Source organism: Triturus cristatus, chromosome 11 (genome assembly GCF_964204655.1).
Source record: "Triturus cristatus chromosome 11, aTriCri1.1, whole genome shotgun sequence".
Lineage (NCBI taxonomy): Eukaryota > Metazoa > Chordata > Amphibia > Caudata > Salamandridae > Triturus > Triturus cristatus.
In genome coordinates, this window is record NC_140594.1 from 1,068,502,712 (window position 1) to 1,068,574,800 (window position 72,089).

At 44.1% G+C, this 72,089-nt stretch overlaps 1 long non-coding RNA gene across 1 annotated transcript; it reads left to right on the top strand.

Moving 5' to 3' along the window:
- Positions 1-18,140: 18,140 nt before the first annotated feature.
- LOC146786016 (uncharacterized) lies at positions 18,141-51,610 on the top strand. The gene is made up of 3 exons (XR_014970650.1): positions 18,141-18,267; positions 50,120-50,180; positions 51,514-51,610. It is a non-coding gene; the product is annotated as an uncharacterized LOC146786016 (long non-coding RNA).
- Positions 51,611-72,089: the final 20,479 nt, after the last annotated feature.

Consider the following 72,089-nt stretch of genomic DNA (forward strand, 5'->3'; position numbering starts at 1 on the left):
GAAGGACTGTTCCTTTGGAGGGGAGCAAGGGCCAGTCTGGAGCAACCAGACCAGCGGTGTATTTTGTGAAGTTCGTCGCCAAGATGGCTACTAGCCAGCGGGCCAGCAACCGGTTAGGCGCGTCGAGTGGCAAAATGCAGAAGGGCCCCACGCAGATCGTGGAGATGCTGGAGGGCTCACCTTTGGTGCAGATGCTGCTCGAGGGTTGGGCTTCTTAGATCCCAAAGCACAACTTGGAGGGAGCCTCGGTTGTTGCACTTGTCAGCTTGTCGTGGTCGTTTCAAGATGGCTGGCTCCATGTGTCTCGGTGCCTCCACGGGTCTCCTCTTTTCAGGGACTGTGGATCGGGCGGTGAGAGGTCTGGAGGTCCAGGTCTTGTCAGTCTCTGGGCTCGGACTCCGGCGGGAGGCGGCAGCAAAGCAGACGTTGATTCGCTGGATGGTGCTTGCGTTAGCAAGGTGGTCACTCCCTGACCACAGGAGAGATTTCCTTCAGTCTTCTGTGCAGCAGAATGTCGAAGTTCCCATCTTCTTCTTAGTTTCAAGTTGATTCCAGGATGTCTGAAGTCTTAGGACACAGCTCCTACCTTTAAGCGGATTCTAGGGGCCGGACTACCTGCTAGGTCCCTCCCTATGGGTGGGACCAGGAAGGGGGGTGGTTACACCCCCAATCCTTTGTCCAGCTCGCCCCAGGCCCGGGACTGGTGTGCCCCAGGACCGGTTTGAACTGGCATATGCACCGAGGCTCCTTGTGAGCCACAGGCATGTCTGGTTTCTTTCAAGCCCTACCTGACCAATACACAAAATCCTCTTTGGGGTGGTGCATGCACCTCCCCTGGCAGGAAACCCTTTGTCCACACCTCCCAAGCTGGAAGGACTCCCAGCAGCAGGAGGGCAGACTTGTGTCTGTGGTGGCAGCATCCATTTTGTGGAGCTGAGGCTATGTCTGATTTTACCCGGGTTTCAGGTACTGTACATGTCGTGTCCCTCTAGAAGGGTGGAATGCTAACCCCGTCGCCAGAATTGGCGAGGGGTTAGTATTCCAATTCGTATGACACCTTACTCGACATGTTTTGATAAAGCCAAACCAAAGATAGCATTTAACCGCGAGGTTCATAATGCACTTAAGAGTATATGGTATGACGATATCTGGAAACAGTAGAAGGAAGTTGTTCCGACCACTGCAGACAGGCTCAGCTCATGCCAGAGCACCATCTCACATGGAACCAAGCACTCTGCCTTCAGGATTGTTAAGGCCTGCCATAGGAGTGACTTATAGGTTAACATGTGTCCCATTTAAGGTTAGGTATAGGTATACTACACCTAAGTAAGAGGTGGTTACACCAACTTACCCAGCTGAGTGATCAGCCAGTTGTGTCAAATTGTTAGGCCAAGCCTGGGGTGGCATAATACATGCTTCAGCCCCTGGCAAGCCTTGGGTACACCAATGCCCTGGGTACCTAGTGTACACTGGTACAGGGGCTGACAGGGTGATCCACTTCCAATTGGTTATGCACCTAGGGTGCATGGAGTCCATTTTAAAGAGAGAACAGCCAGGCTGAGATCCTGAATAGCAGGATCTCAGGCCAATTAAGTCGAAAAACCAGCTAGACACTAGGCAAAAATTTGGGGGTAACCATAGTCAGATATCCACCTTCCTACACAACCCCCTCCCAAACGAAGGGAGATAAGGCTGACTTTGACCAGGTAAGCCTATATTGCCCAAGTGGCCATATAAGGAGGAACCAGCACTGGCATGGTTACCCCCTGTCTCATGGTCCACTAAGCAATCCCTCACCCTAAGGGTATCAGAGGGTCTCCACCATAGGGAATCTCTACCTTTGGTGTGTCTTGGCAAAGTAAAAGGCTGGTGTTGAGATGGAGTACTGAAGTGAGTGTCCTCAAAGTGAGGCCTCAGCTTCCTCCAATCATCCTCCACCATGGATGCCTTTCTTTCCTTAACTGAGTTGCACTGTGCTCTCAGGGTCAGCCTCTGGCTACCTAAAGCTGGAGGCTGGGTCCCTTTTGTGGGCTTACTGGAGGGACAGGTCAGGTCTGGGGCCCTAAGGTCCCATGTTTGCCTGTACCCAACAGAATCCCTCTGGGGGAGGTCCCTAACTACCTGTAAAGGAGATCCCTCAGGAATGTTTTTACCCATCACCTGACTAGGGCTACTAGCCAGGCAATCCTCATTCTTTTGATGGGGGGGTTCTTGTGGACAGGGGCCTTCTTGGGGTCCACTGGCCTCCCTGACCTCTGCAGCCCTGGGCTGACTGAGGCAGGGTAGAGAGAGGCAGGCTACCTGCACCAGACTGGGTCCCCCCTTGGAAGGGGCCACTGACATCAGAGGCTCTGCCAGGCCAGGCCTGGCTACCTCTGGGGCAGTTCCTTCACAAGGGGTGAGGTCAGCTCCCTGAGGAGGCTGACTTTTTCCTAATGTCTGGGGAGAGGGAGACTTTTCTTCCTCCCCACTACTCTCTGTTTGTGTGGAGTGATCCATAGTTTCAGGCTTCACTACACCTATGTCAGTCTGAGTATAGGCTGAGACCATTACAGCCTTGCCAACCTTTTCAGGGGGGCACTCAGTTTGTGTTTGAGCTGTGACTGTCACAGCTCTGCCAGTCTCTACAGGGAAGTCTGTCTGTGCCTGGGCTGTGGCTACCACTGCCCTTCCAACCTTTCCAGGGAGGAAATCTATTTGGACAGGGGTTGTGAATGGCACAACCCCAATACCCTTTTGTGAAAGGCCTACCATTTTAGAATGGGTGTCTTGTTCAACTCCAGCCCAAGCTGAGAGTTCTAAGTCATTCCCCAGTAAGCAGTCTACAGGCAAGGTTGGGGACACTGCCACCCTTTTAGGGCCAGTGACACCTCCCCAGCTGAGACATACCTCTGCCATGGGATGACTGTTCTGTTTGCCATCAATGTTAGTCACCTGGTAGGAGAAACCAGGCAAAAGCTGCTCAGAGGGAACTAGCCAATGGGCCACCATTGTGATGCTAGCTCCAGTGTCTCTGTAGGCCTCAGCTTTGGTACCATTGATGTAGGGCTCCTGTCTGTACCTACCCAAAGTGTTGGGACAGGCAGTGAAGTTGGCAAACCCCATGCCACCATCACAGACAAGAGTAGTTGCTGTAGGGGAATTGGCTAAGCCAGGGTCCCCCTGTGTTCCCCAAGTAAACCCACCCACATTTTTTTGGGGGGCACTCCCACCACCTGGGGGATTACTGCTGACAGTAATAGGTGGTGTGACAGGAGTAATTGGAGGAACAGTTTTGTTTGTAGCCCTTGGGCAACTGCTGTCAGTTTTCCAATGCCCAGGAGTTTTACACTCATGGCAGTAAGGCTTTTTACCTGTGGTAGAGGAGGGAGCTTGGGACCCACCACCCTGTGTGGAGTTTTGGGGCCCTGAGGAAGATTTCTCTTTTGCTTTATCCCCACCCTTCTTTTGAGGTTTGGTGGTATCTTTCTTTTGGTCACCACCCTGATTCTTAGGCCTGATCCTGGTCCTGACCCATTTATCTGCCCTCTTTCCCAATTCTTGGGGAGAGGTCAAATCTGAGTCTACCAGGTGTTGATGGAGGAGCTGGTTTTGACAGTTACTTAAAATCTGTTCTCTCATCATCAAATTGTACAATCCTGTATAATCAGATACCTTACTTCCCAGCAACCAACCCTCCAAAGCCTTAGTGGCACATTCAACATATTCAGACCAGTCCTGAGTCTGTGTCTTCTGGGTGTCTCTGAACATTAACCTGTACTGTTCAGTGGTTAAGCCTAACCCATCAACTAGGACACTCTTCAGGGCTCTGTAATTTCTGACATCCTCCTCCCTAACAGTGAGGAGTCTGTCTCTGCCTCTTCCTTCAAAGGAGAGCCAGAGGATTGCTGCCCACTGGTCTTCAGGAACCTGCTGTACTTTGCAGGCTCTCTCAAGAGCAGTCATCCATTTGTGGATGTCATCCCCACTTTTGTAGGGGGGCACAACCTTAGACAGGTTCCTATTATCAAAGACCCTATCTTTGTCCTTAGGGACAATGCTGCCACCAGTGGGTATAGACCCACTCTCTCTAGGTTGCCTAGCCTTGTTCAGTTTCTCTTCCATCAGGGCTACTTCTAGCTCCTGTTTCCTGATCCTCAGCTGGGCTTCCTGCATTCTGGCCTCATGTTCCCTCCTCTGAGGGGTGGTCATCCTTTTCCTGGAGTGACCTTGAGAGCCTCTAGAGGCATGAGAAGCATTAGAGTCACCTGAGCGATTCCTTTGCCTTCCAAGCCCCTGGTTAAGTCCACTGGGGAGATCCAATGGGATGATCCCATTGTCAGTCCCCAATAGCCTTAGTTTAGCTGGGCCAAGAATAACACTTGGCACTGGGCTAGTTCTCCCTTCATCATCACTACTTTCTGTATCAGCACCTTTATCACTCTCATCCTCTGTGGTATTATTGCCATCTAAGGGGTGACTATTGGAACTGGGTACCTCTGTAGCATCTTCAGAAGGGGGGCCTCCTGTTCCTGACCCTAAGGGGGCTAACTGGGAAGCTTTCTTGAGCTCTCTCTGATTTTCATCATTTTGCAAGAGTTCTCTGAGCTCAGCAGAGGTAGGGTTCTTGGGCTGTTTAAGGCCTCTAAGAGTTGCCAAATGCCTGAGCTCATTCTGGTTAAGGGTAGCAAAGATGGATGGTGCCCTCTGGGGGTCACTCTCAACAGAGATGGGTACAGTGGACCCCTCTGCCCCAGCCATTGCTCTTAAGTGTGGGTGGATGTGTTGCAATCTACCTACACTTGGGTTTGCCTACTAAACCTATCTAGTAGTTGTAGTCAGGGTGTGCTACTCCCTTTGCTCTACAACAACTAAGTTCAGTAGAACTTATGTATATCTAATCTTGTTTTATATGTACCTACAGGTACCTATGTAATCTTTCAATTGGTAACCAAGAGATTACAATGGTAAAACACAGCAAGCTCAAATCCAACCGCTGCTCACCAATGTGAGAAGTTGGCCTGGTATATGATGCTCACTAGTTAAAGTGATCACCTTGTACCATGCCAAGCAACCCTTATGGTGTGGTTGTAAGTCAACCTTTTCGGACTAGCTGCCCTAGTGGTAGCGTAGGCTAAGCAGTCTTTGAGGCTAAACTCGTGAAGCGTGTTAAGCCAGCTGTTTTACCAAATGCAACCCCCTTTTATACCAATGAAAGGACACCACACAGATATATATTCAAAATATATATGTATTTATTTCTCAAAGTAACCCCTAGTCTCTTTATGAGCACAGGAGCACAAATCGTCAAACAAGATTACAGTAGAATACACAGAAGTTGCACTTTATATGGATAGGCCCTGGTGGCCGCTCGAACCATATGCTAAAATAGTGGTATAAGTACCACGAACAGAAAAGGGGAAAAGGCCTAGGGCCTCTAGAATCGCTGGGCCTACAAGGAGCTAACTTCAGTTAGTGACCAGGAGGTCCACGGGTGGCGTGTGCAGAGCAAATAGTCACACGCGTGCTCCCATAGGTTTCAATGGGTGCGTAAAAAGTACAAAGTTACTGCAAAGAGGATCTTCCGGATGGACTAGGAACTCAAGATTTGGAACACAGGCACTAGAGATGTAATACTACACTTGGGCACCGGAGTGCCAGCTTTACCTCACCCACAGGAAGCGGATGCATAGGCCTCGAAGTGCGTCGGGTTTCTTCTATCTGTTCCGTGGAGCTTGCAGACAAAGATGCTGCAGGCGGTCGGTCCGGGAAAGATGCAGTGGATCCAAGAGTGGATCGGAGATGTTGAAGACCTGTAAGCAGAGGGGACAGTGTTCACAGTCACTAGCCAGTGACCAGCGTGGCACCAGGTGGGTACCAGGCAATGTCGGGTGCAAACAGGAAGAAAGGTGTAGCTTGTCTCTGCAGCCACGTGGTCCCTGGAGGTCGACGATGTCCAGGAGTCGGTTCACGAGCTGTCCCACGCAGGCTCTCGCTGTCGGCGGTGTTGGCGACTTGATCGAAGCAAACAAGCCTTGGCAAAAGCAATTGTTGTAGGAGATGAAATAAGCTGATGGTTCTGACCAGCAAGGTCAGAAGGACTGCTCCTTTGGAGGGGAGCAAGGGCCAGTCTGGAGCAACCAGACCAGTGGTGTATTTTGTGAAGTTCATCGCCAAGATGGCTACTAGCCAGCGGGCCAGCAACCGGTTAGGCGCGTCGAGTGGCAAAATGCAGAAGGGCCCCACGCAGATCGTGGAGATGCTGGAGGGCTCACCTTTGGTGCAGATGCTGCTCGAGGGTTGGGCTTCTCAGATCCCAAAGCACAACTTGGAGGGAGCCTCGGTTGTTGCACTTGTCAGCTTGTCATGGTCGTTTCAAGATGGCTGGCTCCACGTGTCTCGGTGCCTCCACGGGTCTCCTCTTTTCAGGGACTGTGGATCGGGCAGTGAGAGGTCTGGAGGTCCAGGTCTTGTCAGTCTCTGGGCTCGGACTCCGGCGGGAGGCGGCGGCAAAGCAGACGTTGATTCGCTGGATGGTGCTTGCGTTAGCAAGGTGGTCACTCCCTGACCACAGGGGAGATTTCCTTCAGTCTTCTGTGCAGCAGAATGTCGAAGTTCCCGTCTTCTTCTTAGTTTCAAGTTGATTCCAGGATGTCTGAAGTCTTAGGACACAGCTCCTACCTTTAAGCGGATTCTAGGGGCCGGACTACCTGCTAGGTCCCTCCCTATGGGTGGGACCAGGAAGGGGGGTGGTTACACCCCCAATCCTTTGTCCAGCTCGCCCCAGGCCCGGGACGGTGTGCCCCAGGACCGGTTTGAACTGGCATATGCACCGAGGCTCCTTGTGAGCCACAGGCATGTCTGGTTTCTTTCAAGCCCTACCTGACCAATACACAAAATCCTGTTTGGGGTGGTGCATGCACCTCCCCTGGCAGGAAACCCTTTGTCCACACCTCCCAAGCTGGAAGGACTCCCAGCAGCAGGAGGGCAGACTTGTGTCTGTGGTGGCAGCATCCATTTTGTGGAGCTGAGGCTATGTCTGATTTTACCCGGGTTTCAGGTACTGTACATGTCGTGTCCCTCTAGAAGGGTGGAATGCTAACCCCGTCGCCAGAATTGGCGAGGGGTTAGTATTCCAATTCGTATGACACCTTACTCGACATGTTTTGATAAAGCCAAACCAAAGATAGCATTTAACCGCGAGGTTCATAATGCACTTAAGAGTATATGGTATGACGATATCTGGAAACAGTAGAAGGAAGTTGTTCCGACCACTGCAGACAGGCTCAGCTCATGCCAGAGCACCATCTCACATGGAACCAAGCACTCTGCCTTCAGGATTGTTAAGGCCTGCCATAGGAGTGACTTATAGGTTAACATGTGTCCCATTTAAGGTTAGGTATAGGTATACTACACCTAAGTAAGAGGTGGTTACACCAACTTACCCCAGCTGAGTGATCAGCCAGTTGTGTCAAATTGTTAGGCCAAGCCTGGGGTGGCATAATACATGCTTCAGCCCCTGGCAGGCCTTGGGTACACCAATGCCCTGGGTACCTAGTGTACACTGGTACAGGGGCTGACAGGGTGATCCACTTCCAATTGGTTATGCACCTAGGGTGCATGGAGTCCATTTTAAAGAGAGAACAGCCAGGCTGAGATCCTGAATAGCAGGATCTCAGGCCAATTAAGTCGAAAAAACAGCTAGACACTAGGCAAAAATTTTGGGGTAACCATAGTCAGATATCCACCTTCCTACACTCCCCTTTTATGTGAACACATTTTGGCTTGTTCTGCCCCCCTTGGGACAGAACAGCTATATTTTTAGGCACACCTGCTCCCAAGGGGGGCAGAAAACCACTGGGCACTGGCAAACGTTTCTGTGCGTGTGTGAGAACTGGAGTTTAGCTGACGGTCTGTGCTTACTGGCGTTTGGCTGGCTGTGAGTGAACCTGCATTTTGCTGGTGGTGTGTGTGTACTTGTGCTTAGCTGGCAGTGTGTGTGGACTAGTGCTTGGCTGGCAGTTTGGGTGGACTGGTGCTTGGATAGTGGTCTGCATGGATGACACATGTCCGGCGGTGTGCGTGGACTGTTGCTTGGCTAGCGATGTACTTGGATGGTGCCTGGCTGGAGGAGTTTGGGAATGGCGCTTGGCTGGTGGTATGCGTTGATGACTCTTGGCTAGTGGTATGCATGGATGGCGCTTGGCTGGAAGTGTGGCTTGCATGGATCCTCCAGCATATTATTACCCAGAATCTCCTGCAATTCTCAAATTTAGCTAACAATTCACACTTTACTCACATTTCGTTGTGGAAACTTTGTCCCTGCGCAGGCACAAATTTCCAACCACCCAGCATTTCCCTCGGTCTCCTGAAAAAAATTACACCTTTCTTGTGTGGGTGCCCAAAGCAGAGAACCTAAAAACTTAGAAAATGAAAAATCGAGAGGGAACCAAAGTGAGGCCAGAAGGGCAGTTTTTTTCCATACGTTTTAAGGCTGACATTCCTTTGGGCACCCACGCGAGTGAGGTATAATTGTGATCGAGAGACTGGGGGGAACACTGGGCAGTGGGAAATCTGTGCCGGCACTGTGATCTCACATTTCCCACACAGAAATGTGAGGAAAATGTGACGTTTTAGTTAAATTTGAGGTTTGCAGGGGATTCTGGGTAAGAACACTTCTAGGGATACATAATGTTGATGTCTCCACAATACGTTTTGGGCCCTTGCCAGCCGCGGATACTTGGCCTATCCACATAAATGAGGTACCATTTTTATTGGGAGACCTGGGAGAATGCTGGGTGGTAGGAAATGTGTGTTGGTCTGGTGTTCCCACAACTTTACCACACAGAAATGTGAGGAAAATGTGATTTTATAAGCTAAATTTGAGGTTTTCAGTGGATTCTGAGTAGGAAAACATTGGGGGATCCACGCAAGACACACCTTCCTGGACTCTCCAGGGTGTCTAGTTTTCAGAAATGTCTGGGTTTGGTAGGATTAATTTGAAAATAAAAATAAAATATTGACTCAACAGTTTGATCCATGTAAATATTTGAGCGCATGGTCTAGCAAGAGTGGCTTTTCTATAAATTGACTTAACTGCGTTTAGTTTAAGCATATAGATACAGCAGATTGTTACTTGTCTAGTAATTGTTGAATTTTCCCCTCTGCTCTACCTTTATTTACTCAGGGGTTCCCCTTTTTTCAGAGGTTTACTTACATCACCACCGAGCCCAGGATGAACAACGCAGGTGCCCCCGTGCAAAACCAAGTCGTTTTGTGCTACATAATTTTGATGTCTCCACAATACGTTTTGGACCCTTCCCTGTTGCAGGTACTTGGTCCACTCAGACAAGTGAGGTACCATTTTTATCGGGAGGCCTGGGGAAATGCTGGGTGATAGGGAATTTGTGTCAGCCTGGTGATCCCACAACTTTACCACACAGAAATGTGAGGAAAATGTGATTTTATAAGCTAAATTTGAGGTTTTCAGGGGATTCTGGGTAAAAAAACATTGGGGAATCCACACGTGTCACACCTCCCTGGACTTCCCCGGGTTTCTAGTTTTCAGAAATGTCTGGGTTTGGTAGGTTTCCCTAGATGGCCACCAAGCCTGGGACCAAAAATGCAGGGGCCCCCCCTTGCAAAACCAGGTCGTTTTGTGATACATCATTTTGATGTCTCCACAATACGTTTTGGGCCCTTCCAAGTTGCGGGTACTTAACCCACCCACACTAGTGAGATACCACTTTTATCGGAAGACCTGGAGAAATGTTGGGTGGTAGGAAATTTGTGCCGACAACATTACCACACAGAAAGGTGAGAAAAATAGATTTTGAAACATAAATTTGAGGTTTGCAGGGAATTCTGGGTAAGAAAACATTGGGGGATCCAGGCAAGCTGCACTTCCCTAGACTCCCCTGGGTATTTAGTTTTAAAAAATGTCTGGGTTTGGTAGATTTCCCTAGCTGGCCATCGAACCCAGGACCAAAAACTTGGATATCTCCCTTGCAAAACCAGGTTATTTCGTGATAAATCATTTTGAGGTCTCCACAGTAAGTTTTGGGCCATTGCATTTTGCAGGCACTAGGCCTACCCACACAAGTGAGGTACCGTTTTTATCGGCAGACTTAGGGGAATGCTGTGTGGGTGGAAGTTTGTGGCTCCCCGCATATTCCAGGACTTTCCATCACAGAAATGTGAATAAAATTTGCTTTTTTGGACAAAGTTTGAGGTTTGCAAGGGATTCTTGGTAAAAGAACCTGATGAGAGCCACACAAGTTCGCCCATCCTGAATGTCCCTGGGTGACTAGTTTTCTAAAATGTACAGGTTTGCTAGGTTTCCCTAGGTGCTGTCTGAGCTAGGAAACAAAATCCATAGCTAGGCACATTGTAAAAAAGGGTCAGTTTTCACTGGAAAAATTTGATGTGTCCACGCTGCATTTTGGGCTGTTTCCTATTGTGGACACTAAGCCTACCCACACAAACGAGGTTCCATTTTTATTGGGAGACTTGGGGGGTGCCGGGTGGGTAGAAGTTTGTCGCTCCCTGCAGATTCCGGAACTTTCCATCACAGAAATGTGAGGAAAATGTGTTTTTTGTTTTACAAAGTTTGAGCTTTGCAAGGGATTCTTGGTAGCAGAACCTGATGAGAGCCACACAAGTCACCCTATCCAGGATTCCCCTGGGTGTCTAATTTTCAAAAAAGTACAGGTTTGCTAGGTTTCTCTAGGTGCCAGCTGAGCTAGGGCCCAAAATTCACAGCTATGCACATTGCAAAAAAAGGGTTCCCTTTTTTCTGGAAAAATGTGATGTGTCCCCCTTTGCGTTTTGGGCTGCTTCCTGTTGCAGGCACTAAGTCTACCCACACAAGTGAGGCATCATTTTTATTGGCAGACTTGGGGGAATGCTGGGTGGGTAGAAGTTTGTCACTCCCTGCAGATTCAGAACTTTCCATCACAGAAATGTGAGGAAAATATGTTTTTCGTTTTACAAAGTTTGAGGTTTGAAAGGGAATCTGGGTAACAGAAACTGGTGAGAGCCACTCAAGTGCCCCCATCCTGGATTTCCCTGGGGTGTCTAGTTTTCAAAAATGTACAGGCTTTCTAGGTTTCCCTAGGTGCCGGCTGAGCTAGGGCCCAAAATCCACAGTGAGGCACATTGCGAAAAAAGGGTAAGTTTTCATTGGAAAAACGTGATGTGCCCATGTTGCGTTTTAGGCAGAGTCCTGTCGCAGACACTAGGCCTACCCACATAAGTGAGGTGCCATTGTTATTTGCAGACTTAACACAGAATAGTAGAACAAGTGTTATTACTATTTGTCTTTCTATGCATTTCTGTCTTCCAAATGTAAGACAGCATGTAAAAAAGAAATCATTTTGAACAATACCTTGCAATTCATATGCTAATATGGGCACCCACAAATTCAGAGATGCACAAATAACCATTGCTTCTAAATGCCATATCTTGTTCCAATTTCAGAAATACATAGGTTTTTTTATATTGATTTGTCACTTTTTATATTTTAAAAATGTAATTACTGCATACTCGGTGCACAATGAAAAAACATTGCAAGATGCATCTCAGTTATTGGCTCTGGGTACCACGGGTTCTTGGTGAACCTACATGCCTCCTATAACCCTGAAACCAGAAGGGTCCCACAGATGTAACGATATATAGCTTTCAAAAATCTACCATAGTTAGAAGAAGTTACAGGTAAAAATGTGGGCACAAATGGCTGGTTTTTTCCAACTAAATTTCAATATTCTTTTATTTCAACTGTTACTTTCCATAGGAAAGCCTTGAAGGATCTACACTAAAGACCCCTTGCTAAATTAAGATGTTTTTCTACTTTTCAGAAATGTATAGGTTTCCAGGATCCATTATTGGTTTCACACCCATTTCTACCACTAACTGAAAGGAGATTGAAAGCACAAAAAATAGAAAAAATAGTCTATGTCCTAGTAAAATGCCACAACTGTGTAGACATTTTTGGTTTTCTAACAAAAGTCTGCTTGTTCCTGAAAGCTGAGAAGATGGTGGGCCATATTATCAAGGAACGGCGATAGCGGCGATAACATTATCCCCGCTTTAGCGGCAGGAAACTGCCAGAACCTGGACTTCTATGGGAATTCACAAGGGCATATTATCAAGCCTATTATCGCCGCTTTAGCGGCAGTTTCCTGCCACTAAAGTGGCGATAATGTTATCGCCGTTCCTTGATAATATGGCCCGGTGATTTTATCACCACAAACCCTTCCTTGTTATAATTTGCAGGGAAGAAACCAGACGCCTTTTTCTGCAGCACTTTTAATCCATTTTACCTCATTTCTCAGTCCCCTCCAGGGGAATCCACAAACCCCTGGTACCTTTAGAATCCACAGTATTTTGGAAGAAAAGGACACATATTTGTCATGGATACCTGAATTTATGGGGGCCTAAGTGCGAACTACCCCAAATAGTCAAAAAAAGGGCGTGGCATGGGGGAAAGGCCTGGCAGCGAAGAGGTTAATATGCCTTCAGTATAATGATGAACACAATTTAATAATAAACCTTTGCCTCCTCTGAGGCCAGGGGTTGCATAGGAAGTGCCAGGAGTAGCAGGGAGCAAGGTAAAGGTCACAGCTGCGACTCTCAGGGGGACAGAAAGCCCACTAGCCACTAGGAAATTTAAATGAAAATAGAAAATGTGTTGGGGTGGCCCACTCTGACATTGGACCATGCCCCCACCCCAAAAGGGGCAAAAACTGTTTTTCTGGACTGCCGGGGGGTAGATTGGAGGTTTGACCCTAATCAGCACCTCAGGTGGTATAGAAAACACACTAGACACCAGGGTTTTGTTTGGTTATTTTTTAAACAAAGGGGTGAGGGCATGACCCTATGACAGGTTGGGCCAGGGGGCAATACAGTTACTTTGTCCTGGGGAGTCCAGGGTGGTGTGCCTGGTGTGTATCCCACAATGTTTTCTTAAACACAATGCTGGACAGCAGGGGAACAAAGCAGAAATCATGTGAAAACCATAAAGACTGTGCATGGTCCTTCTTTTGATCTCTTCCTGTCAGGGGTTCTAGGCCCATCCACAAAAGTGGGGTAGTATGACGTTTGTGAATCCCCATAGTTGCTGTAACTTTTCCCCACAGTAATGCCAAGAAAATGTGTGTTATTTGTATTCATAATATGCAGGTTGCAAGGTCTTCTAGGTAAAACAAAGATCTTGGGATCTACGTGAGGCACACCGCAATGAAATCCCTCGAATCTAATTTACAAAAATATCTTGGTTTGGGAGGCTTCCCTGTGTGGCTGCTGAGCCCAAGCCCCAAATACAGAGGTTCCCAAATTGCAAAAAAGGGTCAGGTTTGAGTGGGAAAATGTGAATAGTCCATGGTGTGTTTTGTCGGTTTCCTGTTGTGGGCACTGGGCACACCCATACAATTGGGGTACCATTTTTATCAGTTGAAATGTGGAAACCGTAATGCTAGGAAGTGTGTGGATCCTGAAAAAAATTGGAAATTTCTCTCACAGAAATGTGAGATGTGAATTTAGGCATTGCTTGAGGTTTGAGGGCATTGTGGGCAAGAAAACATCAATTCTCTGGGTGGCAGCTGAGCCGAGTCCCAAATCTACAACTACTTACTTTGCAAAAAAAGGGTTTGTTTTGAGAAGAACATTTTGATCTGCCCATGTTGTGTTTTGGATGCCCAGTCCTTTTACGGGAGCTAGGCCTAACCACAAAAGTGGGCTACTATTTTTTTAGACAAGTGTGGGAAGGCTGTGTGGTAGAAAAATTGTGGATACCCCGGATTCATCCCCTCACAAAAATATGAAGAAAATGCATGTTTTTAGCTAGAGTTTAAGGCTTGCATGGGCTTCTGGGTAACAAAATGCCATGATATCCATGCAAATCACACCACCTGGACTATCAGCGGTGTCTAATTTTCAGAAATTTATGGATTTCATTGGCTTCCTGTCTGACTTAGCTCTTTCAGCAGAGGGCCACCAAACGTTTTGCCTTCACCTTCCCAATTTCTGAACCCATTTTTTTGGCTGTTAGGACTCTGCACACTTTAAGCATGGTGAAAATTGCTTACACTCAATTGCCACATTTACTTTACCTGTAATACCCTAGTAATGTGGTACTGCATGTACCCACTCTGATAGTCCTTGGTTCAAGACGTGGGGCAGGGCTCAAGCAGCAGGGAAGGCCTCTAAGGGTTCAACATAGGCAGCAAGGCAGTCCTTCCAGGTACAGCAAACCAGTCTTCTGAATTACACAGCAGGCCACTCCTCATGTCCAGAAAGTGAGCTGAAGAGTGGGTTTGAGCACCATATTTTTACCCCGGTGCCTTTTTTGACATAGACGTTTCTAGCAAATTCCCTTTGAAGGGCTGAAGTTTCCTGGTTTCAAGCTGGCTGCATGAACACCTCAGCTCCCTTTGTGTGACTGTCTAGAGTGAAGGCATGAGAGCCTAACTGAATCTCTGACCCAGACATGTATTCAGAGACAGGCAGAGGCACAGAATAGTTACAATAAGAAAATGCTCACTTTCTAAAGAGGCATTTTCGGACCGGTATTCTAAAAACCACCTTTCCCAAAAGATGTATTGTTAAATTGTGAGTCCAGAGACATCAAACTCCAATTTTCTATCTATTCCCAATTGGAATACACACTTGTCAGATGTTAACAAGCAGCTTCAATGCTAAACAATGGGAGGGATAGGCCTTGCTATAGAGAAAAACAAATTAGGCAGTTTCTCACTACTAGGATATGTAAAACATGTAATAAAAGGGAAGGTTTGGCCCTGGCAACTGAGTGAGCTTGTCAAGTCAAAATGGCAGTTTAAAACTGCACACACAGAAACTGCACTGGCAGGCCTGAGACATGTTTGCAGTGCTACTCATGTGGGTAGCACAATCAGTGCTGCAGGCCCTCGATTAGCATTTGACGAACAGGCCCTGAGCACACCTGGTGCACTGTATTATGGAGTAGTAATAGGCCAATCATGAAGAAACCAAATGCCATAATATTTTAGACAGGAAGCACTTGCACTTTAGCACTGGTCAGCAGTGGTAAAGTGCCCAGAGTCCTAAAGCCAGCAAAAACAAAATTCAGCACACAGTCAAATACTGGAGCTCTGAGTCAAAAAGAATTGGGAAACCATGCCAAACGATGCCAGGATTAACAGGAAGGTTAAAGCAAAAGGTTTGGGGGAACACCACCCTAAGACTGACAGGTCTAACACCTTCATAATTCCATATCTCCAGTTCTACTGATTGGATTTTTGTTGCCTTAGTTTCAAATAATTCATTGCAGTTAAGCCTGACAGCGTTTGTGCCAAGCTACTAGAGGGTTAAGCACATGTTAATTGGGGGGGTTGCTTGAATTTCACCCTGACAAGAACTGTGGTTACTGCTTGAGTAGGGGTTCACCCTCCCTCAACCAGGAACCCAATTTCTCACACTTCCCTTGTGTGCGGCAAACTCAAATCCTGCAGCTATCCACATTGTCACTTCTGACTGGTGAACTGAGATGTCTCCATGTCTTTTTGTGGTGTGTTTTGTTTCATTGGCACTCTGCCCAGCCACAGAGTGGTGCACGATTTTTATCTGGAATGTATGGCAACATTGGGTGGTAGGAATTTTGTGATTCTCCAAAGTTTCCAGAACTTTCCCTCACATACGTTTCAGGAATATGTGAGTTTTTAGCTGATGTTCTCCTGGGTAGAATAAACATTGTGTCACGCAAGACACACCATCCTTACCTCCCATTGATTTCTAATTTTCAGAAATATCTGGGTATGGTAGGTTTCACTTGTTGGTGGGTGAAACAGGGCCCATAATCCCCAGCTACCCACAACTCCAAACTGGGTCATTTTTCTTTCTGATTTTTTTTATGTGACTTTTAGAGCCTGCAGGCTGTAGATTACCATTTTTGGGGGGGAAAAGGTATGAAGATTTAAGCAAGAACTACCCTACACATCAAAAAAAGGGCTTAGCATTAGGGGAGGTGGGAATCCCCAGCAGTCAATTGGTTAATGATGTTGTAAACAAAGTGTGGGCATGGTTTGGTCTTGGATTAGATTAACACATTGTTTGATAGCTCTGAAAAAGGATTTTCTTTTGTTTAGATGCATTGATAACTGTGGACTCATAATGAGGAATTCAGCGTTGATGAAGAGTTCCCTGTGTGTGGTGAAGAGGACTTTCATGATTGCACATACATGGGGCCCTCAATGTCCACTATTAAAGAGTGCCTGTGAGGGGCATGTTAAATGTGCCCCAGCACGTGGATGGCGCATTCAGCACATCCCAAGCAAGCCCTGTTTACTTCAGTAGTATGACACATACACATGGACAAAAGGGATTCCCTTATTTGCATGTTATCTCATCAACACAATTGAAGGAATTAACTTTTTTTCCAAAAATCTCCTACTATGGGACAAAAGGGTCAAAGTCCCATTTGCGGACGGGTCGGGGTGTGTGTGTGTGGTGGGGGGGTTTGCTATTACCTGTCCCATGATGTCCTTACAGCTTGTCTTTCATTGGTGTCCTGACGTGAACTCCTGTGTCGTTTACTTTGAGTGCTTGCCAGCCTTGTGAAATATATTTCTATCATGTACTGTGGAGTTACCAGTGTAAGCCAAAGGATATCAGGCGCTTTTGTCTTTTTAGGTCGAGCATTCAAGACCTCTTGTATATACTTTAGTATATACTTATATGTGTATATACTTTGTGTGCTCTGAAGATCATCCCTAGGACTTGTCTGCTTCCACTGAGGGCCTATTTTTCTGTTCAACTGCCTCAATTTAACTGTCTGGATAGAAAACGACCACTAGAGGTCAGTAAAATACCAGAATTGTTTTCTGCTGAGGGATTTTTCTGACAACTGCCTCTATTTAACTTTCTTGATAGAAAACGACCAGCAGAGGTCAGTAAAATACCAGAATCACTTTAGCATTCTCTAGATTCCAGTCCATAGAAATTGTCTTCAACGAGCACCCATAGACAATAATATTTTTTTCATATCTTATATTTTCAGTAATATGACCACCGAGGACCCTGATTTTATATTAAAAACAGAGCTTTGGATTATTCCATTTCCCACTGAAAGGCAATATTTCACTCCATGTGTTCCCATACCTGGCGTGTCACGCAGTTTGGTGCTTTCTTTCCCTCCATGTTAAAGAACAGTAGATGTTTCAGCACCCAGGCTAATGTGCTGCATAGCTAAATATATATAGGGTCCTAAAGGCGAGACCGATTGCATTGCAAATGCTTGTTTTATTTCTTATTCAATCTATGGCTGGATATTGTATTCATGGACATCTGCTGGCGCGGTGGTCCCTCTGTTTGACTGTTGCTCTCTTTTCATACAGTTGGCAAATGCTGAATTCTGCCATCAAAGGCCCCCTTGGTGTGCACTGCCGCAGGTGCACCTCACCTGTGCCTAATTTCTAGCTTGCCAATTTGGTGAGTACTGATTTTTCAACTATTTTCATATTTATCATTTGTTTATCTATTGTGCCTGGAAAGACTGAGCATCTTTTTTTGCCTAGTATGACAGAGCATTTTTTGCCTGGTATGACAGAGCATATTTTTTCCCAGGTATAACAGGACATTTTTTTGCCTGGTATGACAGAGCATAGTTTTTGCCTGGTATGACAGGGCATTTTTTTGCCTGGTTTTACAGAGCATCTTTTCGCCTGGTAGGAAAGCATATTTTAGCTCTTCTGAAAACGGGCTTTGAGGACTTAAAAAGGACAACCCCTGTCTCTTTTTAACGCATCATCTGAGAAACACCTGTATAATATTACGATTATCACCGAGCTTTTTAAGAACTCGTGCAATATGCTTGAGTCCCCGCTAAGAGTAAGAGTAAATGTGTCGCGTCAGCCCCCTTGACATGCTTTGTTAGCGCCATCAACAAGACAGGTTGATACCACCGCGGACAGGGACATTAAACCCCAGTAATTGCATTGGTGCAAGCCATAACTTCGGAAAATCCAAGAAAAATAAATGGCTCCCGCCGCAAGCGAACAGTCATCAAAGACGCCGTTCAGCATATGCCTGGAGACCTCATTACAAAATGGAGGAGCCGGAAGGGCTCTCTAAAGAGCCAGATGCCGCCGTCTAACTAGCAACGGTTCCTTGACAGACTCTTTCGTGCGCCATTCCGTGGCGCGGAGCAGTGCACGGTAATTTGGCTAATGGCGCCCCCTCAGCAGAACAACACAACATCGCAACCCTGCCTTCATTGAAATGTTTTATATCATCCGACTTTCGGAGGACAAAAAAGTGAGAGCTGTTTAATTTACCAGAACGAGTATTCTGTGGAACATAGTCTTTTTAATAGCAGGCTGCACCTAGCAGTCTGGGCACATTTCGATTCTCCTTTAAGAAGTGTTTACTTGATCAGCGTAATTGAACATTTTGTCAGATCTTCAGTGAGGAGTGTGTGTTCCCTGCGTTTTCGGCAGCGCCATAATTGGCTTTCATCTGGCCCCGCGAGGGCTGGTGTTCGAACTGCAAAAAGTGATGACTTGAAGCGCTTAAGAAAAAGTGTCGTAAAGTGCAGCTCCTTGTACAGTTTTGTGTGTCATCCATTGGATGTTTCTCAAAACCGCACTTTAGGAATTCACAGAGGCATGGTTACTCCCCAAGTAATTTCTCTGCATAAAGTTATGATGCATAAGGGGTACACAAAGAGGTAGAAAATACACTTTGTATTTACTTTGCCATGGACATAATGGCGGCGAACACAAATGTTTTTTTCCCGGCGCAAAGAGTTGCCGTGAATGCATGTGTAAACCACATGACTCAAAAAGTACAATGCACGAGCACGCGTGTGATCCATGTGTGCATAATGTAAGGAAAACGTGCGTTTATAAACATGAGTCACTCCTGGGTGTATGTGCAAAACTTGTAATAGCCATGGGCGTGCCAGAGGAGTACCTAAGAACATGCCTTGCAGATCTGTTTTAGAGTTAGAAAGTAATACATTTACGTATAGGTGAGTAATTCCAATTGCCCAAGATCACAGGTTAGAATGGCAAACTGAAGCCGACTTTTGTCATTGTAAATCACTTAAAGTGCATCATTTCCCTCTCTTATTTTCTTCTCCCACAATCATGCATCTGTAGGTAAACTGTTGCCCAAAGAATCACATGACTCGGCCCCACCGTGAGGTGTGACTCCCAGGGTGACAGCACATAGAAGACCCTGAAAGAACCATACATGTTTAAGCATTAAGGGAGTTCACACATCGAACCCTTGTTTGACCCTAGTAGCCCCTTCTCTGTATCCTTTCCCAACTCTTTTCAAATACATGCACTCACGGGCACAAATCTACCTGACACACGCACCCAACACCCCACACTCACACTACATCTCTCCTACACCCTATTAAACTGAACAACAGCAACCTGTGGGGCCTAAAGAAGCAACCACATCACACCCATTTTATCCACCCTCCGTTGGCTTCCCATCAGGCAGGCACGCAACACCCATTGGACTCACAGGGCTTCAGCCCCCCCCCCCCCCGCCCCCCCCCGTCGCGTGTGGCAGCCCGGGATGAGACAGCTTCCCGGCGCACACACAGCCGCACCCGAGCACTTCACAGGTCTTTAAAAGACCATTTGCATGTTAATGAGGCATCGCTGTTGTTTCACCCCTTCTAAGAGCCCCTGCAGCTCCACTCTGCCTATGGCTTAAAAGAATCAGCCCCCCCCCCCCGAAATTTTTTCTTAGCCCCCCCCCCCCCCGAAATTTGGCTCTAGTTGCGCCTCTGCCATCAGGCAAGATCTATCTACAAGACTGCCTGTATCACCCACAAAGCCTTGCACTCCTCCTCTCCTCGCTACCTGGCGAATAAACTGCATCTCTCTGGAGGCTCTAGACCATCACATAATGCTGAAAATGTATTGCTTGAACCTCCCACTTTCAAGAAGGAAAGATCGATGGCCCAATCCTTTTCGGGCCGCGTGGTGAGAATCTGGAACTCACTTCCGCCTCAGCTCCGGACCACCACCTCTTCCCAGGCCTTCAAAAGTGACCTCAAAGCTCTCCTCCTTCAAAGACACTTCCAAATTTAATTCACGCCCTCTATTTTCTGAAGGAAGTCCTTCCATTATAGGAAATTCTGTTCTCCATGACTATAGAAGTGCCTTTCCAGTGTGTTCTTGTGGTTTGAGTGTCTGCCATTTATTGCAGTTTTATACTTCTACGTGTATTTTGTACTCTTTTGTAACATGCACACGTCACTTTTCCTCTTGTAACGTATCGTTTGCTACCTCTTGAATTTTGTTTGCATTTGATACATGCACAATTGCCACCATTGCCTCATTTAACGTAACGTTTGTTCTTGTGTTTTGAGTGTCTTCCATTTATTGCAGTATATACTTCTATGTGTATTTTGTACGCTTTTGTAACATGCACATATGTCACTTTTTCCTCTTGTAATGCTACCTCTTGTATTTTGTTTGCTCTTGATACATGCACAATTGTCACTATTGACTCATGTAACGTAACGTTTGCTTTTGTAACATGCTCACTTGTAATTTACTCCTCATGTATCATTACTGTTCCTATTGTGAAGCGCTCTGACACCTTCGGGTAAAGTCCGCGCTATATAAAAACGCATAAAATAAATAAATAAATAAACAAATCTCTCCTGGTCCCTGATCACCCAGTACACCAGGGCAAATTGCCTAATCAGTGACTCAGGTACACCTTAAGGGGTGGAAAGAGAACCCACAACTCACACTCCCTTTGCCCTCCCTCAAAGCACCTGCCAACAAAGACATATCGAATTGAAATTAAGTACAAACTTCTAATAATGCCCTCACTGGATAAGGAATTACTGGCACTGGGACACACTCACACAGGGGCACTTATTTAGAGCTGAGGGTCGGGTTATTCCATCACAAACTTGGCAGAAGTCCCATCCACTGTATTACAATTGCATCATAGCCTATGGCACTTGTAACATGGCAGATGAGATATCCATAATGTTATGATGGAATATCCTGTCCACCAAACTGTAAATAAGGCCTAGGGTTACAAGAGGTGGACGTGAGGTCATGGGCCGTCAGTCATCCATATGTGGGGACTGCAGCAGGACACACTGATAAAGCAATGGATAGAGACAAAAATCAAAAATAGGAAATTACACAGGACACTCACACACTCAAACCCCAAGTGATTGACAGTGGTTAGACAGATTGCAAGCATTTCTCCCATCACATTTTGTGTGTTTGATGTACTGCCCTAAGCGGCAAGGATATGCCCAGACATGTGTCTTATGTTCACTGTGCCACTGGAACCAGCCTACACCAGACTGAAGAGTCCCAATCAGGGCAAAATTGGTCTTGAGTTGCTTGTGTTCTGTTTCACGGAGAACCTGGATTGACAGTTTGGGCTGGAGTGTTCCTATTGGAGCAGGGTCAAGACTAATTTACATACATCTCAGTCCAAACTGAGCTGGCATGGTGGGTAAAAGATCAGTGGGTTGCAATGCTATCCCAAGTGATTACCAGTGGTTAGACACATTATGAGCATTACTCCCATCACCTTTTGTGTTTTGATGTACCACCCTAATTGGCAAGGGTATGCCCAGACGTGGATGCTGTGCTCACTGTGCCACTGGAACCAAGCTACACCCAACTGAAGAGCCCCATTCAGGGCAAAATAAGACTTGGGTTGCAGTTCCTATTGGACCTGGCCTGGCAATTCTGGATGGACTGTTCCTATTTGAGCAGGGTCAAGACTAATTTGCATATGGCTGGGTCTAAACTGAGGTAGCATGGTGGGCAAAAGAACAATGGGTTGGAATGCTACCCTAAGTGAACACTGGTTGCAAGCATTCCTCCCATCCCATTTTATGGGTTTGATTTCCTCCCCTAAGTGACAAGGGTATGCCCAGATGTGAGCCTGTGCTCACTGTGCTACTGGATTCAAGTTACACCTGACGGAAGAGCCCCATAGGGCGAAACCAGTCTAGAGTCGCTTATGTTCCAGTTCAGGGAAGATCTGGTCTGTCAATTCAGGCTTGGCTGTTCCTATTGGAATATGGTCTAGACTGATTTCCATATGGCGGGGTCCAAACTGAGGTGGCATGGTGGGCAAAAGAGAAATGGGTTGAAATGTTACCCCAAGCGATTGCTAGTGGTAAGACGAATTGCAAGCATTCCTCTCATTATATTTTGTGTGTTTGATATACAACCCTAAGTGACAAGGGCATGCCCGGATATAGGTCTTGTTAGAAACTGGATTCCTAGCTGAGTGGGGAATAAGCTCAGGTCAAGCAGTAACCACAATCCTAGTCAGGGTAAGGCACAAGCACACCCTAAATTAACCTGGGCTCACCCTCTGGTAGCTTGGCACAGAGGAGTCAGGCTTAACTTTAGAGGCAATGTGTAAAGTATTTGTGCCAGACTTCAAACAATAAAACAGTGAAAACCCAAAAAAAATCCACACCAGTTTAGAAAAATAGAACTGCATTTTATAAATAAAACAAGACCAAAATGACAAATATCCAATCAGTAGAACCGGAGTTATGAATATTTTAAAGAATAAACTGAAAAAATAGTGCTTAAAAGTATAATGCGCCAACCGGGGATGTCTGGTCGTGCTGGACTGGGTCAAATCCAAAAGTTCAGGCCAACCACCAAGACGATGCTTGCTGGGCGAAGAGATGAACTTACGGCGGTTCATGCTAATTCTCTGTGTGAGTGGTACGGTTCCAGAGCTAACAGGCCCGTTCGCATTCATAAAGAGCCCAAAAGCTTGACTTTAAGAGCTCGAGCACCACACCAAGGGCTTAGAGACCTGAGAGGTGCCTCTTGGAGGGTCAGGAACTTGTTGAAGATGGTCCAGGAACTGTGGGGAGCCTTTCATGTCTTTTAGGCTCGGATCAGAAGGTCAAAAGACCAGCCCTTTGAGTCCCTCTTGAGTCCTGGGATCAAGATGGGTTCCAGGTCAAGTTCTTCTTCTCCATGCAAAAGGGCAGCATGCAGAAGGTCAGCACAGCAAGGCAGCAGCTCCTTCTAAGTGCCACTCCTGCCACGATCCGTATGCTGGATGCGGCAGGAGCAGAGCATGCTTAGAATACATCTGCCAATAACTGACAGGAAGGTGCTTGGCGTTGTAGTTGTTACTTGCTTGCATCTTCCTGCTGTCAATTCCCTCATCACTGCTTCTGGGTTTTCTCCTAGTTTCTGCAGCGTTCTCGATGGCCCCCTCGTCGGTATTTTCTTGCGGCCTCCATGTATTGGTTCTCCCCATTGGATCCGTGCTCAGTGGCTCCTGCTCCTTGGAAAACGGAAACTCTGCAAAACAGAGAAGAACATACAATTCAATAATCAGCGCTGTGAAGTTTCCAGTCTGGGTAACATATCCCGCATGCACGCAAGTGTATAGTGTCCTACCAATAACACTTAGCTGATTGTGTATCTGGCTTTTTGGATTTCATATGTAAGCTGTTTGCTTATGATGAACATACCTATGGACAGAAAAGAAAAGACAATGAGATGAATATGTCTGTTACTAAAGAATCGTAATAGTCCTGCTGTTTCCTTTTACACAATTTTTTACTGCTCTATATTTTTGCTTTTTGACTTAGACTTATGAGTAGTATGATATACATGTAGAAATGTATGTGACTTCTTTTCTTTCTTTTGTCTGATTTTCTAGTCATTTCCTTTGAGCCTTCTATATGTCAAGAACAGTAAATCCTAAGGTATGCTTTGGAATAGGAAGAATAGGTTCTGGAGTCACTTATTTCTATTACATATACAAGTACTCTCTTTGTTTCATTAGATTAACACAACCAACAGTAGCTACAATGTCTTCCTACTAATATATGGAAGAGGGGAATTGCTAAGGTATATGGTTACGGGTAAACAGGACATATTTTAAGAAACACTTACCTGACTTAGCGGATTTCTGACACCCTCTTCTCTTCCATCTCATGTAGGGAAAGCCTTACCTGGCCTGGGTAGACACTTACACCACAACACAGCCCCCGTGGGAAAATTGTTTTTTCTCATACCTTCCCCTCTTCCCCGTTGATCTTGATAGACTTTGACTATTGTAGGGTTGCCTTGGTCGAGGATGAAGTTTGGAGCAAGCATCGTGGCTTCTTCTCGCTCCAGCAGATACTAAGGTGTGATTCTGACATCAATTGGCAGTCCAGAAGATCACAGACGTCCTCCTTCCCTGCCCTATCTCTAGACTTGCTACACGTGGATTGGCAACCTTTGTGTGTGGACAGGACACAGCCTATTCAGGTGTAAGTAAGGTTGTCCACAGGTCCTCCCTCCCGTCCTGTCGGGATGGCCATCCAAGTCACACCTAATCTCCCATTGTGTATGGCTGTCTAGGTGGAAGCCCAGCTGTCAACTACACCCAGACATGTAATCCGAGACAGGCTGCAGGCACCAAATGGCTAAAGTAAGAAAATGCCAACTTTCTAAAAGTGCAATTTTCAGAATTGCGATTTAAAGACCGACTTCACCATAACTGTATTTTAAAATGGGATTTCAGAGATACCAAACTTGAATGAATTATATCTTCCCATCTGAAAATTACTCTTATAAAATGTAATAACATACTCCCAATGTTATCTTATGGGAGATATAGGTCACGCAGTCGTAAAAAATGGCTTTAAGAGTTTTTCACTACCAGGACATATGAAACTTAAAACAACATGTCCTGCCTTTTAAATATATTGCACCCCTCCCACTGGGTTGTCCAGGGTCTTCCTTACGGGTGACATATATGTATAAAAGGGAAGGTTTGGACCTGGCAAAAGGTTTCTTTTGCCAGGTTGAAATGGCAGTTTAAACTGCACAGGCAGGCTATGCAATGGTAGGCCTCAGAAATGGTTAGAGGGCTACTTAAGTGGGTGGCACAAGCAGTGCTGCAATTTACATGCCCTGGGAACATGTAGTACACTTTACTAGGGACGTCTAAGTAAATTAAATTTGCATATTGGGTATGAGCCAATATTACCATATTTAGAAGATAGATCACATGCACTTTCGCAATGGTTAGCAGCAGTAAAGTACTCAGACTCCTAAGGCCATCAAAAACAAGGTAAAAAAACATGGAGGAGGAAGGCAAAAAGTTTGGGGTGACCCTGCAAAAAGCGTGATTTTTCAACAGGTCTTATTCTCACTGCGCCAACGGAATCAAGCTACACCCAACTGATGAGCCCCAATCAGGGCAACAATGATCTTGGGTTGCTTGTGTTTCAGTTTAGGGGGCACTGGCCTGGCAGTTCACTCTAGACTGTTCCTATTGGAGCAGGGTCAAGAGTGATTTGCATATGGGTATGGCTCTTAATGTAGATTCAGTGGGTTAGACAAAAAGGTGTGCAATTTAAGTATGCACTAGTGAGAAGCATATATTTCAGAGGGGTGAGTAGTGATCCAGACAAATTCTCAACACATGTACCTGCTTTTGATCTTGCTGAATGTATTGTAAAAGCACATGGCCAAGGTTTCACAATTAAGAGTGACATGCTTTTGAGTAGGAAGATAGTAGCTCAGACACTGCCCTCAATCTGGGTGCAGGCTCTTTCATTAACAATAATGCCTTTGCGGAGGAACCCTGTATTTCACAGACACTGGATGAACTTTAGAGTGTAACAAACAATGGTTCCTACAGACTCATTTGTACTAAATTCAACAAATTAAGAGAGCCTGTAATAAGTGCGACCCTCAAAGAATCCATCACAAAAAACATATTAGCAGTCCAGTAACCAGAATTTTCTTTTTGCATTCAAATAATAAATTCAATTGCACACATAAAGTGTTCCAACAAGAAAAGTAAAATGGCTTAGTATACATGAGGATTGATCAGTGCCAAAAGGTTTTATGAAAGTAAAAGAGTCAAAGGAAATTTGGTTGCTAGTAGTCAAAACCTTCCTTTGGAGAAATGTATGTAAATTCATATAGTAATCCTACTACAACCAAGTGTAATGTCAAATGGCATCCAAAAGTAAATAGAGCATCAACGTTTCGTGTCTGTGGACTTAGTTAGGCGGGGTCTGCAGTATCACAGTAAAAGATTCACCATGAAAAATAGGGAAATAGAATGGAGGGTAAGAACACTGTAAAGCTGAAAAGAGACTAAAAGGTGAGTGGCAGCCAGAAGTAATCAATTCCCCACTCACCATTTACCAGATTATTATTATTAAGAAATTTTGTAGAGTGCTCAGCTACCCACTTGGGGTTTCCCGGCATTTAAACAACAGGTCGGGTCTATCCAAGTCTCACTGACTCAAAACAACCTGGTCTTCAGCTGACTTTGAAAGAGGGTACACGAGGAACAGCTTCTCAAAGATTCTGGTACGGCGTTCCACAACTTGGGGCCCTGATATGCAGAAGACCGGCCTATAGATGAGTGTTCAACTCTGGGAACTACGTACAGGGAAATTCCACTGGAACGAAGGGGACGGGCAGGAGGATGAGATCTAGCAAACTCATGAAGATATCGTGGGCCAACCCACGATCTTGCTCTGTGCACATAGCACAAGGTTTTAAACTGAATTTGCTTCTCTACCGTGAGCAAATGGAGCTCGCAAGGAGATGAGAGACCAGTGCTCTTTAAGGGAGTGTATACAGCATTCTGGCTGCCCAGTTCTGAACCACTTGCAACTGTCTGATGGAGGCTTTGTATGCCCCCCTAATACAGATATTGCCGTACTGCAATTTTGACACAATGAGTGCTTTAATAACCGTCCTTTGAGCTGGTAATTGCAAAACCCAGATGATTTTCCACAGCCATTTCAGAATGGCAAACCAGATGGCGGCCACCTTTGCCACCTGAGGCCTCATGGACAACTTATCGTTCCAGCAGGAAGCCAAGGCTCTTGACCTTGGTGCTGGATCCTGAAGAAGACCCAGGATTTACAGCCAGTGTTGGGGACCCCAAAGAGATATGGGTTCTTTCCCTGTACCAGTACCCTGGTCTCATATCCATTAAGTTTAAGTGAATAGTTGTTCATCCACACCGCGACCCAGCCCAGACAGGCGTTCAAGGCCTCAGAGTTGTGGTTCTGAGCAGATGATAGGAGAGGATGATTTGCGTGTCATCTGCATATGAAAGTACGGTGAGGCCACAATTTTTCACTTAGTCAGTCAATGGGCGCCCATAGATGTTAACTAGTGCCGGACTTAGGGCTGATCCTTGAGGAACTCCTTCAGTGTCGTATTCACCGAAAAAAAGTGTAAAGAAACATGCAACAATGACTGCTGAACTGACTCGAGTTGGGGCACATCATAAAATCTGTGAAAGCGTATCTAGGGTGTAGAATATTGTTTCATTCCTGGAAGAAAAAGAGAACCAAAAACTGATTAGGGACTGGTGAATTGGGTGTAGGTGCGGTACATGCATCAACATAATTAATCACACTCACCAACAGTAAGAAGCACAGGGTCCAAAGATCTCCATCAGCTTTGAAAATATCAAAATGATTTAAAAAATGAATAATAAATCATAATAGTTTGAAAAATGGCACAAAACTGTCTTCACATGGTCACAGACTACACTAGTGCTTTCTAGCACATAATCAGTAAAGTCTGATGTCTGGTGCTCACCCATACTCTTCGGGCATAAACAAACCCGGTGCATGGGCCATGTAAAAGGGCATGCCGGAGTGATGGATTGAGTGTTTAGGGTTTGTACATAATAACAAAAACGTTTTTATGTAAAATTGTACCCGGTTGCTATTTTAAAAAAAAACTTAACCTGACAGGAGACTAAAGAAGTAAGATGTATATTTAGAAAATAAATGGTGTACTAGTCTTGGAAAAAAGACGTATCAAGATGGAAAAAAGACTCTATTGACACACACTGTATGTAAGGTATATAACTATAAAATGTTCTTCTAAAAGAAAATGTGCAGACCGAATAATTAGGCTGCAAGTTAAGAAAACGTACAAAAATTGGTGCAAAAAATGTAGCAAATATGTCTGCTGACTGAAAAATTAAAATAGAATAATAAATACCATGCACCCGATTTGAAAAGCCTACAGAGGGAAACAGAGCTCAAAAGGTCCAGCAGGTGGCTAGAATTTCCAAAATCTAAGGTTTTCGTATTTTATAACAGAAGACAATGATGTAAAAGGATTAAGACATAGAGCATTGGATAAAACCAACTCACTGACATGAAAGAAGGAGTACCTGCAGTGCTTAATAAATCAAAATGAGTGCCGGTGCCCAAAGCTCTGCTCAAAAGCCCGCAACCGGTGCCAAAAGTTGGGCCGCCAAATTCCAAAGCTGTGTAGCCTTGAATTCTCTTCAGGTCCCTTTAATCCTCTACCAGACACCCCATCCCCCTTTATCTCACCCTTGCAGGTTTCTGCTTTCTCCCTTTGTGACAGGTTTTCCGTCTTTCTCTTCCTCCCTCTTTCCACTGTATGTGCTTCCTCTCGCATTCTCTATGTAAATGCCTGAAGCAGAAAAATAAGGTCCAGTCTCGAAAAATGTTTGCCGGTAAACTCCACCGGCAACCATTGGCTCAAATTAAGCCCTGGGTACCTTGCAATATATCACAATATAAACCAGAATGGTATGCTGTTCCTCCTTTTTAGTACAGGTAGATGTGTGTATTGAGCAATACATATGTTCACTCAGGGCAGGAGTAAGTAGTCCTCCTTTCGGAAAGAGACTCTCACACACCCAGGTAGGTGTCTTGCTTCATCATCGGGTCTGATCCTCGTCGGGTCGACGCTGCAATACCCGATCGGCACCCATGATGGGGCCTTTTAGCGGAGATCTTTTTTCCTCGCCGTTGGGTGCAGTGCGTGTGTGGGCTCTAGTGAGTGTAGATGTGAAAATATGAGACTAAAACAGGAAATAGTGGTCCTTTCAGAACAACTTTAATGAAGGTGGCCACTATCCTGATTATAATAATGGTAAGTGTGCCCCTGTTCTAAGGTAACAGGGTATTACGCTATGAAATCAGGCCAACATGTTTCTTGCCAAAAGTCAAATGGACGGCAATTCTTCAGGACCGATGCAAGATCTATCTCCACTGTTTGGGTGTGGTCCAAAGATTTGTGAAAATTAGTGACCATCCTTACAGCACCCTAAAAAGTGGCACTTGTAGACCTTGGACATCACCCAATTTGGGTCAACACTGTATGGCAGGTGCTGACACTGAATAGTGCAGTGTCGTGCAAGACTGTCGCTGTGACTGTCAACCTACCCCTCACTCTGCCGGTCCCGGGAGGTCATTAGTCACATCAATATCCAAAGTGTGCAAATAACATGTAAACACACTGGAAACAGCTATTCTTCTTGAATAAAGGCATCTGTATAACTCCATCAGAATCCTGATTCAAATGAACATGTAAGTTTATGCCTTATTTGACACTCTAAAGGGCATATTTACAAGCCCCTATCGCCACTACAATGTCACTTTTTTTGACGTTGTGGTGGCTATAGGGGCTTCGCCTTATTCACAAAATGGCATAAAGCCACTTAACGTGGATTAACACCGCCTTGTGAATAAGGCACCCTTTCATGCTATACTAAGTGTGAAAGAGGTGGGCAATCGGCGTTCCACCGCAACACCCATTGATTTTGACGATGTCCCATATTTACAAGGGTGGCATAAATATGGGGCAGCGCCAACATTACCCTGGCGCAACGAGGAGGAATGTTTAATTTCTCATAGTTTTTGCTGTTTCCATTTGTGCTGTGCTGTGCAGCACACATATAAGTTTCAAAACGCAATTTCAGATTGTTTATGTACAGGAAGGGACACATTCCTACACATAAACAATCATTCCGCTCATGTCTGCATTGCCGGTAGGCTGCTAAATTACCATAAGCACAAGGGGAAATGCAAGGCTGCACCGTATTCTTGTAAATACAGTGCAGCCCGGCATTTCAGAAGTGGAGGAGCATGGCGTTAAGCCAAAGAGGCTAATGCCACGCTCCGCCACTTCCTTGTAAATATGCCCCTAAGTTTGTGATATTACGGTGGTGAAGCGTTTTCTGACGTATGATTTTTCCATGTAAGACATGGTGGAAATAGTATGAAGAAAAATTCAATATTCGTTATTTGTGCACTTAGGCTGGGGCCCAACCAAGTAAATGCAGCACCTAGTGGTATTAAAATGTACCAAGGGTCCAATGTAAGAAACACTTGCGATTCACATACTGTTCTGCAGCAGTAAAAACACATAAGTACTAAAAGTCGAAAAGGTTAGAATTGCAAAACAGCCGCTCGCCGAGGAGTCCTTGCCTTGTTCCAGCCCTTTTGACTGAAGCCGTGTGCAGCCCTGCTGGGCACTAGTCTTACTGGACCTGTATGCGGGGAGCCCCTGTGGATTTCGGAAATAGACTGGGGGAGTGCGGTGGAGGAGGACGGGACTGCGAGGTCCAGCAGGCTGTGCGTGTTGCATCCAGCACACCTGCCGCCTCTTCCCGTGTCTCCGCCCCCTGCTGACCGGTGAAAACCGCTCGCGGCCCCCGCTTCGCGGGAGCCGCTCGCCGAGGAGTCCTTGCCTTGTTCCAGCCCTTTTGACTGAAGCCGTGTGGAGCCCTGCTGGGCACTAGTCTTACTGGACCTGTATGCGGGGAGCCCCTGTGGATTTCGGAAATAGACTGGGGGAGTGCGGTGGAGGAGGACGGGACTGCGAGGTCCAGCAGGCTGTGCGTGTTGCATCCAGCACACCTGCCGCCTCTTCCCGTGTCTCCGCCCCCTCTATCTACGACTAGCATAAGACCTGAGGCCACTACACGTCAGCGGGACGCGTGTGCGGGACATCACCCGGGACAAAGCCCGGACTAAGGGCGGACCCTCTAAGACCCTCATAGACCCACAGAGACTGGACTGGGCCAGAACCCCTGCCCGAATACCGATCAACATAGAACTATTGCGTAAGTGTTTGTGGGGTTCATTGTATGAACATTATGTCCATTGAAATTTTAACCCCGGAGTTACCGGGCCCTGCGAAGTCGGTGGGTCTGGTAGATGGGAAATTAGAGAAGTATTTTAAGAAAACCCTCTTGGATTCCCCAATTCCCCCTACCCTTGAAGAACTTCGGGCTGAACGACGGCGGTCGATTGATAGTCTAAAGAATAGACCATTGCCGGTGTCACCAGCGCTAATGAGCTCTATGGGTGATATTTGCACTACCTCGCAGGACAGTATCCCTCTAATATTTAGAGAAGGTACATCTGCGAGAGAATCTGAACCCTTAGGCACCACTAGTAACCAGGTAACTACAGTCATCACTCCCAGTACCACTAAATCTATTGTTATAACTAAAGCACAAATTACCCCAATCCCCAAACAAATAAAAGAAGTCAACAGTAGGGTTAAAAAAGTTACGCAAGTTAAAATCCATGGCCCTCCTCCGGCCAAACGGCGTAAAAATAACCTTCCAAAGAGGAAACTTAATCATGCAGACTTTGGCACGAAAAAGGGTGTTAGTACTAGAGGAGGACTGGTTAAAGTAACAGACGAAGGAAGGAAAGCAATATCTCCTACGCATTTATGTGTAACTACCTTTACTGACCCTGTTATTTCCATCACCGATAGCCCCCCAACGGTGGGGAAGTTACAGGAATCTTCAGACAGGGCCTTGATTGAGAGTATAGAGTCCATAATGAGGACCTATTCCCTGGCTATCATAGAAAGACTTAACAAACTAGAAGATAGACTTGGAAAGATAGAACAAGAATTGGAGAAAAAGCTTGTAACTAATAAAGTGTCGTTTAACCCCTCTATACAAGTCCCAATGCTACCCCCTTTATCAGGTACATCCGCTACTATAACGCTACCTACCCCTGATCAGACTACTATTCAGCCTCAACCCTCAATTAGTATGAGTGGAAGTACATCAGGGAGTAATCCTGTTGGACCTAACAGTAAACCCACATCAGTACAGGCTGAAACGTCCAATGGACAGCGGAATAACTCTGGTCAAGCCCTAGGGAATATAAATAGAGTGAGAGGTAACGAGCGACCGACTCGAGATAATTATAACAAGGGTCCCCTTCCAGAACTTCCACGAGAAGCAGTACCCCTTGTAGTAGTCCTTACTGGGGTACCAGAGCTGGAGAAGGACAAACGGGAGAGCTTTACCCAGTTGAAAAATAAAATATCACACTGGCTAAGTCTACACAGACCTATTGCAAATAATATCAATGGAGAAATTATACATGTCCGCCGCCTTCCTTGGCTGGGAGGAAGACCCAAAGATATCGAGGGAGACATTGTGGTCATTAATTTTAGAGATCAGAATGCCGTCCATTTTATACTTAATTGGCCGTCAGACCACGATAGTAAACCGATTACCCCCCGTCCCCTAACATATTTTTACCCTCGCTCAGTGGTGTTCCCACCAAATCATCAATCACAGCGAGCTCCCCCCCCACCATTATTGAGGCAAATGCTTCCAAACCCATATCGCCCACCTGTCTACAATAATGGTCCTATATTTAGCGACAGGCAACTACCATTAGCTGTAGATTTTTATGGGTGGAATACTATAGGCCGAAGATATAACCCCCTAACACATAGGAGAATGGATCATCTCAAACCCTTTACACCCTTAGATACCACCAACAGGTTTGAGGTGTTTAGTGGCATGGAAGACTGCGATTGATGCCATCGAGCCACGGGGAAGGAGGAGAAGGAATTCCGTGGTGATATAGGGGGAGACACGGGTGGAGGAAAGGGGGAAAAAGGTTCAATAGTTACTAATACACCCAATGGATACAATGTTACATGTAGTTCTGGGGGTAGTACATGTAATTTTGCCCAGCTTCACTGTAATTTTGATGCTTTTACCCCGGCCAATGGAAGTACAAGCCTGACCTTATTATCTGTAGATCCCGTGCCAGGGGAATTAACCCATGTCCACATCTTATCCCCACCATCCACTGAGGCTGTTAGTTCAATGGAACGGGGATATAAGATGGCGAGCTGGAATATTGCTGGATGGAATAACAAGTTAGAATGTCTAGGATGGTCAGAATTTATAACCCAATTTGATATCCTGTGTCTCCAGGAGACTTGGGCGGCCGAAGATGTCTATCTTGACGGGTATGTTGCCTATAATTGCCATGCCCAACCATCCAACATGGGGAGAGCCAGCGGTGGAATGGTGATACTGCTTTCTGTGAGGCTACCGGTTCGAGTAAAAATCTACCGGACAGTCGGTCTACACTCTCAGTTGTTGTGGTTACAAAATAGGAATGGGCGAAATGTTTTAGTTATAAATCACTACAATAATGCCTTTAACCACTCAAATACAGATATGGTTGATGAACTTGATGCGGAGGTGGAAAGACTATATGGGTGCAGTGATGTGCATTTTGATATTTTGTGGGGCGGAGATTTTAACATTTACATGTGCCCATTTGGTGGCAATAGGGTGTGTGGGCATGGGGATGACGTGGGGGAAGATCAGACCCACTTTATGCATTCGGCCTATGGGGATTCCCTTAACACTTTTATGCTTAAAATGGATTTATGTATTATGTTACCTAGGGTAGACAGTGAGGGTAATTCGGTACCAACCTTTATTGGTAGGAACTGTGCCACGGTTATCGATTACCTCATTGTCTCCACCAGTATTACAGCACTGTGTTCCTCACCTGTAATAGTAGATCCGGCCCTAAGTGATCATAACTGTCTAACAATGTATCTTTCTTTGTGGGGGGACAAAGAAAAGGTGTTACATGGTGAAGTGACAGATATAGTCCCACATAGACCTAATGGCCCTAGAATTAAATGGGGTAGGCAAAATGAGGAACAATTACTTTGTACTATCGTGTCTGCCTGTATTGACGAGGTGGAATGCTGTCTTGAACCCGGAAAGAATAATGTTGATATTCTAGTTAGTTTCGAGATTATTAATAAAAATGTTGCTGAAATTTTAACTGGAAGGAAAAAAAAGGGCCCTATGATTAATGGGGGATGGTTTAACAGAAAATGCACCAAATCCTTACAAAGACTCAAAGCTGCTCTCAAGGGAAAACCCAGAGATAAGGAAGCAGTTAATACCCTCAGAAGGGAATACACAATTCATCTGAGGGACAGGAAACAGGAATTAAGGGAAGAGGCTTGGAACAATTTGACCAAGGCAGTGGACCTTAAGGATACCAAGCTTTTCTGGTCCACTGTAAATAGTCCCTTCCTCCAAAATGAAGAAGTCCCGGTAATGTCAGCCCAGGTATCTGAGGAACAATGGGTGGCTCATTTTACTAGTATTTTTAACCCCGAAGGACTAGCTGTTGGGGGGGATAGTGAAACCATGGCTTTAACCCCCACACCTCTCAATATCACAGTCCTAGAGGTAGATGCAGCCATTCGGGCTAGTAAGGGGGGAAAGGCGCCGGGCCCGGACGGGGTACCCGTTGACCTTTATAAAGCCGAGATTTCCATTTGGAGCCCATTGTTAACAAAGGTTTTTAATGCAGCTGCGACGATTGCGGCTCCACAGACCTGGGGGGAATCAATTATTATTCCGGTATATAAAAAAGGGGAGAGGAGTGAGGCAAAAAACTATCGCCCGATCTCCCTTCTTACTGCTTCCCTAAAAATTATGAGTAGAGTATTATTGAGTCGTCTGGAGGAATGGGTGGAAGATAAAGGGATCCTTGCAGATTCACAGTATGGATTTCGCAAGGGGCTGGGCACTATAGAACAGTGCATAAACCTAGACCTTATTATATGTAAATATACACGAGCCAAGCAAGGCTCGTTGTTTCTTTGTTTTGCCGATCTGTCAAGTGCCTTCGACTTGGTTGACCATGGTCTTCTGTGGTCAACCTTGTTGGACATGGGTGCCCCTCAAGATATTATTTATTTCCTGGCCCAACTTTATAGGAATCTGACAGCCAAGATACGATACGGGCAATCGGGGGAATGCACCCCCAGTGTTAAAATAGGATCCGGTATTAGGCAGGGATGCGTCCTTGCACCTCTCCTTTTCTCCCTTTTTATTAATGCAATTGAGTCGGAACTACGGTCCACAAGTGCAGATGCACCGACTGCTGGTGGCTTATCCATCCCAATTTTGCTTTATGCGGATGACGCGGTTCTGCTCTCACAAACCCCCTTAGGGTTGCAAAAACTAATGAATAAATTTGCAGATTTTATCAAGGGGAGAAAATTAAAAATTAATAATTCAAAAACTTTTATAATGCCCTGTGGGAAGAAAATTAAGAACCTAAGGCCCTTTACAGTTATGGACCAAACCATAACAGTGGTGGACAAATTTTGTTATTTGGGTATCACTTTTAATAGTGGGGGGATGTGGACCTCCGAAATGATAAATGTAAGAGCCAAAATGGCCAATTGCTCTTTTGGCTTATTTAGGTTTGCATCCAAACTAGGCTCAAGACGGATACTAGACATGTTGTATTTATATCGACATAAATGTGTTGCTCTGGCCCTATATGGTTCAGGAGTGTGGGGCCATTGTAATAACAACATGCTCCAGGTAGAGGAGAACAAATTTATTAAAAAACTCCTTTGTTTGCCATCTTCTTCCTCAACAAAGTTGATCCATCAAGAGTCTGGTTTAGAACATCTATCTGACTTGATCAGACTAAGACCCCTGTTAGTATGGAGATCTATTTGGTCGAAGGAACAGACTGGCTTTACAAGAAAGATAATCTCTGATTGTCTTCACTTGGATAAATGTTCCCGCATCCCGTGGCTTAACTATATTATCCGAACATTTGATGTTCTTTTTAATTTTAGGGTTGGTGATAACCCTTCTTGTGTTTTAGATATCACGAAGACTGAGATTAAACATGAATTTTTGAGGGATAGCATGATGAAGCGTAACGCAGCTACTGTCCAGTTCTCCTCACATGTCTTTTATGACAAATATAATAAGGAAGAAATGGGGCCTCCAGGATACCTTAAATTGGTTACTATTCGTTCCCACCAATTTGTGTTGACACGACTCCGGATGGGGACAGTTCATTTGCTTGTTGCGTATCCTGTAATGAAGACTTATACTACCGCCCCCTGTCCGTGTGACGGGACTACTAAACAAAGTACGGAGCATTTTTTATTGTTATGCCCTCTTTATCTCCATCTTCGAAAAGTATACCTGAAACCGCTTTTTAAAAAATATAATGTATTTAATATTGTTTCAGCCATGGGGCTTTTATTTGGACTTAATTCACAGGACATCTGCTATTTTACTGCTGTATATATTTTAAAATCGATATGTCTGAGGAAAAGCACCATTTTCATGACATGTGATTAATCTAAAATTTGCTGAATCCTCATGTTTTTTATACCTATGTATGTATGTACTTTTATGATCATTAATTTATGATCGAATAAAGTTTTTGAATTGAATTGAATTGCAAAACAAATTACATATGGACTGGACACATTTCCAAAACAGTAAAATAGCAACATTTCCAAGTTGCTGTTACCAAACTGCAATTCACAAATGATATGCACTTAAGATTTGCAATTCAGAAACGGTCACAAAAACATCATTTTACACTCAAAAATTGCCATCAGGAGGAAGCAGATGCTAACAGATGCAAACTATAACAAGCACTGGTGAAGCCAATATGTCTGGCTTGTATTTAGAGCCCTGGAAACAACATAAAAACGACTGACTGCTGCAGTGCAAATATAATACAAAAACAATTACTTTCTTTATGCAATGCATCCATGAGATAATCAATTTAAAATCAGTCAAGGTACTTTTGTGATGCTAAAATAGTTCCTCTTGGATTTCAATGAAAAACTCAATTGAGTGAGGCAAGAGGGATACACTTCTGAGTAGAGACAAATCCCATTCTTTCTATACTTAAAAAAATTGGTTACAATAGGTCATGCAGACAGCTGCACTGTCAGCCCAGACCTAAGAAGGGGCCCAGATGTTTTTTACTATAATGGCTTTCTAGCAATGCTGACGAGAATGCAGATTTGGGGAGCACAACAGAGGAGGCGACATGAGAGGATATTTAGGCAATGGTGTAAAGAAACTTGAGGGGGCCCCCTTGCAAAGTACATGCAGGGACACCCCATGCTCCGGACCCTGTCCGTAGGTCTCCGATCAGGGACCTGCCAATGCCGGAGGCCCCTGGAGCTCGGGCCCCCCTGCACCGCGAGGGCTGCGGGGCCTTTTGTTACGCTATTGTACTTATGGTCAGAAAGGCCATGTCTGGCCAGATTGATGAGGAGATTTCTAGCAAGAATGGGCTTAGCAGTCAGATGATATTAGAGCTAACATATTAACTGGACCCATTATTAGGGGCAGATACATATTGAATAAAGGGTATTCCCACTCATGCGCAGATCCTGAGCTCTTTACATCTGCTTGCACCAGGTAGGACATAGTAACTTTGGGAGATGGACTATCCCAAAGTGCACTCACTAGTGTCTTTTGAAATTTCATAGATGTCATATTATCTTGAATGCATTCCCACATAGCCTTCCCTAACACACAGGGGAGCTGCAGGACTCCAAGGTGGGCTTTTACCGCATTGCAAAATTTCCAGAAGTCATTGGCTGAGTTGATGGGCTCCACATATAATATGACTGCTGTGAGGAATAGAATACCTACCTGTTTGGTAATTGGAAGTGCCAGCATTTGCTAATAATACATGTGGTAAGTAACTCTGAGTGTTGTATTACCGTAGTACTTGCTTTCTTGACATACAAATATATATCATAAGTGTTCCAGCACTGTGTGCTTCATGGCTACCAAACAAAAGGAGAACTGGAGATGGGTGCCTGTAAGCCAGGTAACATATCTAGACCCACATTCTAAATGCATCCCATCCTTTCCACTATGTGTAAACGTACCATACTTGTTGTAGGGACAGTTTGTAAGTCATTGGGCAAGAGCTGTTGGCCTCATACCTACATCCACAGTCACCTAGAGGCAGGGTTCACAATGTTACTGTAAGACCTGGCCCTGTCTGCAGGGTTCCCCCCAAAAGTTGGTCTTCACCCCTCACGTTTTGCTGAATTTGTGTTGTTGGCTTGAGAACTCTGTGTTCTTTAACACAGCTTACCAGTGCTAAAGTGCTTATGCTCTCAACATGGTAAAATTGTCTTACACCCAATTGGTACATTTAATTTACTTAGAAATTGCTAGTAAAATATTACTACAGGTATCCAGGACCTGTGAATTAAATGCTACTAGTGGTGCTGCAGCCTTTATTGTGCCACCTACTTAAGTAACCTTTTTAAATATGTCTCAGGACTGCCAATGCACCTTGTACGCAGTTTTCAACTGGCTAATGGCACTAAATGTTTGAGACAGATGGTGAGGACAAGAAAATGCCAACACATATGCTGCAGTGGCAGGCCTGAAACATGTTTATAAAGGTTAAAAATAATAGTAATAACCTGCTTCTCATATATTTCTTCATCCTACACATTTGCCATTTTTCAGCACTGTACATAACTGGAGTCACTATTACTTTCGATATTAGGAGAAATTGCAGTAATTCCACGCTACTCTTGTAACATAATATTATGCACAAAATTATGCCTGCGCGCCTAATTAAAAGTTATTTTGGGCAAAAACCATACAACAAGAGCACAGCAGAAATGAACTAAGCAAACACGAGCGGCTGCTGGATGCTGCTGTTTGTCATCTGTTGCATTTAGCGCTATTTTCTTAGTGAAAAATGCATCCTCGGTCCATTTTGGAAGCGAGTTTGCACCCTCATCAACACTACCTCTTTTGAGGACCTCACTCCTACACTCGATTTAACACTCATTTACCACTATCTAGTACATGATTTTACCCCTGAGCTCACATACTCATCCTCAAATGATGTTCAGATTTACCATTTGCAGTGTTGTGGCATATGTGTGAGCAACACTTCATGTTTCCCCCAAAACCTTTGTTGGATTATTCTTAAATATACAACTGCTTTACAACAACCGCTTTATAGTGAATATACTAATTTTTAACAGGGCATCACTATAGCATTTAATCTTGACCACAAAAAAGTTCTCAAATCAAAAAAGCATATTTCAACATTGCAATTGTTTGACACTGGTGGATTTGAACAATTAGTGGTTAAGGGGAAAGAAAGGGAGTGACTTGGTTCATTCTGGACTATGTGGGACAGAAATAGCGAGGATTCAAGACCATTTACTATTTGCAATATGCAACTTTCTACCCAATTATGGTTATAGAAAGCTGGGGGGGGGTCTCTCATATCGTGGACACCATAATGGAGGGGCAGGAGGACCAATGGGGAAGCCCACTGGTGGGAAAGGGGGTGGTTGCTATACCGGAATGTCAGCATGGAATGAAGTAGTCACACCCTCTAAGATGGCATTCCAGTCCATGGCTGTGTTGCATTTACGGAGACCTCTGTTTTTTTCCCCAAGGCAAGGTCTTGCTCTCAGCTTTTGCCCACTTTATAAGAGTGTTACTACAATGCAACAAGGACGGTGAGGTAGATGCCTTCCAGTTACTGGTAATAACCCTCTTCACAGGGAAGGCAAGATTATCGAAACGTGATGCCTCTTTCTCTCTCTGCTGACACCCAACCACGGCGGACATGCGTGAGCAACACTTTATAAGAAGAGCAACTCTCCAAAAGTGGAGTGCTCACATATGTGTTGAATACAAAAGCAACTTTTGCAAACTGACCAGAACACAGCCAATTCTAAATACTCTATGGACCTCATCTCTATGCTGCAACCATCATTTATCCCACACCATCATTTCCCTTCTCTCACTCTCCAAGCCTTTTTAATACCTCAAACATCAGATCCTCGCGAAGCACATTCACACGATACATGATTCTCCTATTACCCCTGCTAACCTTTCCCTCAATACTGCCCGGTCATGCAGAAAGATTTTGTCCCACCTCGACTTCCAAACTCATCTCTATTCTTTCATTCATAATGTCTGTCTGTATGTACCTCATCCAATCCTTAAATTGCACAAGGAACCAAACCACTTCATCTTTGATCTAGAGGCCTTTTCTTTCTTTCCTCTCTCTTCAGTCACTCCCTACTCCTTGTAAAGATCCCAGCTCCTTAAAATCTGCAGTAGACGTGCCCATATGCATTCCAATCCACCTACTTTCTATGACAATTCCCATAATTCTCTAAATCTCTTGACAAACTAGCCTTTCTCTGACTTACTAACTCTCTCTCTCATCTATCAATCTTCTTTGTCATCTACAACCCCTTCTTTGGATGCATTATTGTAGTAAGGCAGTCCTAACTCATGTGGCCTTCTCAGTTACCTCAGCTCATCTTAAGCTTCCCTTCTCCATTCTGTTTCTCCCACAACTCTTAGTGGCATTAGACACTCTTGACCACCACACTGTGCGGCAACTCTCCATATCAAAGAATAACAAATGTAGGATTTGGATGGCTTATGTTCAAATAGACTACTCTTTCCCTCTCTTTGTTCTAATCAGCATCTCGCCACCCTTCTTCTGGTTAGCATGCCCAAGCATTAGTACTGGACCCACTCCTATTATTCCTAGATACCACATTAATGAGAGACATCATCTTTTTATTTGCTTCTCCTGCCACCCTTACGTTAATGACATCAGAATATTTTTCTCTTTTACACTGAAAATGTGCACTAAAATCTGTAACAGTCTGATGACATGAAAAATTAACCATTATTTTATGTTTAACTCTTTAAAGAGGGCCATCATTTATTATTCTGTACCATCACCATCTGCCTGCCACCCTATTCACCAAAAGCCTCTTCCCACCTGGTTGTGTTAGTATCTCTATGTCTCCCAGTAAACTTGCATGTAAACTGAGCTCATCAATGTGGTTGGAGCCGCCAACATTTATACTTCACTAACTTATACATGTCCCCACTCCTCGTATTACAAACAACATTACCACTTATTCCCTGCGAGAAGGCAATCGCATTAACAAAAACTCTCCTTAGCAAGCTGGCCAATAGCAACAGCTTACTGATAGGACTAAAAGTACTCTTTCTTCCTTTTGATTGGAGTAATAAATAATCAAGAATTCTCTTCAACTTATCAACGCATACTCTCACATCATCATCATTAAGATGCCTAGTTAGATGGTTCACTGCTAAACATAGAATACACTAACAATTTCTCTCCGTGGTTTTCAGAACCATCAATGGCCCATCTCTCACTTTGCTAAACTCATTAAACAGCAGTCCTCTCTCCACACTCAAAGAGATCTACCAACAAAAATCTCCTGACCCTTCCATGCTGCTGAGATCCCACTCAACAGTTTCAATTACTTTGACCATCACCTCATCTGTGGAGACCGTCAATGAAAAACTATGAGCCACTCAGACACTAGACAAATTCAACTGAGACCACAAGATCCAGCTTTAGAACTATAATCTCAAAAGAAAGCTGACGCCACTACACAAGCTTCAGTCCCTCCCATCACAATTGGTCATCACAAATCAAGACCATTAGAGGGCACATCCCCTCAAATACTTGTTATATGATTTTTACCATTTATGTTATGTTTATGTAGCTTATATAGCCCGTGAATCAGTCCGGGAGGAGTATCTTGGTGCACAGAAAGGTTGGAGGCAGAGGAAGCAACCAAATAAAAAAAATCAGTCTTGAGCATTTTCCTGAATTTCAGGTGATCAAAGCAAGTGTGCATATGATAAGGTAGCGTGTTCCAATACAGTGGAGCTAAATAGGAAAAAGACTGACCTTCTATTCACGCTTTTCTGATAAGCGGGACCGCAAGCAAAGATTTGTCACTAGATCTGAGGTGCCTAGCTGGACAATAAAGTTTAAGCTTTGAGATTAGGTAGCTGGGACCTTTGCCCAACAATGCATTGTGGGTAATGCAGCAAATGTTAAAAATAGCTCTTTCCTTAACAGACAGCCAGTGTAGAGATTTGAGTAAGGGTATGGAAGCTGAGCCAGATGGAAGGTTGTAGATGAGACCGGCAGCAGTATTCTGCACCTTATTTATAAGGAGGTGCAATGAAAATATGTACAGTAATGGCTGTGTACTGTGACAACCATTCCTGAACTAGTTTCAACAAAGTTAGGTTTTCATCATAAAGGCATTCACAGTAGGTTTTGACTCCAAGGGAAGTAAAATATCCACGGGGAATTTTAGGAGCTAACGCCCTTTATGTCTTTTTCCGTAGATGGTTATTTTTATCAGAAAGAGATGGAACTCAAAGACCAGTGGAAAATCAACATTAAATTTACTGAGAGAATAAGAAAACAACTCCAAACTTCTGTGTACTTACACAAAGGTGTCCCCAAAGTCTCCTATATGACATAATTTTCAGCAAAAAGGTTAGGGGTGTGCAAGATTTTATCACACAAGCATAGTCTTGCATATTTCCCGATATTCACATACCATGGCTCACATTTATTCACATACCCACAGTTCACATTTAAAAAATGTTTCCTAGGCCTAGTTCCTTGGATATTTTTTGTGACCTTTGTGTATACTGTTTTCCGTAGCTCCATGACAAATACTTGACACTCATAAAAATAAACCCTGTGACTTTACACACCCCTAGAAATAACATACAACTATGTGTAGTCCAGAAGGGACCAATTATTGTAGAAATTAGTATTTGATTGGAAGGAAGGTGTGAACTTGCCATTGAGACAGTACTCAAGTGGCCCAATGTTATTCCCATCGGGGCCAATATTTTTGCCAGCAGCGCTGCACATTTTGCAATTTTAGAGCCAATCCATTTTACTGCAAAATTAGAAACTCACATTTCAGAATGCAAACTGCTGCTGGCTAAAATCCAATGCTAGCTGGTGTCATATATGACGTCAGGCTCGGTAGCAGATGGGCAGTACTTGGAGCAAATTGTACAGTTAGGTTTCACATATTCGCATTAAACAAACTTACAATATGAAATGTAAGCGAACGCTTGGGTTGCTCAGAATCACAGTTTTTGGTTTAGTGCTGAAGCTGGGATTAGTGGGTCAGCAATGTAGGAATCTATTCACAAAACAGTTTATTATGTGGAATGCTACTACAGGGTTCCTCTTTTACGTGCTCTTACATGCCTTTGTGAATAGGGCGCATCGTGCCAGGGTCACCACTACTAAATCCCATTCAATGGCCACCACTGCTAAATCACAGTTAATGGGCCCTAATTCTTCTCCTTAGCGATGTTCGCATGCTTCATTAGGCACCGGTAAAAAGAAGCCCTGGTGCAGGGGGCTGACACTTGTGATTTCAAGCCCTTCCAAAGTGCCTTTGAATTCTGTGTCAGGACCATACGCTCCGATTATGCTTCTCTATTCTTTACTACTTTTCACAGCAGCCAATAACAATAAATTTTAAACATTACTACATTTCCCATGATACCCTAACATCATATGTCCAACCATAAAGGCAGTTCCCTATGTAAGCCCATCATAACGTCTCAGTGTCACCTTTCTTTGCTGCTTCGCAGCCAGTTAATGACACTTTCAATTTTACCTCTGAATACTGTGGTGTTCAATACCGTTCTTGGTTGTATGGTATGTACATTATTAAGGATCATAACATGACTCGCGCTACTTATATTTCTTATATTGTGCATGTTTTCAACAGTTATTGTGCAGTTTATTAAGCAAATGGGAGTTTTAGTGGTGCGTCGCTCGCGCGTTCCGTTCTAGGCCTCGCGTGGTCAGCACGGTTTTCCTTGTGTGCTGGGAGCACTTCGCCTCCTGACTGGGCGGCCGTGTCTTGACAGTGTGGAGTGGGAGATGGGAGTGAGGACGCATGTCTAAGCAACGCACAGTCCTCTTTTTTTTCATCAAGGGATTGGCACCAAGCATGAGCGGCGGCCATTTTTTCTGCCTTCTGTGCTCAGAAGGTTTCAATATAACGAGTGGGAGCCGCATATAACCGCTTCGGTGACCGCACACCCTCAAGGCTGCTCCCTAGTGACACCCTGCAGAAGAGGCTGAGCAGGGTTGTATAAAAAAGCATAGGCTCGACCTAGAGTAACAGATAAGCCCTCCCTCCACCTTATATATTGTTTGGTATACAGTACTGCTGTATTTGGCTTGTCTGGGATTGGTTCTATTCCCCCATATTGCTCCTGATTCAGGGTATACTCACCCTAATTCTACAGTGGTGGCCCTTGGTCTTAACTGGTCAGTCTTTCTGCATTGCATAAAACATGGCAGAATTTTATGAAGAAGAATATTTCTACGAGGAACCCTTGGGGTCCCCTGGGCAAGACCTAGTAAATGCATTGAATGTGGGGGGCAGCATTCAGTAAACAGGGCCTTGGTTCGGGCGATTGAACCTTTGAAGCGCCACCTATGTGGCTATGCAGAATAACAAGGTTGGTTACACACCCCTCCATTGTGGGTCAGACCCTGTGGGAAGTCCCCTAAGTGACCTCACTCAGCGGATTTTGCCAAGTGGCCAGTAGCAGGACTAAGGAACATGACTATAGTGCCTCTTCAGCGGCTGCGGTCCCCAACCCATTCCAAGAGGACGACGAAGGTTCTTCTTCCCACCACAGCTCGGACCAGGATGACGCACCCAGACCCAGCAAATGCTCATGGAAAGAACACCATGTGGACCTTCCCATGCAACCTAAGTTACTCACTTTCGAGCCATCAGAAACTATTCATCCCAAATCCACAGCCTGGTTTCCCCTCAGCAAGTAGCTGAATATGTGCAAGCTCATCTGCGTCAAGCCTTTGATAAGGAGGTACGAGCTAGATTACGCTCTGAATACCCCAGACCTGACCTCCAGGGTAAGGTAGATAACACCCCAGAAGTGGACTCCACAATGGTTACCTACCTCCAAAAATATTCCAAAGACCTTACGAAGGGGATACATAGGGCCTGGCGTTCCTGACAGAACAAACTTCTTGACATGACCGGCCCCTTAACTAAAATACTAGAATTAGGTTACCGGGCAAAGGAGTCGGCCATGTCAATAAACCTCGAAGAGCTAATCAGTTGGGCGCAGCAGCCCATATGCCAACTGAGGAACGCTAACTCCGCTATGTCCAGTTTAAGGACACAATCCATCCTCTTGAAATTGGACCCCAAACTCTCCAAACTTTCCACTTCTGAGGCTGGCCTCTTGACCCAGGGCCTCCTGTTTGGTCAACCATTCTTTGAGGAACTGACTAAATTTGTTGTTACCATCAGCGGCCTAGACAACGCACAGGGATCCCGCCGTAAAGCCTTCCGACAGGTTTTCGGCGGGGCCGGACAATTTAGGGGGTGTTCGTTCAGCTGGGGTTATCAGCAAGGCCCCCAACGAGGTTATTACCAGCAACAACGTGGGAGTTATCAGGACCCTAACAACCCTACTTTCTACCCAACCGGTCGCTCCAACAGAAGTCACTTCAGAGAAGGTAGATGTGGAGGAAATCAAGGAGGCGCCCAGGATTCAGGGACCACAGGTGAGACTTGTTCCATGTTCAGAAGTAGTGTTGTGGGGCAGAATTCAATCCTTCCTTCATGTTTGGCTGATGATTTCGCAGGATGCATGGGTACTGGAGACAGTGCAGGGGTACAAATTAGAACTGTACAGCTCCCCCAGACAAGGTTCCCTTCCCCCAATGATGTATTTTTCACATCATGATCAAAGCTTTATCTCCCCGAATTGCAGACAAAAAGGGGCCTTACTTGTCATGGAACCTTATCCCCTAGGTTTTCTCAGCAGTATCTTCTTAGTCGAGATTAAAAGGGGTGGAGCACAACTGGTTTTGAATTTAAAGGATTTCAAAGGCATCCATCTGATCTGCGATCTCCTCCAGGAGGGGCACTGGACGATTCGTCTGGACTTAAAAGATGCATACCTTTCCATTCCCATTTTTGCAAACCATCGATGTTTCCTGCAATGCCTGTGGCAAGGAATATATTACAAGAACAAAGTCTTTCCCTTTGGCCTATCGTCGGCACCATGGTGTTTCATGAAACTCCTTCATCCAGTAGTAAAGTCCTTGAGGGCTCAGGGGTCCGGCTGATCATTGGCTGGATGACATCATTAACATGGCACAATGTCCCCGTCTGGTGGTCGTTCACCTCGAGTGGACAATCACGCTCCTGCAGAGCTTGGGATTTATTGTGAACTCACAGAAATCTATTTTGATACCAGCGCAGGCAATAGAATTTCTGGGGTTTCAGATTGACTCCCGCAAGTGCCAGCTGATGCTTCCAGCACAGAAGGTCAAGAGCATCAAGAGAGAGTTGAGATCGATGTTGAGCAGGCAGACTGTATCCTTGTGATCAGTAGCCCGAGGGGCGGGTCTACTGGCATTCTCGATACAGGTGATTTTTACGGGTCCATTACACTATTGTGCACTTCAGAGACTCAAAATTCGTCACCTCCGGAAAGGCCGCAGTTAGGCCGAGCAGATTCTCCTCTTAGAAGAGGCAAGGTCAGAGATTGTGTGGTGGTTTGATCACATGGACGCCTGGAACGGCAGGGCCATCTTTGGTTCCACGCCAGAAATAGTGATCGATGCCAGCCGGTGGGGTTAGGGAGCCAGGTGCGGACCGGTCTCCACGGGGGGCCGTTGAGCCCAAGACAAACTGAACATGCATATCAATTACCTGGAGCTTCCAGAAAGCTCCTCTGCAATTCACAGCCTTTTCCCGTTAAAGACGGACCGATGCATTTTACTCCATATGGACAATGTCTCAGCGGTTCACTATGTGAATAAGCTGGGGGAGACAAGATCCTGTGTCTTGGCGGAGATCACCAAGGATTTCTGGCACTTTTGCCTTCAACATCGGATATCGGTGGTGACAGAGTATCTATCGGGTCCGCAACAACATGGTGGCAGACTGGCAGTCCCAGCATCTACGGGACTTCAGTGATTGGAGACACCATCCCCGAGTTTTCCATGCACTGAATCATCTCTGGGGTCCCTGCCAGATAGATTTGTTTGCCTCTCGCCTCAACTGGCAAATCCCATCCTTTTTCAGTTGACGTCCAGACCCTGAGGCCTTGGCTATAGATGCTTTTCTCCAAGTCCGGAACTCCAATCTGTGTTATGCGTTTCCCCCATTCTTAATGATTCCCAGGGTACTAGGGCAGGTTCGCTGCCAAAAGGCGGAATTGGTGTTGATAACGCTGCTCTGGAGAGCGCAAGCATGGTTCCCAGTCCCTCTGTAATTGTTGTGTGCTTCCCCGATCCTTCACCCATTCCAGTGGATTCTCCTTCTGGATCCAGGGGCTCTCCACATCAACTGATATTGTCGGGACAACTCTCCCTAGTGACTTGGTGAGTTTCTGGGACAGATGGAATGTCCCTTGACTTTCGAATGAAGTTAACAACTTCATTAGTGAGGCCTGATCCACCAATACTCAAAAGCGATACGCATCCTGTTGGAAATGAGGTGCGGCTGGTGTGTGAATGGGACGTCAATGCTGTTAGAGCACATTACACTTTGGTAATTAACTTTCTGTCTTCAGTTGCCTCTGCAGGTATGGCTTACAGGAAGGTTAATAACTCCGGTCAGCCATTTTCTGCAGGGCACGATCAGGCGGATGGTAAACCAGTCGGTGAACATCCCTTGGTATGCAAACTTCTGAGGGGCATCCCTATGGTCCGCCCTCCATGTCCAAAGTACTCAGTGTTATGGGACGTGTCCGTTGTTCTACGGTTTCTAGAAGCATAGCCTGTCAACAAATATCTCTTGAGGAAACAATTGCCCGCCAAACTCACCATGTTGCTTTGTCTCGTAACTTGTAAAAGAGTTTCAGATGTCCAAGCCTTAGATTTGGCAGGACGCAGGTTTTCTCCTGACGGGGTTACATTCTCCATTTCTAAGGTGCCGATTCCGATCCGTTAAAAAAAATTCCCGTACGACTCGTATCTGTATTTTTTTATGTACGAATCGTACAAGTCCCGTACAAACGGCCAAGTATGATTCGTACGTGGAAAATACATACGAATGACCTCGGGAAAAGTCCACGACACGTCCCCGGACAGTTTTACGTACGATTCGTAAAACTGAAGTCCGAGCGCACAAGTACGATCCGTACCGGCGTTCCGAATACACATTCGTACGTAAAACGTCCCGTCCGGCGAGAACTGTGTACCACCCCTAACCCAGGTACACCTGGGCGATGGGTACGAGTCGTACGGTCCCCCAGCCTCCCACCCCACCCCCGTATGTACGGCGCATACCCCACCCCGTATGTACACACCGTACCCCCAGCCCCCCCGCATGTACGCACCGTACCCCCACCCCCGTAGGTACGGCACGTACCACACCCCCGTATGTACGGTGCATACCCCACCCCCGTATGTACGGTGCGTACCCCACCCCCATATGTACGCACCGTACCCCCAGCCCCCCCCGCATGTACCCACCATACCCCCACCCCCGTATGTACAGCGCGTACCCCACCCCCGTATGTACGGTGCATACCCCACCCCGTATGTACGGCGCGTACCCCAACCCCGTATGTACGGTGCGTACCCCACCCCGCATGTACGCACCGTACCCCTAGCCCCCCCGCATGTACACACCGTACCCCCACCCCCGTATGTACGGCACGTACCCCACCCCAGTATGTACGGTGCGTAACCCACCCCCGTATGTACGTCGCGTACCCCAGCCCCGTATGTACGGTGCGTACCCCACCCCCGTATGTATGCACCGTACCCCCAGCCCCCCCTGCATGTACGCACCGTACCCCAACCCCCACATGTACGGCATGTACCCCAACCCCCGCATGTATGGCATGTACCCCACCCCCGTATGTACGGTGCGTACCCCACCCCCGTATGTACAGTGCGTACCCCACCCCCGTATGTACGCACCATACCCCCAGGCCCCCCGCATGTACGCACTGTACCCCCACCCCTGTATGTATGGCACGTACCCCACCCCCGTATGTACAGTGCGTACCCCACCCCCGTATGTACGGTGCGTACCCCACCCCCGCATGTACGGTGCGTACCCCCAGCGTACAGGGGTACGGTGCGTACATGCGGGGGTGGGGTACGCACCGTACATACGGGGGTGGGGTACGCGCCGTACATACGGGGGTGGGGTATGCACCCTACATATGGGGGTGGGGTATGTGCCATACATACAGGGGTGGGGTACGCACCGTACATACGGGGGTGGGGTACGCGCCGTACATACGGGGGTGGGGTACGCGCCATACATACGGGGGTGGGGGTACGGTGCGTACATGTGGGGGTGCTGGGGGTATGGTGCGGACGTGTAGGGATGGGGGTACAGTGCGTACCGGGCCCCCTTTTCCTCGTGCATCGCGGCGTACTTTGTTTTTCCAGCACTTTTTGGCTCCCGTAAAAATCTTCCCGTGCGAAGTGCTGTGGGTACGAATCATACTTGCTGGTCCGTAAAACGTTGTCTTACTCCGTGCGAATGTCACGTACGCGCTGTCCCGGATCGGACTTGTATGTATTTTTTAGTCGCACTGTGTTTTTTACGATTCGTACGGAAATGGTATTTCTGTACGAATCGTACTTGCTGGTTTGTAAGGTGCATTCCCCGGGTACGAGTCGTACAGAGACAACGCTCCGTACGACGATTCGTATCCGGGTTTTACAGGATCGGAATCGGCACCAGAATGTACTAAATGCAATACCTCTTTGGTCTCTTATCCGTCCTTTCCGGATAATCCCAAACTATGTGTGGTTCTATGTTTGAAGGTATATGAGGTGAGTACTGCTGAATTTCGTACAGATATGAAAGGACAATTATTGGTTGCATTACAGAAACCGTTTCGCCCAGTGACTCATGAAACTTTGGCAAGAGGGGTGCGTTGGCTTACGAGCGAAGCAGGCATTGATGTCTCCATGTTTGGGGCACACTCGGCTCGAGGGGCTATGGCCTCCAAATCTTTTGCGTTAGGTGCCAGCCTCGCTGACATCATAAAATCAGCAAATTGGTCAACAGAGTCCACTTTCAAAACATTCTATTGTAAACCTATTGTTGATGTGGCTTCTGTTGTGGTGACTAAGCTTTAAACAAGCATAATCGAAGCCTCCGGTCATGACATAGAATTAAAAATTTGCAAACATTTGTGACAAGAATTTTCAATTCTATTAAGGACACGGAGGCGAGGTTAAGATGTTTTACAGTTTATTGATGTAATAGATATAATTCTTATTGTTTTTCCCACCCCTTTTTGTTGTTAATGTCATTGATTTGTGACATGGGGGTGAGACCAGAGTTACGTTATCTCCTTTTTTCCTTCCCAGGTTCGGATGGCAAGTGAGATACCCATGGAGTGGATGTTCTGATTATACAAAGCTTGCTTCGGTGAGGATCGGATCTTCGGCAGACGAACAAAAATATAGTGGAAGATTTCTTGCCATCCTATTAGTAGGAGTTTTGTGTCAGATCCCTATTGGGTCTTGTGTTATGGTTCCTTGGAGAAGGTTGATCTGCCATGGCAGGACTCCTATTCGAGCGTTCTAACAGTTGTATGGTTTCAAACTGACTTACCTGTTTTCAACACGATTCTAAAGAAAGGAAGAGGACACTGAGACATTATGAAGGGCTTATATAGGGAAGTGGCTCTAAGGTTGGACATGTGATATTAGGGTATCATGTGAAATGTATTAATGTTTAAACTTTATTGTTATTGGCTGCTGTGAAAAGTAGTAAAGAATAGAGAAGCATAATCCACGCCACCGTGTCCTTAATAGAATTGAAAATTCTCGTCACAAATGTTTGCAAATTTTTAATTGATCAGAGTGTGGCCTCTGCAGGCACTGCACACCAGAGGTCATGTATGCTCCAGTCACTGAACACCAAAGGTCACGTAGGCACAGTCACTGCTCGCCAGAGGTCACGTAGGCAGAAACTGCACGCCAGAGGTCACGTAGGCTCAGTCACTTCACGACAGAGGTCACGTATTCTTCAGATTAACATTAGAGTAAATTCATGCTCTGTTAGGAACTTTGACGGTGATGAGTGGTGCAGTCTATTGAATGCTCCGCCACGGCTTTAGGATTAATCAATACAACTTGCTGATTTCGTATTGTTCAGTGATTCATAGAAGGTTAAAGATCCCTTGCGTGAAATATCTATTTTAAAAAACAAAGGCCTCAGCCTTTCTGCTTACGTGTGTTCGCTGATGGCCTACCTAATGTTATTCAACGACTATGCAAAACAATGTACTTGGGAGTAGCGGCAAAGTGACAGCGGGTCGTTTGTCGCTGTCGTTCAGCATTTCCCAGGCAGCTGCACACAATTTTGAATGCTTTTTCCATATTTGCTGCTTACTATCTTTGCAAGTGGTAGCCGCTAGGTCTTGGCAAAATGACTTCGTTTTCAGTGTTCTGTAAAGAGAGGGAGATGACGGCTGTATGGTTCTTTGTAGGATTACAGGGCACATAACACCCAGTGTGTCAGTTCATAAATCACCCAACAAGGGGTTGATCAACAGTCACAAACATTTGGTCTCTGAGTCGTACTGGCGAACCAAATCAGCCCTGGCAAACACGCTCAAACCAGCCCTGCTCCCTTTGCAGAATCTCTTTCTTGCCCTCTATCCAGTTTCTCTCTCTCCCTCTCTCTCTCTCCCTCTTTTTCTCTTGTCCCTCTCTGATCATTTTTTTCTCTGTCTTCCCCCTCCCGCCTTCTTCAGACTAACTTGAAGTCTCCAGGTGCTGCTGCAAGTAACCTCGCGGAGCTGGGAAGGTGACAGAAGCACCAGGAGCTGTCCTGGGCCCCCAGCCCACTGGGGAAATGCCAGGTGGAATAAAAGGCCTGTCCGGCCATGTACGCGGTTCACAACCAGCAGATGGGAAAAGATAAGTGCAGGTACTCACAAAATCGAGCCCTGGGCTAAGAGTGGAGTTTGGGGCAAGGAGAATGGCAGTGCTAAATGTGGGGCTACGATCCAAGCACGTAATTAAGTCAAGGATTTCATAGTGTGGAACTGTTCATGATGGTATGTAGGCATTTCTGCCAAGTGTGTTCTGTTTGTCCTTGCATGTACTATAGGAAATATTTAATAGCGACTTCCAAATATAACATGTGGCAATTGCCTCTGCACAAAAGACATTTGAATTTTCACATAATGTTGCTCCATCTTTAAAAACAACCCTGGCCACATATTAGGTACATAACAACTGACTTGTCCCAGTGCAGGCTTACCAGCCTTGCTCTCAGGGTAACCCACTGACAATGCTTTGCACAAACTGTGGCTAAGAAGGGGAGTCTCCTCCAAGGTACTCTGGCAATCTGAAGCATTGCTATCTCAGGAGTGAACCCCCCCCCCCCCCAGCAAAAGGGAATTCTAAGGCTTCCTCTACCAGTAATACACATGCGCAAGGGATCTGTGCATGGCCGGACTGGGAACCCAAAGCAGTCCTGGCAATTTTCTTAGACGTAGCCCCTGGGGTAGCACTGCCTGGCCCTGGAAGGCTGGAAACAGTTGCTTGCTGCTTTTGTTACTGGAGCCCAATATTGCAGATCTGCTGCAAAACCAGCTCCCAGTAACAAAACCGGCCCCCACGGCAGCAAAACCAGCCTCCGCCCTTCCAGCCTCCTGGGGAAATGCCTGATGCCCGATACAGCCAGTCCGGCCTGGATCTGTGGAAGCCTTGCTTTGTTAGGTTGTGCTTGAATATCGCGGGAATGTAAACGCAAGAAGTGCTGTTGTGCTATTGGCTGCTTGGGTGACAGGAAGCATCTCCACCTCCCCCGGGCTCAAGAAATCACTGGCTCGGTGGAAGGGAAGGTAATCGAGAGCAATTCCTTGTACTTTTGACATATGGAGAATGAGGTTTGAGCATTATCGACTTCTCACTCATTAACAGTCAATAAAACATTAAACACAAAAACATTAGTCTGATTTTCTGGACTCCTTTGGACAAGCACTTTCCCAACAAACCACATATTGACACAGACACACACACATACGCATGCTCGCATGCGTGCACACACACACACTCATACAGAGACACCACACACACACACACTTAAACAAACAACTAATTCCAGTTTCTATCTCTGTGCTTTCTGTAAATTGCATGAAATAATTTCCATAACATTCTGCAGTAGGTACAGGTTCTTTGCTCTGGTGCTAGGTCATTTGTTCACATCCTCTACTTCTCCGCTTGTCTGACACTCGATCATCTACCCATGTTTCCATATTTATCTTCCTGAAGCAGTAAATTGGCCACTTAGCTGCTTGCTGATTTTGTGTACAGCAGGAGGACAGAGTCTTTCACCTTGACTCTGCCTTTTTCGTGCATCTCAGCAGACTACACTTCAATCCACTGCCTCCAATTTTAATATTAATTTCACTTGGCCTAGCAGCCCTTTAACAAATGCATTGCTGGCTTAGTTTCTGAATTTTTTTCCTCACATCAATCTTCTACACTCGGTTTAACATAATTTCCATCTTTTTGCTTAATTCAGACACTCTGCTGTATTCACATTATTTTTGGTACAGAATGACAAGAGCTCAGTTTAGATAATGTGGTGCCAATAATCTGTAAAAATGCTAGCCTGATATCTCCCAGTTTTAACCTATTAATTCATGTATATATGTGTAAGGGCATTTGTCTGTCGCAAATCTTCCTTATAAAGAATGTAGGTGACTGCTTAATTTCAAAGAAAAAATAAATGCATGTGCGTAGGCATATGTCACCAGATGTCTGACAGAATATCGGAACAAATATCGTGCTACACAAAGAACGAGCCAAATATATCGATGACAAAAATATAGTCTACACTATAAACAAAAGTTCAAAAATATCAGAAGAAAAATATCGTTGACACTGATATTGTTAAAAAGAATACAAAAATATCGATTTTCATTATATATATACTATAAAATAGTAAATCTAAAATATTTTAACATATAACATTAATATAATGCAAAATAACTAATTTGAAATAGTGAAAAATATATATAAATATTTAGTCATATAAAACACACACACACACACACACATGTTTCTATATGCACATATATATAAGGTGTCTTTCCAGAGCTGCCTTATCGGAACGGGGGACCTGCTGCTTGCTCCCGGGCATACCTGCTTTGCTGCCGCTCCTGACGCTGTGTGCCTCCCCTGCCGCCGCTTCAAACCATCGCGCAGCTACTGCAGGGGGAGACTACAGCTCCCAGGATGCTTAGCGGCCAACTGACGCTAATCCCGCGCCCGGAGGCGCAGAAAAGGGAGAGGCTTCCTCCGCGTCGCGGGACGCGCGCGGGCGGCACCGGACGAAGCCCGGACAAAGGGCGGACCGTCTGTGGCCGTCAGAGGCCAGATGAGGCCGGGCTGGGTCAGCCCCCTGACATCTAGTGGGAACTGTGAGTACCATATAAGATTAGTTCCTAGTACTAACACTTGACCATTATGGCTGCCAGAAGGGGTGTGAAACCGACACCAACAGGGCTAGCAGCCGGGACTCTAGACCAACTCATCACGAGAGCATCATCGGTATTGTACCGTGAAATTGTAATGACGCAACGTCGTTTGTCCCAGGACCCGGTCTTCTTAAGGAGATCTTCCCTAGGCCCCGTTGCACAAGCATGTTCACCTAATCCTCCCCAGCTAAATACAGCCATCGAAGAGTTCCCCACTAACTTATATCCTACTGGTAATAATTCACTAGACCAGGTGGATGGGTCAACCCAACTATCATGTGTACAGTCCATAAATACAATACCTGCCCAAACTGAAGCGAGTATAAATACTCAGAACAAGACACGATGTAAAGAGGGTGCTATCCCGAAAAGGAAGAGAGCTGGTGCCTCACTTAGGGGTAGAAAACCTAAACTGTCTAAATTTAACACTCAACCGGAACCCCTAATCGTAGATCAACCTGAGTTTTCCCCCCTTGTGGCTCCTATAAATAGCCCTGTTAAGAATGGCATAGACTCCATATCCACATGCTCCCTCGACCTAGATTTATTGGTGGGAAAACTAAGTATGGTTCTATCTTCTCTTATCCAGCCTGTGGAGCAAAAACTGAAATATTTAGATGATAGACTGGAAAAAATGGAGGTACTGCTCGTGGAAAACATGGGTCTTCGAAAAGATCTTTCTGCTACCCAAGCTCAAGTTAAAGCTCTGGTTACACTAGCGAATGCTTCGCAGTCCCAATATAAGGCAACACCTATTATTGTAAATGATCAACCCACATCGACCATTACACAGGGGCCAATTCTGAGCTCTAGTACAACTGGCCCAAAAAATAACCCAACAGTTGTGAAAAAGGCACAGCCCTTGCAAATGGTAAACTCTGTAAATATCGAAACTCCAGGAAAGGAGTCCCCAAACCAACTCGGGGAAAATGACGCTTCTCGAGACTTACCATGCATCAACTTACCTCCGGATTGTGCTCCATATGTGGATATCCTAACTGGGGTTCCAAAGTTGACGATCTCTAAACATGAATCGTATGAGGAACTCAAGAATAAGACAACGCATTGGTTGAACACCCATAGACCTTTGCCTAGATCCATCCAAAGTAAAATTCTGTTTGTTAGAAGGGTGGGGTGGGTGGGTTGTAATTAAAAAAAAAATGTGGTTGGGGACTGTGTAATTATTAATTTTGAGGACTACAGGGCAGTCGATTATGTATGTAGCAGGCACCAGACAAGCCCTAATACAATCATTAAATCTTTGAGGTTAGACCATTTTTATCAAACAGATCATGCTCACCATGCCTTCAACCATAGGAGCTACGACCCATGGTTCCAGCAAGAGGACTCCTGGCATTATGTTGATAGAAGTAGGGGTGGACAGGTCAGGGGTGAAGTATTGGGCTTTCCAACAAACAACAGATATAGTCTGCTGGACCAAGTGGATTGACTTCATATGCCCTCCAGTCCCCCATTGGCCCATCAAACAGATGTTAATAAAAGGGAAGAAGGTTTGAAGGTTATCAGGAGGGATTGTTTGGGGGTGGCAAACATCGCAATTAATTCCTTACCCTCTACTGAAGCAAGAATGATGCCTAAGGAAAAGTTTTATGCAACCTCAGGGGAGCTAGGGGACGGTCCAACTCCCCCTGTGATTGATAATTTTATTCCCGTGCCCCAACACCAGACTGTCCGCGCGCACTTGGATCGGCATCCAGCCGGTCCAGGGATGCACGGTCTTGCCGGGTTTGGCCATGAGGGAAGTTCGGGAAATTAGCAGGCAACGACAAAAGGGACCTTAAAAATCTTATCTTGGAATATAGCGGGCCTCATGTCTAACTTAGATATCCCGGATTGGTGTACATTTGTGGATTCTTATGGGATCTGCTTATTCCAAGAAACGTGGGCGGTAGGTCCCACCCATAGACTGGGTTATGTAACCTTTGCGGAATCTGCAGTAAAAGGCCCGAGAGGCAGACAGTCAGAGGGGCTGTGTATATGGGTGGGTGTCCATCTTGGATTCACGTTGAACAGGCTAGAAACAAATAGCCCTGATCTCACGTGCATCCTGATGTCTCACAAAGAAACACCAAAACTGGCCCTCATTAATATATATTCACGGCCAGTGCGATCGGGTGGAACATCTAATACCCTAGACAAACTAACCATCCTATTGCACTTGCTTGGGGGTGATGTTGCCTTGTTGATCGGAGGAGACTTCAATTGCCATTTTGAACCGCTACAAGGGGTCCCTCCGATCACAATGGAAGAAGATGAAATCTGGTCAGTTCCGCCCTCTTATGCCTATCCTGTAAAAAATTGGTCAGCTCTAGTCCTTCAGTTGACTTCCCTTACCTATACGTTCTCTATCAGAGCCTGTAACGGTCGATTCCAGAGTGATACCCCAGCCCAGCATACTTACAGTGGCATGGGGCACGGATCTGTAATAGATTATTTTTTGGCTAGTTTGGCTCTGTGGCCCAAAATTATAGATCTTAGCGTTCCTTTTCGCATTGAAAGTGACCATAATCCCCTGATAATTGAGATGGACTTCCAACTAACCAGGGAGGACAGTGCTGCAATGAGCACCCCAAGTAGTGATTTAAGAATAGTGCAAAGTGGGAGAAGAATCCGATGGGCGGGTGTGAAATCGTCCAGTGAATCCATGGTAAAAATATATCGAGATGTAATCCCCCTGCTCGAAAGGGTAAATCCTACCCTTACCAATTCCTCAGATATTGATATGGGTGAACTTATGGGTATCCATAGCGAAATGGTTGCAATATTAAAGGACACTTTCTATTAGATAGGTTTTGCTAAGCCTAAACCTCGTAATGATGGGAACCCATGGTTTAATAGGTGCTGTAGGGACGCGAAAGCTGCACTACTGTTGGCCCTAAGCCAAGGCAATAGATTTTGTGTTACAGAAGCTAGACAAGCATATAAGAAAATGCTAAAAAATGCAAAATTAGAATGGGAGGCAGATTGTTGGTCCGCTATTACATCTGCACTTGTGGCAAAGGACCCAAGGTTATTCTGGAATCTTGTCCATACTGGAAAATCAGAAGGCAGGTTTACAATTGCCCCAAACGTTTCCGAAGAAGCATGGTCTTCTTATTTTAAAGATCTTTATTCTCTCTCCTCTACACTTATAAGTGAAGACCCTCCGAGCCTATTGGCTCCGAACCCTATGTGGCCAGTACAACTATTCACGTTGGCCGAAGTCCAGTTGGCCATTTCAAGTATTCAGCCAAATAAAGCACCGGGACTTGATAGGATCCCAGGTGATTTATACAGAGAAGAACCGATAGTTTGGGGCCCATACCTACAGGTAATATTTAACGCGATATTGCAGGGGCTACCACTCCCAAGTACTTGGCTGGGGGCGGAGATAGTTCCAATTTATAAGAAGGGTTCTCCGCTTCAACCCTCTAATTATAGGCCTATTAGCCTTATTGATGTGACCCAAAAAATGTATGCCAGGCTCCTGTTACAACGTTTACAGGCTTGGTCTAACGATAATAACATCCTGACGCCACTTCAGGCGGGATTTAGGGCCAAAACATCAACAATAGACCAACTATTCCGGTTGCAAGTCCTTTACTGGAAGCATGTGGTCTTGGAAGGGGGTAGTCTATACCTTACATTCGTCGACTTAAAGTCCGCATTTGATATGGTGGACCGGAACCAGTTATGGTCCATTTTATTAACAATGGGGGTTCCGCCATATTTATGCCATCAGTTTAAGATCTTACATGAAGGCACCTGTGCTAGAGTTCGTTTTGGTAGGCAAGGTCAGCTAACTGGACCATTCCCGATTGAGAAGGGCGTTAGACAGGGCTGTGTGCTTGCCCCGTCCCTGTTTTCCCTCTTTCTCAACGGGCTTATTGAAGATCTCCTTGCCATAAACGACATTGTCTCCCCCAAATTGGCTGCCCAAAGATTTCCCGCACTAATGTTTGCGGATGACACGCTGCTGCTTTCTACATCCCCAATGGGGATGCAGCGGGTGTTGAACCAGTTTTCCAAATTCTGTATCAAAAGGAACCTGGTGGTCAATATAAATAAGACTAAGTACATGGTTTTTAATGCCAATACTGTTAACTGCCCCCATCCAATGATGGAAGGCAGACCCCTCGAAAGGGTTCCAACTTTTGATTACTTGGGTTTAACTTTGAATGACAAAATGGGGTGGGGTCCCCAACTGGCCAAGGCCAATCTAAGACTAACCCAGCCAGTACAAAAAATGGAGTTATCCCAAAAGTCAGGGACCTGGGAATCAGATCAATACAAAAAACAATGGTCCTAACTCAATTGTTAACACAACAGCAGTATGTCATCCCGTTAAATCTTTACAAAATTTAGAGCTGAATTACATTTAGAATAGCTCAAGAAATTCAATTTGACATTTCAACATGAAGCGATGCAACATCCATTATTTGATTCATCAATATTTATTTACAAAAGATTTTTTAGATTATATAAAGTTCGGCGCATGGTTGCTCCAGAGGGAACGTGCATAAGATAAAAGTGCTGAGAGTGAATGTGTAGAGACAGAAAATTTAAAGAACAATAGAACAGATGTTAAAATTATTGACAAGATACACGGTTATAATTCACCATACAAGGTGTCCTGGTCACGTATCAAAAATCAGTTTCAATTTTCATGTACAGAATTCAATTCATATTGTAGCACGTTTGGGAAATGGCGTGTACCAGGCTTAACAACAAGGAGGTGTCGACGTTTCGACCCGTCTTAGGGTACAGAGGTATTTTGAGGCCTTGACCATGCGGGTCTTCTTCAGGACAACAGGGGGGAGTAAGGGGCAACCTGACGTGGTCCTCAACTTGACTTAATTGTCTAATGTGAATCCAGGTGTTACTCTACCATAGATCACTAGTATCGGTAATTCAATAACCATGTAAGTGGTCCTGTCTGGTAAGTTTCACAGGCAGTCAAAACTGCAATGTGGAATCAGTCCGTTCTGCAGTGTATCTGGCCTTCTATTTAAGGGAGGGAAACGGAATTCAATTAGGCATCTCGTTTCCAGACGCTGGCCGAGCTGCGTCTAAATGAGTTTGTGCTTCCCGTGGCGTTTCAACCGAAAGAAAAGACTAACCCAAGCAGCTGGGGGTATCCTAAAAGTGCAGAAGAATTGTACCCACAAAATAATAAGCGCCCCCCTTGAAATCTTTAGAGTTCAAGCCAGGGCATCATCCCTTTATGGGGCGGAACTCTGGGGACATACACCAGTAAGCGATATATCTATAACTGAAAATAATTTTATAAGGCAACTATTGGATTTGCCAAAAAGCACTCCCTTGGCCCCGCTCAGATTGGATTTGAATATTCGCCCAATCGCAGACGCTATTGCTGTTCGGCCCCTACTTTATTGGAAGCGCCTGTGGAGCATCCCAGAGCTGGTGAACTACAAGGAGGAGCTCAAAGTAGTCATGGCTTTATTAGGATCTGGTAGGATCCCTTGGTTAAGATTTGTAAGACAGTCACTTACATTGACTGGGCTCGAGGAACTCTTGCTAAACCCCGAGGTCTCCTGCCCAGCCATTTCTAAGAAAACCATGACATGTGTTGTAAAGGACTTTAATCTAAGGAATCTCTTTCGCTCAACAAAAACTTCAAGCTTAACTGACATCTTTTTGGACTTTAAGTCCTTTTATAGCTTTGCCGGAGATTGATGTAATACAACCAACTTTAGCGAAGAAGCTCTATTTGCAATTTAGATATGGCACTTTGCCTTTTTACTCTAACATTGATAGGTGGAAAGGGGGTCCGGCACGTCCTTGCCCCGGTTGTCGAACTGAGGAAGAAACTACTGTACATGTTATCCTTTTCTGTCCAGCATATGCTAACATTAGGAGGAAATGGATAATTCAGCTGTGCAAAAATCTGGGTGTAAAGCAATATTTGGTTTTCTTTAGGATTCTAAAAACTGATACCAACGCAGTGATTGTGTCTGCAGTAGCCAAATATTTGCTCTCTATGTGGACAATTCTAAGGAACCTGATAAATAACATTGCTATATATCTACTCTAAGTCTACTGGATAATGAGAGAAAAGATTGCACTTTATTTTTTATAATGATCATTGTTTTAACAATTTTAGAATTCTGGATAGTACTTACATTTTTTAACCTTTTAAGAATATGTTTATAACCATCTAAACAACTGTGATTTTATGCATGAATTGAACTGACTGACCCACTGTATTGATTGTTTTATTTCTATGGGCTTTTATGGTAAACCAAACCGCAATAAAGCTAAAAAAAATAAATAAAAAAAAAATAATGTAACACTATTAATATATATTTAAAATTATATAAAATGTTTTAAATAATTGTTTAATTTATTATAAAAAGCATATATATATATATATATATATATATATATATATATATATTATCTACTGGCGGTCGCCAGTAGATAGTTATAGTTAGGACCGTGTTTCCATAGGAAATCCGCAACATTCTATTTGGAATAACTTTGGCGCCGATTGATGAATCCTCGCGAAATTTTCAAAATAGGTGGGGCGCTCTGCTCCGCTCCTACCCTGAAAGTCTCGGGGGGATTCGTCAGGCGCAGGCTGAGAAAAAAGGGGGGTCCCAAAACGCATTTTTCCCATGCAATTTTCCATAGGGACCTTTAGTCCAAGGTACAGCCCAAACGGCTGAACAGAATAACTTTAAATTTGGCAAAGAGGTAGTCCTCAGGTCAGGGATGTGCCTTTTGCATATCTGGAGTCAATCTGTTCATTAGTTCCTGAGAAAATTGCAGTTAAAAGTACATACATATCTATAGGTGCGCGCACGGTGACGTGCGCGAGCGCAATTCTGATTGGTTGTTAGATGTCAGTAAACATTCGAATCGGTCGAAATCAGGAAGTGTCGGCCGCCATTTTGTCTCTCGCAGTCTGAGGCAGTGAAAAACAAAGGTGGAGAACGTGAAAAGGTGGCAGGGTGGACAGTTCCTGACCCCCTAGCCTTTGTCAGGGGGTCACTGAAGGACCCCCAAGGGTGAAAAAAACATTTTTTTTTTTCGAAAAAGCGCGGGGTGCGCGCACCGTGCGTGCACGGCACGCACAACGCATCGTGGGCGCTCGGTGCAATTTCTCTATGGGAGCTTGTGCTGCGGGCGGAGACCGCCCACAACACAAGCTCCCATAGAGAAATTGGAGTTTGTATCCGCAACATGTGTGCTCGCATCATAATATGGTGTTTGGTACCGCCGACTTAAGGTTGGTAGGTTACCGCACCAAAACAGTGTCGGGCGGACTCAAGTCCACCCGACATCGTAATTTGGCCCTATATTATTGAAAACAATATGGACAGCACAGATATTCTTGAAAATGATATAACTTACCTAAAAAATAGATAATCTTATCAATTATATTTCTGCATCACAATATTTATGTGTCAGATATTTAGAATTTTATATTTTGGTAGAGCGATATTTCTCAATGATTCACACATCCCATCGTCCTGTCGGCAGTCTTTCCTGATGCATGCCTACATAAACAATTATGGGGCTCATTACGATGTCGGGCACCGTAGAGGTCTGTAACTGCCTGATTTTAGGTTGGCGGTTCCAGCCTCAGTATTTGGATGCGACCACCCATAGGGTGGTCGAAAACATCAATTTTATAATGGCAGTTTGTGCAGCGGGCGGAAAAGCTGCCATTGTAAAATGAAAGTATTAAAACATCCCTGCAATGTTGGGTGCGGAGGGCCAGAGGGAAAAGGGCCCTGCTAGGGGCCCCCACAGACACTTTCCGACCTGAAAACCCGTCATGAAATAGCTGTCGGAAAGTGCCATCATAATCCCGAGGGTATTATGGTGGCTTCTGACACTCTGACAGGCTCCTTGAGCCTGTCAGAAGCGTGTCAGAGTCCCCCCCGCAGGTTTTACTCCGACCGCCGTCATCCTAATACGGCGGTCGGATTGAAACCTACAATGCCGGGCAGAAAGCCTCCGACAGCTGGTTGGAGGCTTTGTGCCCGAGTTCGTAATCATGCCCTTTGTAATTTTGAGCTTGGCAGACTGGTACTCCATCACAAACATTATATCCTATTGCACTTGTAACAGGGCAGACAGGCTATCCATCAGTACCAACCCTCCAACTTTAAATCAGGATCTGTTTTTTTAAGGCGCACCAGTTTTACATTTTATTTCTTCAATTTATTCAGTTATGGTTTTTATCACATTTGAAAGATATTTGTGATTGCTAATCTGCTTCTGTACAATCTCTGTTTTGGGGTTCAATTCGGTAACATCCTTAATGGATGTCCGGTTAACCAGTTCCAAATGATTTCTGCCCCCTACATATGAGTTTGTACATTGCACTATTATACACGTCAAGTAAAAAAAGCAAGGGATAGACAACTGGATAAATGCAAATATTAACAAAATCCAACAAATAAAAAAATAAGCACCAATAACTAGCTCCAATAAGCAACTGGAATCTAAATGGTATGTTCTACTCAGCAATTCAGTAAATCCCTATAAGCAAGTATGCCATCAACAAGATTCAGTGGAAACCATTTGCAAATGGTCAACTGGACTTTACAGTCAGTTAGTTGTGTTTAAACTATGTACTACCTATGTTTATTTTTTTTACCTAGCAAGAAAAAAACAATTAACCACATTGAAACAATTTTTCAATTTATAAATGTATTCAAAACCAAGGAAAAAAATACAAAAAAAACATTTTCCACTGTAACAACCTTCAAATGTGATGACAGATGAATTCTGGCAAGCCTCTATTAAACCTGTAAATATAATATCCATTTGTATTTCTTTGTATTCCTTGAATTAAGCATACATAGAAAGAAACCATGATTAGATGCAAACAAAAATCACATGTAGTAGATTAGGAAAATAAAGTGCCAATAGAGTATAGAGTTTTTGTGTGAAATACATTTACTGTTATACATGTTTCCCTTGAAGAATCACTGCAGATTCTATCCCGATTTGTCTCCTCATGCTTACAAACAAGTGGAATACCTATGCAATAATTAAATGGTAGAGATTTATACACCACTCAAACCTTTATTTATGAAGGGCGTGTCCTATCAGGGTAAACAGCGGCCACCCCTACTTGGACTCTGCACCCTTGATACATATTGGCTTCACTGTTAAACAGTAGTACTATGTCAAAGGCCCAGTAGAGGCCTGAGGATGGTAATCCAGCTGATGGAGGCCCTGGTAAGCTATGATCACAGGCAAGGTTCAGTACCCTTCATGGGGAAACTAAATCAAGATTGCTTCAGCAAAATATGGTGCCACATACGGATTTGCATCCATTGTTGAGTCAGAATGAACTAGTGGAATCGGGACAAGTGTAAGGATATCACCACAACTGAGTACCCTGGACAGTTATTTCTAGGTAAAAAATACCCAATTACTTTATTGTTGACTTTGGCCCCAGAATCCCTATTGGGTTTTATATGTGACCCTCGCACACCGTTTTAGTGTCATGCTTCATTATCAGGTCTCAACCTGTTCCCTATAAATCAGAATGGGCTCAACCATATTTCAGGGAGTACTTACAATATAACCTTCGATATGGGTCTTGATTTTGTAAGATAAAAATACCAAGGGTGCACCCCGGTATCACTTTATTTTTAGGTGCCCCTGGTATGGTTAAAAATAGATGTCTGGGTGTTATAGCTTGGGTATAATGTCCCTACACCCTGAATACTGTCAACATGTCTCAGCTCTTGTCCTCTAAGCCACTCAGGGTCCAGAGCTTTCGCCAGGACCCCACTTTCTAATCATCACACTGTCTCGTATCCCTAGTCCTATCAGTCAGGGATCTCTAAGTCAAAAGTAGAGAAACAAAATAAAAAACAGAGGCTTGCTTGCTTGTCTTTGAAAAATGTAAAAGGCTTAGTAAACCTTAAGAATATATATATATATATTATGTGAAATATTAATGCTAAATAATTTCATGAATATATTTTTAATGTAGGGCAAAATAAAAGATGCTACAGCATTGTTCATTTATTGTTTAATTCAATAATTAAATTACATCCTCTAAAATGTTTGTATTTATATATTAAGTATTAAAAATCAATACAAGTATTGTATTGAATTAATTTACATTCATTTAATTATTAAAATGAAATAAAATGATATTGCTTTTTAAATGAAACATTTTAAATTATAAAAGGTTAATAAGATATTTTAAGATTATGATTACTTTCCATTTTTAGATATATTTGGTCATTACTTACACATAGATGTATTTTAAAGAAATAAATTCATTATTTTAACGTTATTTCCTATGAGATTCTATTTAAGAGGGTGGTACAGTACCAACAGGTACCCTTTGTGGTGCTGGACCTATTCCAGGTCAGAGCTGGAGTACTTTTATGACTACTTTAGGACCATTTTGGTTCTAATAGTTTTACAAGTACAGATTGTGAATAGTAATGGGCTTACTCTTTCTTTGCTTGGGTACCTATCCCTAAATAATCCCTTCCTTATCCCATCCATGGCCTCTCCTTACTCTTTGCTCAACATGTCCCTGTTTGTGGTAAAGATTAAAATATTTCCATCTACCCCCTCCTGTCTCTTCCACACTTACTGCTAAATTGTAGACTTAAGTGAGTGGGAATCTCCGCAGTCAGAGCTGAGATTTCCGCACAGAAGCTAAGTTCTTCTCATATAGGTTTGTGAATAGCATTCTGTAGTACATGCAGTTTGTGAATGGGCCCCTACATGCCCTGATGTACTAAACACACTTTGACATATTTCAAGTTCTGGTGTTTTTGCAACAATCAAAGTATCTGAATTATTTTTCAAACTGAATACATAACATTTGGTATTTGTGATATTCCGTAGAGAGCAAATTAAAATTATGTTGCAATTCAGAAATGGATGAAAATATATCTCCTTTACAAATATTATACAAATACAAATCCTAGCTTTAATCCAAGGTTTCTACTATTTAATATTGTTTTCCAATTCTATAAGGGTATTTTGATAAAAAATCTTTTTAGAGCTAGGAGTACCCAAATGAGATACAGACTATAACTCAAGAAGCACTAACTTGGTTATTCTGATTATCGCAGAAGATTTAATAAGTGCATTAGTATTACACATATTTGACAAAGCTGGTAATGTAAAAGGCTTATTCATATTCTGTTTTATTTAGATTAATTTAGATGAACATAAGAGGGCAACTCCTACTAATTAAATCCAACAAAGAAAATGGAGAGAATGCATGGAATGGTTTGCTTGGACACACAAGACTAACTTCACTAGCTAACAATAACAAATAATACTGCACCAACCAATATCCTTGGGTTCTGGAGCAGTGTGCTGCCTGCCATAAAAGTGCTTCAATAATAATCATAATTGTGGTTGATAATATTCTTTACAGAGCTTCAAAACAAAGTACTAGAATATTACATTTTCTCTTGACACTATATTATGTTAGTTTTGTGAAGCATGTCTGGCCTACATTGAATGTTTTAAGGAATAATTAATGTTGTGTATAATGAAACTGTAGCATAGTTATCTATTAAATATAAACTAACCAGAACAGAAATGCCAGGGTCACAAATGAATAAAAGGATACCATCAGCATATGTGGAATCTTTGAGAGCAATGTTCTCAATATATATTCATTTATTTTCTTTTAGTACTGAATTAAACAAAGCGGAGCTTCAGTGGCTAACAAAAAGAGCAGCGAGGTGGAGGACAACCTTGTCTTGCCCCTTTACGTTTTTTGAATGATGAAATGAGGAGGAACTGCCATTTATAAAAAAGTTTAGCAGAAGGTTGAACATAGAGGACTCAAATAATTTTTATAAAAGTAGGGCCATAGTGAAAGATTCTATAGCTTGAAGTAAAAATTGACACTAAGCTGTCAAATGCCCTTCGTACATCAGGTGCTAGTACACCAGAAGGAAAGGGGAGAAAACAGAATGACTAAAACTTAACAAATATGCTTATTATTATATTCTGATAATGCGCCTTTCATGAATCAATATTGAACAGTATGAATAATGCCATTTATTATTTGTGTCTGCCTATTTGCCTGACTTTTTGCATAGATCATACAATCTTGATTTATTAAATATATAGATAGATAATTAGATACTTTAGTGGGATCTTATCTATTAAGGTAGCACAATTACTAAAACATAAAGGATCAACATATCACACCTCTATTACCAAATTCCTTAACTAGTTTGAAAAAATGCAGTACGAACGGGATAGAAAAATACTTAGTCCCTGATTACGAGTACGGCGGTCCCAAGACAACTGCGCCCACATTTGTGGTCCGACTGGTACCTCCTCGCCGGTCCGACTGTCCGATTACCACATTGGAGGTTTGACCAACAGAAAGCTGTCTCAATCGCCAGGATCCTGGATCCCATTGAGGAAAGTGGCCGGGAATGGAGGCGATGCCAATGCCTGCACTGTCGTGCCTATTCTAACCTGCCTTTCCACCATCCTTTTCATGGGGGGGGACCCATCATGTAAAGGCTGGTGGAAAGGCAAGAAAGGGACCCCAAACAGTGCCGCCGGGCATTTTAGCTTATTGAGCATTGTGGCTCAGGGCAAATGTTGTGCCTCGCTATGCCTGCACTGTCGTGTGTGCAACAGTGTTCGCACGACAGAGCAGGTGCTGCAGTAACTCGGCATTGACATCAGGCTCACTCTCTGAGTCGAAGCATACCACTGCCAGCCCACCTCCGGCCCTGCGGTAAACTCAGAATGCAGCAGTGAGAATGGTGCCAGCTTGGCTGCTTTCTACTGACCGCTGGTGCTGTAGCCTGGCAGTCCGACCGCCAAGTTTGTTATCATGGATTTACTCTGATGCTATTTTATCAGGAACAGTGGATTCTCCTGATTCAGGGTCTGATGGCTTAGTGGACTAATGGATCCACTGTAGGGGCCTGTATTTGACCTCATTGGCCCAAGTTCAAATCCTTGCGGGTCCAGTCAGCCTTTCATCCTTCTGAAGTCGATAAAATGGGTACTGTTGGGTAACAATTAACATCTGTTACAAATACACATATTATGATTTAAGAGAATTGATAGAATTAGTCATTTCTTCAGAATTTATAGGAGTCTTTAACAATTGTTTATCAGATTGGATAGCAATGGAAAGTTATAAGATTGTGAGAATGAATCTAATCTGTTATTACAATGTTAGGACTATTTCATTTATATCTTTAATAGATACTAATAAATTACTATCTTTACTGTGGAATGCAGCAATTTGGGACCTAGCTTTTTTTAATATGCGATTAATTGCCAAGTATTTTGGCCAACTTATTAAAAGAATAAAAGATTATCTTGCTTTGTCATTGATTACTTGCTCTTAAACTAAATAATAATTTATATTTATATCCGATTTCTACTATCTCAGTCTATAAACATTGTCATCAGAGATAATATAAAGGTGTTTATATTCGGCAGTATGTTTTTCAAGTTCAGATATTGCAGATTGAAAGTGTTTATTTTCATATGCCATTATTGATATAGTTGTACCTCTAGCATATACTTAAAAGCATCCCTGTGTGTTATGGTTCACATAGCATGAAAACCAAAATGTTGTTTTATAGCATGGAAAATGTTATCTTTATTGTCAGCCTTAAAAATAACATCGTGTTACAGCAAACAAATGATGGACGGCATTCTGACAATGCAAAAGTTCTCCCCCAGTCAAAAGATCTGGGTTAAATCCATTGTTCTCTTGCCCACTACGCCACCCCAGTTTGGACATGGGTCCTGGGCTCACTGTGCCACTGAAATCAAGCTATCCTGGCTTGGAGAGGGGTGAAACCCCGAAACCGGTCCTAGGATGCTTGTTTCCGGTCCAGGGAGGACCTGGCTTGACAATTTGGGCTGGACTGTTCCTGATGGAGATCAGGGTGTACAAATTCTCCCTACTTCCACGGATAGAGTAATTTCACAGTTACACGCACATACACTCATCATACACTAGGGCCCATTTCACTAACATACACTCAAATACTCTACCAGCACTGAACCTGTGGAAAGAAAACTCCTAAACACCCTGCATCTACACTGAGGTCGATAAGACCTAGTTATTGTAACTGTCCTGAATCATGATCTAAACAATCTATACAACAATAATCAAAATAGAGTACTCAATAATTGACAAGAAATAATCACCAACACCGTATTTAAAATTATGATGCTTTATCCAAAATTAGTCAAAGAAAATCAATCAGAATAAATCATTTTTCTCATAATTACCTATTCTAGCTAAATGTCAGAATGGGTCAGGACAGGTCTCTCAGTAGAAGTCTCCCGAGTCGCCGTCCTCACAGCGTAGTTCCTCACCAACGCAGATTTAGGAAGAAGTGGCCTTAGACCCTCCCTAGGCTAACAATATTTATAGTATTTTAAACAAAAGAAAGCAACATAAGAAGTTTAAAACGTCCGCTGAACCGCTGAGCAGAGCGAGAAGGAAAGGATGTAGCATCGCTACATTTGGAAAATCTCCGCTCAGAAAAATCACAAAAATAAAAAGACAGAACAGGAACCAAATATTAAAAGTATCTTTCAACATCCACATTTCCTCGCAACTAACATGATGAGCTCAGAGTTCATTCATTATGGCTCCTTTGTCCTCCAAGGCTATTCGGATGCATCTGGAGACTTGCCCAGAACTGCTGCTGTCCTCACGGAAAATTTTAACCAGGCGAAGACTGTGGTCAGATGTCTCGCGACCATATTCAACAAGGCCCTCTCATCACAAATCTCTCACTCGAGGCCAGGCTGCAAACGGCGGCCATTTTATTCTAGGCCAAAATAGACCATCTTAATTAAAAGAGACAAAAACAACGTTACCACAGCATAGTGATTAAACAGTGTTAACCCCACTAATACCCTTATGTGTATGTAATTATCTAGCCCCTGCAACACAGAAAAGCATTAATTCGAAAGCGTTTTGTGCTTTAAAATAAACAGCACTCAGCAACGTTTATTTAATAAAACATGCACATTGTCAATAAGCAAAACAAAAGCATTCCCACGTGTCGTTTTTCTTCTCATTAGTACGTGTTGGTAAGTAAAAAACATTTACACAAAACAAATAATTAGTATTTAATAATTAATAATTTTAATTATGACAAATAGACAAACCAGAGCTTAAAAACCCAATAGATTTTCATCAGAAAACTCTGCTCCAGCAATCCCCCCTTTGGTGATTTTATCACCAAATAACCCAAAAAAAAAAATTTAGTGAAATTTAGTCCCATCTTAGGAGAAATTGGAAATGTCTTTTTCTCCTTACACAACACTACACACCAGACACTCTTTCATCATCCCTCTTTGTCTCCAAGTAGACACTCTCCCTCAATTCTTCTAATTCAATTTCTTGTGGTTCTCTTTTCAACCTTTTATTTCTTTTTTCATTATTTCTTTTAATTAATCTCTTTTTCCCTCCCCTGTTTTTACAACACAAACACACCAATCTAAGTATCAATAAAGCAATAATTATACAAGTTAAAGGAAACAATATCTTACCTATAATAGTACTACCTATTTTTGCAATAAAACTCTTAACAGCTATCACCTTATTAGCTAATTTAGTCCAGATACTTTCAGCTTCAAGTGGTACTAATTCTTCATGCAAATCAGTAATATTTTTGATATAGACCTTCAGGTCTTTGCTTTCATCTGGAATGTAAGTACAACAATGTTGAACTTTCAGCATTCCACAAACTCCACCCTCCTTAGCTAATAGAATATCAAGGGCAAGTCGATTTTGCATAGACATGGCACGTACGGCAATTAGTTCTGTATTCACCAAAAGAAACCCTCCAGCGGTATTTGTCGATAAGCGCTCCACCACTGTTGACAGTTTCCGAATTCCATAAGCATTCAAAGAAATTCCCACTGCTGGAATTAAAGCTGCAAAAATGTCACCCACTATTTCAGACCAAGTTTCTCTCTTGAAACGCGTTAGTAAATTAATATGTTCTACATCTTCTATTCTATCTATATGAAAAATCTTTGGAAAGACCGGGCCCACATAACACGTGCCATACCAATGGTCAGGCAACCTGTAATAAGCCTTGTTCCCACAAACATAGTACACTCCTGGAAAAATCGTATCTTCTCCACCTCTGAAACCCCATCCTGTTGCAATGAAGTATGTATCATGACATTCACTAGTCCCAACAAAATATGTATCATATTGGGATTTCCTTCTTGTAATGCACAGCTTACCCTTCTGTGGTGCATCTAGAGCTAAAGTTGGACTAGCCCCATTTCTCAATTCTTTTCCCATCTCAATGTCCCAAATTGTCTCACTCACTTTATATTTCCCTGCTTTCTCATACATGTTCAATCTCCTTTCCTCCACCATATTCAGGAAAGTTTTCTCTTCTTCTTTCAGACTGCAAGTTAAATTATTCTTAAAAATGTAATCTAATGTTAATTCTTCTTTCTCAATAAAAATCTCACCAAAAATGTTAGCTTCTTTAGCTGGATTCAGCTCTTTGTTCATTGGCAAGTGCCCAAAAATACTATCTTTGTTAGACATCTCATAATCTATTTTCCCTAACAAATAAAAAACACTACTTAATATACTACAAGAAATTCCATACGTAGCTGGTAAATGATGATAAGTAACACCCTCTGAAACGGATGTAGGTAATTGCATACAAACGTAGCAATCCCTAACTTCCATTGTTTTTACATATTCGTACAACAACTTTGAAAAAACATTACTAGAAAAATCATTAATTGACCTATCTTTATGTATGTAAGTATTACTAATTCTAGTTGGAACTACTTTTTGTGAACTCTTCTCTGCATTTGTCACATTCTCTGTATGCATCTCAAATGTACCTATTGTAACTTTAAAAGTAACTAATAAAGCTAAAATACCCCATAGTAGCATTAATAATCCAGTACAGCAGCAGCACATTTTACACCATCTTCTTAAGAAGGCACATCTACTTTGGTTATTCTCTATGTTAGCCATTTTACTACTTTGACCGTGTCTTTTGACTTAGCCTCTACTACTCCACTACTTGAGACTCTTAAATTCTGGATTACTTCAAACAATTAATTTCAGTTCCTTCTTTTCACTTTCTCCAAGTGATTTCTTCTGTTCACTCAATTTGGATATTCATCACTCTTTACTTCATTTTCTTCAACATCAAACTGTATTAGATCTCCAACAATATCCTCAGTATCCGACTTTTCATCAATGTCAGTCAAGATTACTTTCAAGATTTCACCAGTATCTTCCTCAACCACTTCTCGTATGGTCTCCTCTGGATTTCCTTGACTTTCTGCCTCTTCACCTTCAGACAGTGCCACGTACGTCCATTCCGGCGACCTATACTTCTGGTTAGGTTTTCTTATCCTCTTGATCTCCTCTGGTTCCTTTGACTCTTTTCTCTTTTCACCTCTTGCTGGATTTTGACTCGACACCTCATTCACTTGTTCAGCTTTCGAGGTATTTGCTCTTATCAGTCTATATCTCAGCCTCTTTATTCTGTTATTAGGCCAAAGATCTCCTCTTATAACCTTTTTCGGTCTTGTTTCTGTATTATTTCTCTCTCCAATCCAAGTTCTCTTTCTCAGAACTCGACCCTCTGATTTCTCATTCTCACTTTCATCCGATTCTGTTTCAAATGCCTCTGGTTCTTCAGCAGTTTTCTTTTGCTCCACAGTCTTTTTCACCACTATTTGAGACTTCCCTACTTCTGTCCCTCCTCGGGTCTCCGACACGCAATCTTCTTGCTGTCTACTTGTCCCTTCACCTAGCTTGTCAAGAATGTTCCCTACACCTCCTCGGGGGTCTTCCGCAATCTGTC